The 72,089-nt window shown below is 40.4% G+C and overlaps 2 pseudogenes; both read left to right on the top strand.

The window, feature by feature from the left end:
* Positions 1-39,055: 39,055 nt before the first annotated feature.
* Positions 39,056-42,361, top strand: LOC143411414 (thyroid receptor-interacting protein 11 pseudogene; annotated as a pseudogene).
* Positions 42,362-44,789: 2,428 nt separating this feature from the next.
* LOC143411684 (serine/threonine-protein kinase Nek7 pseudogene) lies at positions 44,790-46,033 on the top strand (annotated as a pseudogene).
* The last annotated feature ends 26,056 nt before the right edge of the window (positions 46,034-72,089 follow it).

Raw genomic sequence — 72,089 nt, 5'->3', positions numbered from 1 at the left:
TTCACAATAGCTAGACTGTGGAACCAACCTAGATGCCCTTCAATAGATGAATGGATAAAAAAAAATGTGGCATTTATACACAATGGAGTATTACTCTGCACTAAAAAATGACAAAATCATGGAATTTGCAGGGAAATGGATGGCACTAGAGCAGATTATGCTAAGTGAAGCTAGCCAATCCCTAAAAAATAAATGCCAAATATCTTCTTTGATATAAGGAGAACAACTAAGAACAGAATAGAGAGGAAGAGCATGAGAAGAAGATCACCACTAAACAGGGATGAGAGGGGGGAGGGAAAGAGAGAGAGAAGGGAAATTGCATGGTAAAGGAAGGAGACTCTCATTGTTATACAAAATTACATACAAGAGGAAGTGAGGGGAAAGGGGAAAAAACAAGAGAGAGAAATGAATTACAGTAGATGGGGTAGGGAGAGAAGATGGGAAGGGAGGGGAGGGAGGGGAGGGAAGGGGAGGGGAGGGGGGATAGTAGAGGATAGGAAAGGCATCAGAATACAACATACACTAGTATGGCAGTAGGTAAAAAAGTGGATGTGTAATATGTATATAGGGTAAAAATGGGAGTTCATAATCCGCTTGAATCAAATGTATGAAATATGATATGTCAAGAACTTTGTAATGTTTTGAACAACTAATAAAAAAATTAAAAATTAAAAAAAAACAGTTCATACAACATTAAACTTTTTTTATTCTTTCTCTTATCATAATGTTTTCAAGGTTCTTTTGTAGGCAAATAGTATTCAATTGTATGAATATATCATATTGTGTTTATTGCTTATCCATTCATGAGCTGATGGGCTTTTAGGCTGGCTATAATGATTCTGCTGTAAACATTCATGTACAGATATTATTTGTGTTTCCAGTTCTCTGGGGTATATAACCAGGAGTGGAACTGATGGCTTGTATGATACCTCTATGTTTAATTTTTTGAGGAATTGTCCAATCTGTTTTCCAAAGCAGCTGCACCATTAACATTCCCACCAACACTATGAAGAGGGGCCAATTTCTCCATATCTCCCCAGCACTTATTCTGTCTTTGTGACTAGAATCATCCTGATGCATACAAAGTGATATCTCATTGTGACTCTAATTTGCATTTCCCTAATGACTAATAATATTGAGAATCTCTTCAAGTGCTTATCGGCCATTTGTCTATGGAAAAATGTCTGTTCAAATCCTTTCCCCATTTTAAATTGGTTAAATATTTATTTATCGTTCAGTTGTAAGAATACTTTATGAATTCTTGATGCTAGACTATTATCATATATATGATTTTTGAATACTTTCCTATTCTGTGGGTTATATTTCACTTTCTTGATAGTTCCCTTTGAAGAATAAAAGTTCTTAATTTTGATAAGTTGTAATGTATCCATTTTTTTCTTGGTTACTTGTGCTTTTAGCACCATATCTAAGAAACCATTGTCTAATCCATTGTATGCCTCCATTTCCTCAAGTGTAAAATGAATTTCTTTTTCCATTGTTTTTTGGAGATAATTAAGGAGATCATGTGAAGTCCCTAATATCACCTGGCACTTGCAGGTACTCAGGAAAGTTTTTATCACCAGATAAAGAGGAAGGAGGTGGCAGTGAATATGCTTTGGCTGCCTAACCATCTTCTCAAGGTTAAGAAGATTTACAATTATGTTTTCTTATAAGAATTTTATGATTTTAGCGCTTACATTTATGTCTGATTCATCTTGAGTTAATTTTTGTATGTGGTGTGATGTATGGGTCTAGCTTCATGAATATCCAGTTTCCCCAGCACCAATTATTGAAGAGATTGCCCTTTCCTGATTGAATTACCTTGGTACTATTGGCCAAAATTAATGAATCATAAATGTATGGGGTTTTTTTCTGAACTCTCAATTAGATTCCCATGATCAATGTGTCTATCCATGTGCTATTACATACTGTCCTTATTGTTATAGTTGTACACTAAGTTTTGAAATTGAAGAGAACGAATCCTTCATCTTTGCTCTTTATTTTCAAGGTTATTTTGGTTACCCTGGGTTCCTTGAATTCCTATTGAATTTTAGGATCAAGTCATCATTAATGCAAAAAAAAAAAATTCAAAATCCCACCCAGCATTTTTTGGGTAGAGATTTCATTGAATCTACAGATCAAAATGTGCAGTATTTCCATCTAACAATATTAAGTCTTTGAATCCATAAACACAGGAAGTCTTCCTATTTATTTAGATCTTTAATTTTTCTCTCCAACACTTCATAGTTTCCAATATATAAGACCTGCACTTCTTTTAAAAATTTACTACTATATGTTTTTTTTTTCTTTTGGAAGCTATTGTATATGGAATAATTTTCCTATTTCATTTTCAGATTGTTCATTGCTCATATACAGAAATAAAATGTATTTTTGTATATTGATCTTGTAACCTTCCTGAGTGTGTTCATTATTTTTAATGGAATAAGTCAGAGCACCATAAACTCAGGTTCCTTATTGAAATTCAGTGTTTTTGTCCTTGAATACGTGCTCCCTAGATTGCTGCAAGTTTTTGTTTGATTTCCAGAGTTTTGAAAAAGTTGAATCTGACCGTTTTTACCAGTGTTCTCATTGCTTTTAAGGAAGAAGGGGGTTGGGAGGTCACCATTCCACCATTTTAACTGATGTCACCCCCCTTAAGGAAGTTGTATGCCTCTATTTCCTCAAGGGTAGAATGAATTTCTGATCTTCCCGTAGATTTTAGGAGATAATTAAGGAGATCATGTGGTAAAGTTCCCAATATCACCTGGCACTTGCAGGTACTCAGGAAAGTTTTAATCACCAGATAAAGAGGAAGGAGGTGGCAGTAATGTGGCTGTGGCTGCCGAACCATCTTCTCAAGCACACAGCGTGCAGTCCTCAGGAGGATCAGCTCACACCCAAGTGGCCTGAGCCAGCTCCAGCCTGGACCGACATTCAGTCCTGAACACCAAACCCTCCTCTCAGTCCTGTCTCCCCATCCAAACTTCCTTTTCCCAAGTTGTACTTCCTCAGTGCTCTCAGGGTGATGTGTTCATTACCAATATGTCGCCTTTCCAGGTAACCGAGGATTCGAATCCAGGCATGCTCACAAGTCTAAGTGAGGTTCTCAAAACCACAGCCATGTCGGGCCAGGCCACAGCCCACTTGGGAGAGGAAGAAAACCAATTGCTCTCAAACCACACCAGTTCTCTCCACTTCAATTCAGGCCTGCCCTGGCCAGGAGGACTTTTGCGATTTCTAAATGGTTCTAAGAAGACTAAACCCACCGACTACCCAATCTGTGGTTATCCACAGGAGACAGCAACTGAATAATTGCAATAAACCTCACCACCTATACGTTGCCGTTTCCTGACTGCACAAGGCTTCAGTGCGCATCATCTCAGCCTTGTGGCAGGCCCCATCCTGGAGATACAACAGTGAATTTCACCTTGTGGAACACAGATCCTAGTGTCAAGAGCCAGTAAGTAAATAAATAAAGTGGAAATCATGATTAAACTCTGATAATAAAAAAAGATAGGGTTAGAGTTGAGATGGGGAGTATTATTTTAAGTAAGGTTCACAGGGAAAAAATAATAATTGAACAGAAACCAGAAGGAAATAAGGTAAATAGCTGTGCAAATATGAAGAAGTATATTCTAGGCAGAGGGAACAGCAAATGCAAAGGGCCTGAGGTGGGAGCTCGTTTCACAAGCTTAGAGAACAGCAAGGAGGACAGAATGACAAGATTGGAGTAAAGGAGGAGGAGAGTAGCAGACAATGAGCCCACAGAGAGAGCCAACACCAGTCTAGTGAGGCCATATGGATCTTGGTAAGGACTTGGGCTTTTACACAATGTAATTTTGGAAGCCAGCCGAGTGTCTGAGCAGAATGACATCCTCTGAATTGCATTTTGAACCTATCAATGTATCACTCTGGCTGCCATATTGAGAATGGACTGTGGAATACCAAGGATGGAATCTCATCAACCAGATAGAACGTAGTCAGTAATTCAAACACGACAAGATGGTAGCAAAGTGGTTAGTGGTAGCCAGAGTCTGGGCATTTTTCAAAGGTGGAGCCAACAGGATTTGCTGATAGATTAGATATGGAATGTGAAAGAAAGATGGGAAAGGGACAGAAAGATGATTCAAGGCTTTGGACTGAGAAATTATAAGTATAAAGTTGCCATTTATGGAGATTGGGATGCTGGGCAAGGGGTGCAACTTGACCTTCTGCTCCAAGGCCATCCTCCTCCCTCACTGCACATGGCCCTAGCTGTGGCATGACATTCCTTCAGCCGTGGTTTCCTGAGCTATCTACAGACATCTGCAAGTCTTATCCTTTGCTCTCCATGGTTGTGGACTGGAGTTATCTTGGGCACCTTCAACCAAGATCTTCTTTCCTCTAGTCACATTTCTAAATAGACTAGTAAGTAGCAGAGCTTGCTCAGGGCCCCATGGTGACTAGAGGTGACACCCTGGAGATACTGTGAACAGACCTGAGGGAAGCACAGGCAGGTTTGATCAAGCAGGTGAGGGTGGAGGAAAGAGTCCTCTTCCTTGTCTAGAACGTCAGAATCCACACGGAGACTTGTCCAGACTGTGCTCCAGGCCAATTGATTGTGTGGAGGTGGAAGTCGGGAATCCATGGTTTTTAATTTTCCAATATTCAGTCAAAGTTAAGAACCACTACTTTGAATCAACCAATGCTGCTTCTTCAGTGTCTCCTGGTGTTTGCAAATTTCAACTATGCTTAGCAAGAAGCTGGGACCTGTGGAAAGACAGAATACCCTTACCCTTGCAAAGGAAGGGGCCACAAAGCATTCCTCTCCTGCTCAAAAAGGAATTCAAATCAAATTCTCCAAGAAAACACTGTGAATGCACCTGGCCTCACTTTAAGCCTCTCCGCCTCCAGGCCTGTTTTGAAGTCCATGTGTATTTCAAAGATTTTTTTTTTTTAATACAATCTGGTCAAGCCCTGCATCTCCCAGCAGGACCCACTGGTGTTGCAATATGGCGAGAGAGAATAGGGCTGAGCCTGATATATTTGGGTGAGCCTTTCCCAGCCTGGGCACTGAGGAGGCTGAGGTAGTGGTCAGGAGCCAGAGGACAGAGAGTACACGGATCCTCCATGAAAGATGGACATGGGCTGGGAAATGTGTTCCAAACCATGCCAAACAAACATGTCATAAATCAGCCAGTGTTTATTACCTCCCATGGTTCTAAGGGTTGCTGAGGCACAGCTGGGTGGTTCTTCCTGGTCTCACTTGAGCTCTCTCATAGAGTGGCAGACAGAAAGGCCTATGGCCGGAGTCCCCTGAAGGCACTCCTGGAACCCAAGGACAGCTGGCCTCTTCACATCATCTCAAGTCCTCCACTTCTCATGTGGCCTTTCTATAGTGTCTCCATGTGGACTTGCTGGGGGAGCCAGGCTTCTTACATGGAGGCTCCAGGCTACCCAAAGTGCCAAAGCAGACGCCTTCTCTAGACTTAACTGGGAGAGATACATAGAATAAATGTCCACAGACCCAGGGCTCATGGCAGATCCTATTTTATCACCTCACCTTTTTCCCCTCACACCCACCCTCCAGATTATTCTGAAACAAATTCCAGACATCATATCATTTCATCGGCCATTGTTTCAGCATGTAGCTCCAGAGGTAAGGACTCCCCTTTTCAACTACAATACCATTAATCATAATTTTTGAGAAATCTCATCTGAACTGAGCCCTGCCCAGGAATGCCTCCCACGGGAAGGGCCCTCTGTGGAATGCGTCAGAGATGAGAGAATGGCAGGTTGGCCTCGCGGTATTGGTTGGAACACTATAGATCATGGTGGGGCCAGAAGCCAGAGGAGAGAAAGAGAATCATAAACAGACTCCCAGGAAGAAGATGCTCAAACTGACTGGACTTGGAAAGCAGCCAAGTGCCTCTCCCCCACCCATCACTCCTCTCACCAGTTAGGTGGCCTCAGAGCTGGGGACCACCTGAAGGCAGACAGGGTCTAATCATTCTCTGTCACTGTAGGAACCACATTGTGAGATCTGCAGCAAGGGTCCTAGGTTCGGCCTGTTTTAGCACTACCCACCATTCCACACTCAGAAGGAGAATGGGGCCCTGACTTTTCCATAAATCCAAAATATGGGCCCCAACAAGCTGAACACATGTGAATGGCCAAAGGCTGTTTCCACTGTGTAGCATTTTGAAAATGACTTAGCTTGTGAATTCTTGAAAAACAATAATTGTGTCTATGCCTCTTTGTATCTCACATAGTTTCTATGTGAGGGTTTCTCAACCTCAGCATGATTGCACTTCCAACCAGACAGCTCTTTGTTGTGGGGGGCAATTCTAAACATTGCAGAATCCCCCGGATGCTCCTGGCAGCCTCTCTCCCCCATGCTGTAACAAGCAAAAATGTCTGCAGACATTGCCAAATGTCCCCTGGGAAGCAAAACCACTGTTGCGTTGAGAGCCTCTGATCTATTCAATAGTAAGTACTTAATTTGTTTACTTGTATCTTTATGTATTCCTCTAATTGTCTTTAATCCCTTACAAAAGAAATGTTTACTTACTAGGTGAGATAAATTAGAAATGAGGGAACAATTGGGAAATTCTCTTTATGAACCCCAAGTTTGTCTATCTTAAGGGTATTGATAATATTTGCCAGAAGTTTCACAATCCAAACTCTTAAGACTTCAAGTATGTCTCACTAACTTAAACCATAAGCAGCTCAGTAAAACTAAGCCATCAAAACAAATAAGGGGAGCATATTAAGTGAGAGGCCTTTGTGTCAAATGTTATTTTTCTGCTTTTCATTTTTTTATTTTTACAGTTATAAAAATAAGAGACTGTCTCTAGAGTTAGTGACATATCATGACACTCTTCCTGGGGACTCTTTGTAAGAACTTAGGTCTCAATTTTCTAGGCTTTGTCCTTCCAATCACTTTTTTATTCCACACCCCATATTTTTTTTTCCATTCTAAGAAGGGCAGAACATGCTTCAGGATGTCCATATTGCAGGAAAAGCTATAAGGTCTGAGGAATGATTCACATCCAGTGAACATTTAGAAGTTCCTGCAGTTAGGGACCTTGCATTCCCCGACTCCAGCTTCAGTTAATCATGATTTCGCTCTACTTTCCAGTTGGAACGTAAACTGCCTTCCTTTATCCCACAGATGCTGGTGCCCAGGAGAAGTGCCCTGGTTGGTGATCATCAGGAAGAAGGCAGGCTGGCTTGAGTTGCTATGGAAATGCTCACCATGGTACCCAGGCTCCTGGAAATTGGTGGTGCTGAGGAGGCCACAGAGCCTGCTGAGGGTGAAGCCCCACAGGTCCCTGGCTACAATGCAAGGGATTTTTACAAAGAAATTGTCACTTTAGAAAGCAGAGTGCAGAGCCATGAGGTAATGAACTGAGACTAGGCTGGACGGATGAAGAAACAGGGCAGGGGAGAGGGGAGTTGGGAACATTTCAGGGCTCCACAGGAGGAGGATGCCGGGTCAGGGAGGCCTCTCTCAGTTCCGTGGCCACACTGAGGTGGGGGTGGCAGGAATGGCCTCCCAGCAGCACCATCAGCCTCCCTGCATGGAGCACCAGTCCAGAAAGGAAAGAAAAGACTCCTGTCAGAGACTGAGTCACAGCAGGCATCTCCTTGAGAGGGTGGAAATTTTAACCTTTCCTGCTTCCTGAGCGACACAGTGAAAGGGACAGCTGTTCTGGAGGATGGGGACTCCGAGACACACTCTATGCTTTGGGGACACGATGTGCCCTTGACCAGGGTGCCCCAGGGCAAGGGGTTAGAAAGCACTGACCTTTCCACATGAGGGAGGCCTTTAGGGCCCCAGGTTCCCACAGAGCTGGCCAGTCAGCACCTCCAGGGAGCCCCAGCTGAGCAGGAGGGGCCTCTCTCCCACAGTAATAAACAAGGCCTGCTTTGGGAGGGGGACGCCCAGACCGTCCAGTACGTCCAGCTTGCTGGGTCCTGCTCATTCCATCACTGCCGTGGGGGCCCCGGGGACTTAAACAGAAGCCCGAGTCTACTAACAGAGAGAACTTTGTTTCCTGGACTGGGCTGGGCTTTCCTCTCCCTTCATGGAAAGGCAGGACAAGCGAGGAGTGTTTATGTTATTGTTATTTCCAGCTTGGCACAAACGTAAATGTGAGAGTTCATACCGACAGAAAAGAAATGGTGCTTTCTCTATGGACTGGTTGTGGTCATCACTCACTGTTCAGACCTGGGAGGACAACTCATCTCAGAGGAGCTGAGGGGCCAAAAGCTGGGTACACCCCATTTTCCACCCTCCAAGGAGAATTGGGAGGTTGTGGACCTCAAACCTTGTGCACACCGAGGTGAAAAGCAGGGACCCCTCTGCTGAAGTGGCTCCACCTTGCTGATCCTGCCAAAGTTTAAGGCAGGCTCAGGGATAGGCAATCTGCCACCCCAGTTTCCATCCTCCCATTGCCCCATCACTGGGGTCCTCTGGGAGAGGGTCCTAAGGGTCCAGTGGACAGTGTCTCCTTGCCAGGAAGGACTACTGTAACCTGGTCCTCCAAGAAGCAACTGAGGCAGGATAGCCACTGTGTGGCCAGCCAGTGCCCCAGGTCCAGCAAAAAGCTTGGACAGCAAGTCAAACAGCCTGACCCTGGATCTTCCCACCACTGCATAAAGTTCATTGAGCCACTTGGTGTCACTGATAAAATGGGGAGGGAACCAAAGACGACACCAGGTTTCCAACCTGGAGGGTAGGACACCCTAAACAGGCAGTCAGAGAAGGTGACAGCCGGTGCCGAGGGCTGCCCAGCCTGGAGGGTGAGTGGGTGTCAGAAGGACAGACAGAGTGTTGAACAGATGTTCCATTTGAATCCAGAGGAGAAAGTCGTCGTTTGGATTTGCTTGTTAGACAAGTGAAGTTAGAAGAGAATGATGATCCAACATCTCAAAAAAACCAACACCCTAAGGACAGGGCCCAAATAACCCATAGTCCAACATACCAACAAGGACAATAACTATTAAAAATAAAGAAAAGATAGAAGTTTGAAGGGAACAGAAAGCAGGGCGGGGGGCTGCTGCAGCTGTTGCTAACTCACCTGGGAGGGCTGTGAAGCTCCTCTGGGCCCAGGGTCCTGTGGTGCAGCCTCTCCTCCATCAAGATGAGGTGCAGGTGGGGGTCTCAGCCCAGTGTTCTTTAGACAATTTGATAAGACATTTTCTTATGTCTCTCATGTTCTTTGTCAGACAAAATCAAGCTGTGAACCGTGGCCTTTTTAGTCATGAAGCCCCAAGTGAGTCGTCCTCTCAAACCACTCTAGGATCCCAGGGCTGGGTGATGATCCCTTGGCAGCAACAGTTGCTCAATAAGGAAAGCCCATGGAAAAATATCCCCAGAATCTGGACTTCTGTTGAGCAAGAATCTCAGGAGCCATTCACGTGGCAAGGAAATGGGAGCAAGCTGCCCACATACCTGAAATATGAGTACATGTGCAGGTCCCCGCTCTCCGTTTGCCGGGCCTGGGCAAGGCTGCAGGTGGAGGCTTCTGATCTTCAACCTTTCTCACCTTGACACCCTGGTTCTGTCCTTGCATGTTCTCCCATCCCTACCTCCAGAGCAGCCATCCCCAGGTCTAGGGTGCACACACCAACAAGAGAAAGTCCCTCTCAGGCAGATAGACCCAGAGAAACCAGAACCCAGGGAAAAGACCCAGCAAGCTGCGGACACCGGCTCAGGGATGGCTGAGCAGGGTGTGTAAAGGGCCCAAAGCCAGAAATATGGCCTTAAAGGGCAGCCTGTTTCCAATAAGCACATTTCCTTGGCCCCCTGGCATCCTCTTACCATAAGACTGGGTTCAGTTAGAGGAGATGCAAAGTACCCTTCTCAAAAACAAGACCCCAAGCAAGGGTCCTCATTGCCTAATTCCAATGGCAACGCCATGTGTAGAGAGGATCATGCATGGGTTGGGGGGCAGGGTTCTCTTTCTCTCTCCTTCTCTTCCTCCCTCTCTCTCTCTCTCAGACACACACACACACACACACTCACACACAATCTGACACCCAGTTAGGATCCAAGAGACAAGTCTTCATTTAATAGACCTTTGCTTAGGAAAAAAACTATCCTGGATCAGAATGGTTTTCTGTCTTTACTCAAGTGTTTCCTATAAGTCTCACTGATGCAGAAGGAGACTCGTTGATATTATCATCATTATTATATGACATCAAAGTTGTGCCAAGAATGATTCATATTTATGAGAGAATCCATTTGACAGCAGATCACTACAATAGTAACATAACCATCATCACAGGAACAGAGCGTTACATGAATTGTGAATGGGTCACTCAACAATTTGGGGCTATAGGAGTGTTGTCTAGTCGCCTGGTATCTGGTCCTGGGATGATTAAAGCAGAGCAGTATTGCCTACTGGGCTGTGCAGGCCACAGTGAGGAGGAAGTAGGGCTCAGGACCGGTTAGCATCTCAAAGGCACCCTCCAGTCTGATCCCTTTGCAATCATTCAGAATCATCAAGCCATTGTGCCTGCCTAGGCCTCCTTGGCCTGCCCAGCCACTGGGCTCAGCTCTCTCAAGACCTACTTGACCATATTCCTGAGCATTCACAGAGGTAGATGTGGGTCTGTGTTACCCACAACAGAGTTTCAAAGGTCATGTGGCATATGCACCAAAACACAAGTGGTTTTCCTTGCAACATTGGAAATACTGCCTCTGTGACTGGACATAGAAAAACACCCATGGCTGATTTCCTTCCTCATCACCCTATGACTTGTGCACTTCATGTGTTAGTATTTATTACTGTGCTCTCCCCAGAGTCGCCGGGGAGGCTGTGCGAAGGAGGCCTCGTGTGCATGACTGGCTGTGTGTGCTGAGAGCCAATGCTGTTCCCCACAAGGTAGTGCTCAGGCCTCTGTCTTACTTTAAGGTAAATGTTGTGTTACATTGTGATGTGTCCATTTAAGGAAGGAAACCTCTGGAATTGCTATGGGGACAAAAAGAACCAGCTATCCCCAAAAGACAGCCACTATAAAGAAAATACAAAACAGAAATACATTGCCATTGACTTCAAGCAATTTAATGATTGGCTCCAAAAAAGAAGTGGGTTCTTTCTGAAAGTGGGCAGCCCCTCAGCCTCCTCCAGGAGGCACAAGGCTTTGGCAGGGATAATGACCTGGGACTGACCTCCTGAAATTATTGACAGACTAAGTGAGGTTTGTGACTCAATGCTCTCTCTCCCACTTACTCTTCAAGTGGAGGTGCTCATGTTCTGTGACGACAACCTGATGACTTTGGACAGTGACAAAATATTTCAGCAGCTCTGTGAGGCAGGATAAGATTTCTGCTCTTCTTCCACTTGGCCCCAGTGAATCTTCAGAAAAGCCATCAATATCACATGGCTCAAGGACCACTATACCTCATGCTTCTGTGAGGTCAAGGGCAGTAGGAGGAAATTTCCACACTAGGTTACTGCAGAGAGAGACCACACTGATGGCTCTGGCCTGTGGAACTGGAGAAGGAAGCCAGTCCACCCAGCCCAACATCACTAGTGAAGTGACAAGTTCAGAACTGAAAGCAAGTGGCAAGCAGGGCCAGGTGGGTCAGCTTCCAGAGTACACCTCCCTTTATTCCATAGATTGTCACCAAAGTCCAGACAGGCATATCAAGGAGGATAGGGAGGGGCTGGGAATTAAGTGCAATGTGAGAGCCCTTGTGTAGCATGCACAAGGCCCTGGGTTCAATCCTCAGCACTGGAGGAGGAAAGGCAGGAAAAGAAGTGTGCAGAGACATCACCAAGGATGACCTCTGCAGAACTGCCCTGTGCTGAGTGGCAGGTTGAGTGATAAGCAATCAGCAAGTGTTGCTAGCCATCCTGGGTCTTCCTCACAACCACACCCGTCCCCTGCCCTTGCAGCTTAAGGACAACATGCCCAGTTGAGAAGACTAGGGAACAAACAGCACGTGGTAAATTTATCATCCTGACTCTGGAGTGGATCACCTTTCACATCCTCATAGCATGAGATCATTATCAATAATAATGCAATGAATAATTATGGCCTAGCAAACAGCAGTCAGGATTGAACTCTGTATAAATTCTGCTGCTGAAAGAATAAATACCTTTGTAATATTAATACTGGATCATTTATATTGCAACTGTTTTTCCAATTTGTTCTTTCACATTTAATGTTGTTCATAGTATCTGGTCACTTCACTCTAAAGATTTAGAATGACATGCTCTCTAAAGGAAATCTTTTTCCCTCTCTGATGCTGCAACAAGAGCATCCCCAAGCTCCAACCTGGGCAGGGCTGGGGTTTGTGTCCATTTGAAATTTGAAGTGCTTTATGAACGGTTGTATTTTCTTTTCAACAGATTATCTGTTCTTGTCCTTTGCACTTTTTTCTTTGATTGTTAGTCTTTTTATTGACTTGAGAGAGCATATTTTTATACTCAATAATTTAATTGCTCTTGCAAATATTTTCTTTAGTTCATCATTTGTCTTTAACTTTGTTTATAGTGGGGTTTTTGTCTGATTGCTATGCAGAATTTATTTGTATTTTGTTAAATTTCCTAATGTTTTCCACAGCTTCTGAGTTTTGTGTCATACTTAGAAAGGTTTCCTTACTCACATTATTTAAGTTCTCTGGAATTTTATGCTTTCCTGGTTTCATTTTCTAAGGTTAAATCTTGGATCCACCTAGAATTTACTCATGTAAGTAGGGAATGGTACAAGTCTTTTGTCGGTCTTAGTCAGTTTGGGCTGCTAAATGGTGGCTTAAACAACTGACATTTATTTTTCACAGTTTTACAGGCAGGAAGTCCAAGATCAAGGTGCTAGCACATCGGGTGTTCGTTGAGTGTCCTCTTTCTGGCCTACAAACAGAAGATGGCCATGTTCTTGTTGAATCCTCAAAGGGAAGAGGGTAGAGAAAGAGAGTGAGAAAGAGAGCAAGCTCTCTCCCATCTCTTCTTATAAGGACACTAATGCCGTTCATGAGCCTTCTCTCTAATGGTCTAATCACCTGCCAAAGGCTTCATCTCCCAACACCATCACACTGGGAGTTAGGATTTCCATGTGGGAACCTGGGGGGATACAAGGATTGAATGGTCCATAGCACTTTCCCAGATGGCTACCCAGAACATTATTTTTAATAGCCTGGCTTCCTTCATTAATATGTAATGCTATTTTATATATTTTATGTCTATTTTTTTAGACTCTTCATTCTATTCCATCAATTTGCTTCTTCATGTCCCCTTATGACACTGTTCGATTACCATAAATTTAAAGATAATTTTCAATTATGGTAAAACTATTCTGTGCATCTTCATTCCACCCCCCTATGGGTGTCTTTCTTTTCCAGAAAAGTCCAGGCTCTTATTTCATATATGTTTTTCCATAGAATTATAGTTCCAAATTTTCTCTGTTGGTATGTTTACTAAGATTGTGTTAAATTTATGGATTTGCTCATGGAGAATTTCCTTCTTTGTGATAATCCTAACTAGAAACAGAATATGTACTTACATCTTTAACAAGCCTTCTTTTGTTTCTTTCAATAGCCAGTTATAATGGAAGAGCCCACTTATACCCATTAGAAAGCTTTATAGAAGGAAAAGACAACTCAAGTATAGTTCTGTTTATTCAGAAAGAGGCAACGGAGGGAGCAGGAGACTAGGAAAGGATGCAGCATGGTCCAGGTGAGAGACAACAGCAGTTGGGATGCGGACCATGGGGAAGACATGAAGAGAGGCAGGAAGGTTTGACACGTGTTGTGGAGGAACAGAAGTCGCTTAGGAATTAGGAATAGGACATGAAAGAGGGGAGGAATCCAGGGTGACCTCTAGATTTCTGGTTTGAGCAACTGAGTGGAGGTAACAACCCTTTCCAGGATGAGAAAGACTAAGATGAATGAAGATGAGTTTGGGGTGAGAAATTGAGGCTTCTATTTTGAACAAGTTAAGTTTGAACCATCTGTAAATCATCTGAGGACAGCAATAATGCAGTCTGAGCACCCAAACAAGTACAGCGATAAGGTGCCAGCCACGAGAATCATATCAAGAAATATATATAGATATATAGATATATCAGCCAATAAGGAGGCAGATGAGGAGAGGCTGGGCTCTTCCCTACAGCACAGCACCTAGGGGACAGGTCAGCCTGGAGGGAATGCTGGAGTCAGAAAAGCTTCCCTTTCCAACCACCTGGAAAAGGCTGCATCAGGCATAAATCACTGATGGATGCTAAATCTAGAGGTAAATTTTGGTAAGGAGCAGGATATCGCATAGTCTTCAAGTGTCTCCCCACAGATCATGTGTTAATTGCAAGGAAGAGGAGAAGGGGGGAAAGCAGTAATTATGTAGCAGAGAAATTAAACAGCACATCAACACGGTGATCATAACTAATAGTACCACTGAGGCATGACGGATTTTTGTGGACCTCTGATGTGACTACTAGACACTTGGTTGTGTCTAGTAGGCTGAAGATAGTCTGACCTTAATCAAGAAAAAACATTGAAAAATCTACAGTAGCAAGTTCCTATTTAAGTGGGGTGAGGGGGGATAGTATTCTTCAAAAATGTCAATGTCATAAATGATAACGAAAAGCTGCGAAAATGCTGTAGATTAAAGGAAACCAAAAAAGATATGACCATTAAATACAATATCTGACCCTAACTTGTACTTATGCTGAGGGAAAAAAAAAGACACATTTGAGTTAACTGACAATTGAAATATGAATGGTAGACTAAAGGTTTTGTAGCAATGTCAAATTTACTGAGGTTGGCTATGTTGTGGTTGTATAAGAGAATACTCTCCACCTCTGAAAACACTGAATGTTTAGGAATAAAGGCCAAGTGTAATTTAACCTCAAATACTTCAAAACATCTGTACATGAACACATGTACATAATATTACACTTACAGGTATGTAATACACAGCGAAAAGGAGAGAGAGAAAAAAACAAATAGAGCAAAATGTTAATAATGGATGAATCTAGGTAAAGTGCATATAGGTATTTTTGTGCCGTTTTTATTTTTGCAAAACTTCCTGTAAGTTTGACATTGTCTCTAAATAAAAATGGTTTCTAAAAATGCATTGAGCAGGAAATGGGTTGTGGCTCAGCAGCAGAGCGCTTGCCTATCACATGCCAGGTGCTGGGTTTGATCCTCAGCACCATATAAAAATAAATAATAAAATGAAGGTATTGTGTTAAAATACAACTAAAAATATATATATATATTTATATAAATATATATATATATATTTTTTTTTTTTAATTTAAAAGATGCTTGAGCATACAAGTCTGGAGCTCCAAGGAGAGCCCTAGACTGGAGACAGAAATGTAGGGGCCATTAGGACACAGATGTCATTAAGTCATGAGAATGAATGAGCTACTGGGGAATGTTGGAGATGAAGAGAAGGGGCCAAGATACATGCCGGGGGAGGCGGTAATGTTCTGGGATTAGGCAGAGGAAGTGCAGCCAGCCAAGAAGAGAGAGCAAGAGTCACCAGAGAAGTGGAAGAAAACCAGAGTGATGAGGTGTCATGGACACAAAAAAAGGCTGATGTTTCAAGGAGGGGCTAACTCACGACAAATGTTGTAGAGATAAAGTAGAGATAAAGCTGGATTTAGCAAAGTGGAGATCCTGGGAGAGCTTAACAAGACCAATTCCAATGGAATCAGTGAAAGAAACCAGAAGTAGTGGTTCCCAGAGTCAACACAAGGCAAAGACGTATGAACATAAGTAATCTCAAGAAATATGGTTGTGGGAAAAAAAAAAGGAAACAGAGATAATAATAAAATAGGAAAAAGGAAACAGAGATAATAATAAAAATGATAAAAAAATCTTTATATAATTAGTAACTATTGTGTTAGGATGTAAAATGCGTTAAACACAGATTAAAACACCAATAATCAATGTGGTGGCTAATGGTGGCATTGTAGGAAGTGACACCTTAACACTTTCCCCACAAAACATCTTCCGGGTTAACAGCCCCCCTGCAGGGTGCCCCTCAGTTTTTAATATCCAAACTTCAGGGAACATACATCTCTCTCCCAGTAATGTTTTTAGCCAGAATTGTCTAGGGTGCTTTGATATTTACACCCCTGAAACATAACATACTACATTTTAAACAAAACAACATGCCAATAAAGTCTTGAAAAACATTGCAATTATAATTAATAAAACATCAGAATTTCAGGCAGAGGTTTTGTAAAGCATGCTTAATGTTCACAGAGGTGAACATTCTGACGTTGCTGACACTGAAAAGTGTTAAGGTATCACTTTCTACAATGCCACCATTAGCCACCACATTGATTATTGGTGTTTTAATCTGTGTTTAATGCATTTTACATCCTAATACAGTAGTTGCTAATTATATAAAGATTTTTTATCATTTTTATTATTTTATTATATTTGGGAATTTGATTACTGAGTGTATACATTATAAATTTTTATTTAGAATAACAGGCTCATTATTTTAACAAGAACATTATGTTAACAGAAACATTAGATTCTATCCTACAGCATGGTGACTATAGTTAATAATGTACTGTTTACTTGAGATTTGCTTAAAGAATAGATCTTGGGCTGGGGTTGTGGCTCAGTGGTAGCACTGGGTTCAATTCTCAGCACCACATAAAAATGAATAAATAAAATAAAGGTATAAAAAACAGATCTTAAGTATCTTCAACACACACACACACCCAATAAACTGAGTGAGGAGGTGGTAAATGTACCTTAGAGAAAAGATAGCCTCTTCAACAAATGGTGCTGGGAAAACTAGAAATCCATATGCAACAAAATGAAATTAGACCCCTATCACTCACCCAAATCAAAGTGGACCAGAGACCCTGTGCCTACTCAAAGAATAAGTAGGCCCAACTCTATCATGTCAGCTTTGGAACTGAATTCCTCAATAAGACTTCTAAAGTTCAAGAAGCAAAATAAAAAATCAATAAATGGGATGTATAAATCTAAAAAGCTTCTTCACAGCAAAGGAAACAATAAAAAATGTAAACAGAGTGCCTACAGAATGGGAGAAAATCTTTGCCATCTGCACCTTAGATAGAGCATTAAATTCCAGAGTATACAGAGAACTCAAAAAAACATAACACCAAAAAAAAACCAAATAATTCAATCAATAAATGGGCAAAGGAACTGAACAGGCACTTCAAAGAAGAAATATGATCAGTCCACAAATATATGAAAAAATGTTCAACTTGTCTAGCAATGAGAGAAATGCAAATTAAAACTATACTGAAATTCCACCTCATTCCAGTCAGAATGGCAATTATCAAGAATAAAAGCAACAATAAATGTTGGTGAGGATGTGGGAGAAAGGTACACTGTTACATTGCTGCTGGAACTGCAAATTGGTGCAACCATTCTGGAAAGCAGTGTGGAGATCCCTCACCAATCTTGGAATGGAACCACCCTTTGACTGAATTATCCCACTCCTCAACATATACACAAAGGACAGTGTGACATGGCCACATCAATGTTTATAGCAGCTCAATTCACAATAGCTAAGCTATGGAACCAACCTAGGTGTCCTTCAACAGATGAATGGGTTAAAAAAAAAGTAATACACACACACACACACACACACACACACACACACCCCATTCACACACATAATAGAATATTAATCAGCCATAAAAAAAGAATAAAATTATGGCATTTGCTGGAAAATGGATAGAACTGGAGACTCTCATGCTAAGTGAAATAAGTCAATCTCAAAAAACCAAAGGCTGAATGTTCTCACTGATATGATAACTGGGGGGAGGGAAGAATAGAAGTTCACTGGATTAGACAAAGAAGAATAAAGGGAAGGTGGGGCAATGGAAATAGGAAAGACAGTAGAATCAATCAGATAAAACTTTCCTATGTTCACATATGAACATATGATCAGTGTAACTCCACAACATGTACAAGAATGGAAAGTAATGTTCCATGTATGTATAATATGTCAAAATATACTACACTATCATGTATAGCTAAAAATAAAAATAAATCTCTCATTGAATTCACATCTAAAACTTTACTGACTGGCAGTCCATCCTATGCATGTAGTATCAATTTAAGTACCATCCTGTTACTAAACACCTGCTCGATTTTAAACATGATTTCTTATTTTAAAAACTTCATTTTAGCTAAATCTCTGTTATATCACAAATTTATCCTTAAGATAATCTTCTAGAAGTAGAGTCAGAGGGCTGTGACCTCGCCCAGGTTTGACAGGACTCCTGCCTCTCCTTCTGGGGAACTGAACAGGCCCCAAGCTCATAGCAGCATCATTCATAAAGCAGCAAAGCAACCCAAGTGTCCTTCAGTGGATGGATATGGGCCCACAGGAATACTGCCCAGCCTTATAAAAGAAGGAAATTCTTTTTTAAAACCTTTATTTTATTTATTTATTTTCATGTGGTGCTGAGGATGGAACCCAGTGCCTCACACGTGCTAGCATAGCACAGAAGGAAATTCTGACACATGAATCAACATGGATGAATCTTGAGGACATTTTATTATGTGAAATAAGCCACAAAAAGACAAACACTATCAGATTCCACTTGTATGAGAGTAGTCACTATTCATAGAAACATAAAGTAGAAAGGTATTTTCTAGGGGACAGGGAAGGAAACAGGCAGGTGTGTTGAACATACACGTAATTTCCAGTTTGCAAGAGGAAAAGAGTTCTGCAGATGGACAGTGGTGATGAGAGCACAGCAACGTGAATGGACTGAGCACCACTGAACTGCCTCGAACATGATTAAGATGGTAAATTTGAGGGCTGGGGTTGTGGCTCAGTGTAGAGTCTCACCTAGAATTTGTGAGGCTCTGGGTTCAATCCTCAGCACCACATAAAGATAAATAAATATACTGTGTCCATCTACCACTAAAAGAATATTTAAAAAAAAGATGATCAATTTGCGGCCATACATATTCACTACAATTTATTAATAACAACTAAAAAGCCATTAGCTAGAGTTGTTTCACCCTTTTCCTGGCCCATTCTTCTTACTCCACCAGTGACTTGGCAATTCTGAGAGGTGGTCTGCATTCCCAAGGACAGCCATGAGGTAATCACTATGTTAAGAAGCCCTGTGACCTGGGGAGCAAGTTCCCAGAGGCACTCAGAGGATCAGCAGCTGGAGGAGGGAACATGGACTGTCTCAGTCAAGAATCATACCTGGCAGCAAACCTGCAGGTCTTCAACAGCTTCTTGATATGAAAAAGCTGCTCCTGGATGTCCTAAGGTGAGAAACCAAACAGGGAAATTTAAATATTTAAATAATAATCAATAACATTGGCAATGTACACGTCAAAGTGAAATGCTACTTCTCACACCGTGGATTGGCACCCCTGGAGAAAACAAACCTTTAAAGCAAACAGCCTCTAGAGCTGGGGTTCAGAACTGAATCCACAGATCTACAGAGGGTCCTGGATGGATCCAGGTATTGTGGAGCCTGAAGCTTTACACAACTTTAGGACTTTCTTCAAGAAAAACACAAATTATGTATTAATATAAAGATTTAGTAGGGGCCTTGGAAAGGAGTCTGTGTAAGTGAGGGCCCCAAAGGTAAGCTTCATTTACATCACAGTCCATCTGCCTTTCAGAAGGTCCGCATGGGATTCCATGAAACTAGAGTGAGGTACATTTCCTGCCCTGGGACACTTAGCTGAACTCACTTCCCCTGCAGAGGCAACTGCTCACCTTTACCCTGTCCAGTTCCTTGACTTTCGCATAGAGGTTCTGGCCAATGCTCAGCAGATTGAAAATGGGTTGGTGCCATATGCTATCCAGGAGCTTTTTGGAGAAATTGCTGACGTGGAACTTCCTGAAGTCCCACATCATCAAGATCCGTGCAGGAATGCAGGACTCTGCATACGAGTAGCAGCAGTCACAGAAATACTTCCCCAAATATTCACAGTACCGGAGCCGCTTCACAAACTCTGCCAAGCACATCAGAGACTGAGTGTCACACGCCTTAGGCTGGAAATCAACCCAGAGCTGCCCACCACCACCAATTCCTTTGCAAGGTTCAAAGACTCCAATGGCTGTTTTTAAGATGGTAAAGTCATACATGACCTCATGACAGCTGGGAAAACACTGGCAGGACTTGGGAATTTACACTGTAGACACTTACAAGCTTTGCTATAGGGGATAGATGTTGGAAAATTAGAACCCTCCCTAAATACTCCTGGGTTTGGAAGATGGATAAAGCAAACTGCAATGCAACAAAAAGAGCATTCCATTTAGGATCTTAAATCTGGCTGGGAACACAGACTCCACTTGTCACTAACAGGAAAATCTAAGACAGCTCAGAAGCTCTTCAGGCCAATTATCCTGAAACCACAAAATGCAACTCAGAAATGGATTCAATATCACACACAGGAAGAGTGCTTTGTAAATAGCAAAGCAGTACATACACAATACTAGGAAGCAGCATGCAAAAGAGTTCCCTGACATGTCAGAGAGAAAAATACAAAAATGAACAAAGAATGGGAACAGGTCCTACATGGAGAGCAAAGCAATAACCAAAAGAGACGTAAAAAAAACAATCTTCATGAGTCAGGGAAATGCGTATTAAAGCAGTGAGATACTCTGTTCTCCTCCATAGTGTCACACATCTAGACGACTTAGAACAGGTGAGGTGTCTAGGGGCAGGCACTCACCCCGGCTACTGAGGGAATAACTTTTTAGGAGCACAATGCTGGGACATGCTTCAGTGTTACGTGTGTAGCAGTAATCCCAACTCCGTGATTCCATCAGACAAATGCCAACAGGCACATGGACATACACAAAGGTACTCACTAAAGTACTCCAAGGTGGGGACGGGGGAGCAGCAACCAAAGTGTGCATCAAAAGGCAACTCGCTCCGTAAGTGCAGCACTCTCAGTGTAAAGTGCAGTGCTTCAGCATGAAGTGCTATACCCCAGAGGGCAAGGGGGAGGTCGTGGGGAGGCACAACCCGGTTACAGGTAGACATAATATGATGTCAATCTTGTTTTTAAAAATACATACATACATAGTCTAGATGCCACCAAGAGCCAATAGTGAATATTTCTGGAAAGTGGGTGAAAATGATTGGTGCTCTTCACATTTTTTAATTTGCAAACATGAATCGGCACTATTTTAGGAAACCTCCCTAATAAAATGTATCAATAAATGAAAGGCATAAACATAAAGGTGACAAACATCCCTGCACTTACCACTAGAAGGAAAATGATCCACCTGGAGTCTCCCAAGTACCCCTCCCTCAACACTAGGGTCTAAAATGAGCCAGGTTTGAAAGCTGGATATTTATCACCCTTGGTTTAACTCATGTGCCTTTCTAACTAACGTGCCTGGGGGAGCTGTAATATCACCAGTTGACATATTCAGTGACATACACTGTGGGAATTAATGAAATAATGGTTGGGAAAGCAGCTACTACAGGATCAGTCACTGTAGGTTCTGAATAAGGTTTCCAAAGAATGGCTTGAAAACTACACAAAGCCTGAGTGGCCACAGGAGCAACCTTTCTCCAGGACCTCCTCTGGGCCACACACTGCTTAGATATTAGACATATACTATATCAGACATGAAACCGTGTGAGGTAGGGAATATTATTTCCTATTTCATTGATGAAAACACAAGTAATGGGAGTCAAGTCAAGGCAGGGGCATGCAAGCAGGAAGCAGGCGAGCAGGATTCTAATCCAGGCCTGGGCTGGCAGAGCTCCAGCTATGGCTGTCAAGCCCTGCACCTCCTCTGCTGCACTTGGTAGAGGGAAGGGGAGGAGCTGATGCCTCTGCTTCTGCCCAAATTATCCTCAGGCCCAGGTCACACTCAGCTGATTTTTAAAAGCACACTAACAGCGGGTTCTCACCGTTTGCACTCCTTATGCTCCATAAGGTGCCATGAACGCTGAATTAGCCAACACTGAACCACTGCTCCTGGGGAAGACAGGGCCAGGAACCTACCAGCATCCCCTAATGACGCTTCCAGCAACTGACCAATTTACAACTTTATTTCATGTATATTTCTGTTTAAAAACACCCTAATTAATATATTTTGTTGGTTTATGACATTGAATTCAAAGCCAAAAGCACTATAAACCATATTTTCTCCATAAGAACAGTCATAACCTTATTGTGCTTAGGGACACTATTTAGCACCTCAGCACTATGCTCAGGGGTCATTTTAGTGAAATCACCACCACCAACAACAACAACAAAAAATCAGAAAAATGCTACAAACATGGCAGGAAATAAACTATAAAAGGTATCTTTTGGCCTCTAGACTCTACATTCCTGATTAAACTTGGCAAGACTGGAGGAGAAAGAAGGAAACAAGGGGCCAATAAATCTTCCTGATGGAATTCATCTTCCCCTAACATCTAAAACTCCTAACGCCTCAACATCTGTTCACTCATTCATCAAACTTCACTGAATACATACAAGTGTTATGCTACCTATACAGAATAAATTATGCTCGTCTCTTCTGGTTTCCTAAGACCCTTAATTAAAACAGAACAAAGTGTCCTAAACTAGTGGCTCTCCGCCCTCAAAGAACATTTGGAAATAGCTGGAGACATTTTTAGTTGTCACTACTGGGGGACTCCTACTGGCAACTGATGCTGTTAAATATCCTACAAGGCACAGGACATCCCCACAACAAAGGCAACAGCACTAACTTAGAGAAATCCTGCTCTAAGCAGAAATTGTTCTTCTGTAAAAAGTTAATGAAGTATTCTAAAACAGTGTTGTCCAAATAGAACTTTCTGGAAATGTTTTATATCTGTGCTTTCCAACACAGTAGCCATGTGTTACATATGATAGTTTTTGTATTTTTCATTCATCGCACAAGTTAATTAATCATTTAATTTAATCATAGCCACATGAGCAAGTGGCTATCATATTGAATAGAGAAGTTATAGAATACATCCAACTTAAGAGATAACTAAATGCATGGTATGAAATTCAATTGGAATCCTCATGAAATAATTAGCTATAATTGATATCTTAAGAGCAGCAAATAAAAATGGACTACTAGCAGACAATACTGAATTGTATTTATTTATTTATTTATTTTGGTGTGCTGTTTGTCATCCTCATTTTTAGGATATGCTTAGTAGTAAAGGGTGAAATGTCAGGTTCACAGTGTGAGATTAAAAGTGACTAAGAATGATAACTAAATTCTATGTGAAATTCCAAATTGGTTTATGGAAAAAATAAAGGACAGTGGTAAAAAACCTGAAAAAAAAATCTATAAAGTCTATAATTAGCGGTATTGCACCAACGCTAACGTCTCAGATTTACTAATTTTACTGTGATTATATAAGATGTTGACATTGGGGGAAGCTCGGAGAAAGGGATTTGGGAACTGACTGTACTATTTTTGCAGTAATTCTTTTAAGTCTAAAATTATCTCCGAATACAAAGTTAAAAAAGTTATCCCAAGAGCTAAAGGAAGTTTTCAGGAAAAGCCCAAAATGGTTAACACGTCATGAACAACTACGCCCATAGTTGTTAAGGTCCTGTACGACCTGTGCTCCTGCCGGCCCCTCCAGCATGCACTCCCTCTTTCTCACTCTCCAGCCACACAGGGCTTCTTTTCAACTGCCACACGCACTCTGCACATGATGAGCACCCACCTTTACAGGACAATCCCTTTCTTACAAAACCTCTCACTTCTAGTAGCCCTGCCTGAAGAGCAGATTAAGTTCCCTTGCTGTAATGGAGTTTTACTCAACCACAAAGAAGAATAAAATGGTGTCTTTTGCAGGAAAATGGATGGAACTTGAGACCATTAGGTTAAGGAAAATAAGCCAAACTCAGAAAGTCAAGAGTCATTGTGTTTTCTTTCATATGTGGAGGCTAAAGAGGAAAAAGGAAAAGAAAGGTGAGGGCTGGGGACATTACTTAAAATCAAAGGGAGGTCAGTAGAGGACAGGAAAGATACTAGGAGGAGGCAGGAAGGGAGAGAAAAGAGAAACACTGGAAAGGAGAAACACTGGGGAATGATATTGGCCAAATTACATTGTTGTATCATGTGCATGTACAAATCCATAACAATGAATCTTACCATTTTGTACAATTAAGAACTGTGAGAAAAAAGTTGCTTGCTATAAACCCCATAATACTTTCACCTTTCTCTTTCCTTACATACAACACCTTTGGTTTTATTTGCATGGTTGATGATTTATGTGGACTCCACAGAGGCAAGACCATGTTTAAAATTCACCACAGTGCCAATTGTGTAGACACACAGCTCCATGTTTAAACAAACTCAGGAAGTTCTTAAGAAGTTAGTGGGATTCACAGTCACACGTCTGTAGTTTCTGACTCATGAATCAGATTAATAGAAGATGGCGGCGAAGGGAGTGCATCAACTCCGTGTACTGAGTCACTGTGAGGGAAAATGACCAGTTAGAACGGCTAAATGCTATCTTGTTAGGAATTTCCAGCAAAATTGGGGTGCTCCAAAACCTAGTGGAAGGATTTTCAGCGCACGAGGATCAGATTTGGGGGCTCAAACGCGAGCCATCTGTCCGCACGGAGGGTCACGCTGCTTATTCAGCAAATCGCCCCGCGGCTAGAGTCTGCGGCGCGCGCTGGGAAACGACGAGCTAGCGGCGCAGAGATGCAGCACTGCTGATTCTGCGGGCTCCTGCCAGCTATGCATTTGCTGTGCTCAGAGCTGATTTCTGGGTTTGAGACGGGGAAAGGAAACGGTCCAGTTCGGTTCTCCACACCGGTCAGACCACAGAGGAAGCCAGCGGCCACCATCTTGGAGAACTGACGTCACCATCCTTGTTTTCTACTGATCGCAGCTCTTTCAGCTATAGAACAGGTAATTTCAGGCTGACATTTGTCTGCGTCTCGCAGACAAATTGCTCAGACTTAGTGCAAAATAACCCGCGGAAACTGCTTCTTGGAGCCTGCTCCTATCGGAACATGCACCGAGCCCGGAGTGGCCGAGTTCCGGCTCCCGGAGCTGCTCTGGCCCAGGGCTATAGAACCCGCGAAAACTGCTCCTTGGAGCCTGCTCCTGTCAGAGCATGCACCAAGCCCGGAGAGGCCGAATTCTGGCTCCCAGAACTGCTCTGGCCCAGGGATAAAGAACCCGCAGAAACTGCTTCTCCGGCCGGGTCCTGCTGAATACTGTGGAGGCCAGAGGGGCGGAGCAGAGCTGCCGCCCAGGCCCGGAACAGGCCCAGCGACCCGCCGGCGTGGCAGTCATGTCACACCATTTGGAGTAGGGGCAGAGCAGAGCCGCCGCCCAAGCCTGCAAAGTAGACAGACCTGCGACTGGCCGGCGGAACAGGCCCAGCGGTCTGCCAGTGTGGTAGACACGTCACACCATTTGGAGTAGGGGCAGAGCAGAGCCACCGCCTGCATCCGGAACAGGCCCAGCGACCCGCCGGCGTGGCAGTCACGTCACCCCATTTGGAGTAGGGGCAGAGCAGAGCTGCCACCTGAGACTGCAAGGTAGACAGACCTGCGACCGACCGGCGGAACAAGCCCAGCGGTCTACTGGTGAGGTAGACACGTCACACCAATTGGAGGAGGGGCAGAGCAGAGCCGCCTCCTGAGCCTGGAACAGGCCCAGCGGCCCGCCGGAGTGGCAGTTACGTCACCCAAATTGGAGTAGGGGCAGAGCAGAGCCGCCGCCCGCATCCGGAACATGCCCAACGACCTGCTGGGGTGGTAGTCACATCACCCCAATTGGAGTAGGGGCAGAGCAGAGCCGCCACCTGCGCCTGCAAGGTAGGAAGACCTGCGACCAATCGGCGGATCAGGCCCAGCGGCCTGCTGGTGTGGCAGACACGTCACCCCAATTGGAGTAGGGACAGAGCAGAGCCTTCGCCCATGGCCGGAGCAGGCCCAGCAGCCCGACAGCGTGGTAGTCACGACACCCCAATTGGAGTAGGGGCAGAGCACATCCGTCACCCGCGTCTGCAAGGTAGGCAGGCCTGTGACCGACTGGCGGGACAGGCTCAGCGGCCTGCCAATGTGGTAGACACGTCACACCAATTAGGGGAGGGGCAGAGCAGAGCCGCCTCCCGAGCCAGGAACAGGCCCAGCGGCCCGCCAGGGTGGCAGTCACGTCACCCCATTTGGAGCAGGGGCAGAGCAGAGCCACAGCCCGCGCCCAGAACAGGCCCAGTGACCTACCGGCGTGGTAGTCACGACACCCCAATTGGAGTAGGGGCAGAGCAGAGCCGCCGCCCGCGCCTGCAAGGTAGGCAGACCTGCGACCGACCGGCAGAACAGGCCCAGAGGTTCGCGGGCATGGTAGACACGTCACACCAATTGGAGGAGGGTCAGAGCAGAACCGCTGTCCACGCCTCCAAGGTAGGCAGACCTGCGACCGGCAGAACAGTCCCAGCGGCCCGCCAGCGTGGTAAACAGATCACCCCAATTGGAGGAGGAGCAGAGCCGCCGCCCGCCCCTGCAAGGGAGACTTTTCAACTATACAAGAGCAATATAAATATATAGGGGGAAAATTTCAAAAACACAACAGTTTCACCAAGCAGAAAGAAACATGAGCAATATGAAAAGACAAGGAAAGAAAGGACCACAAGCAATGCAGGTCAACTCAACTTTAGAAGAGGTAATAGCTGCAGCAGATGGAATGTCAGATAAGGAATTCAGGATATACATGCTGCAGATGATCTGGAGTCTCAAGGAAGACATTAGACAGCAAAATCAGACAATGAATTACATAAACAAATCCAAGAAGCAAAAGATCAACTATACAGGGAGATAGAGGTAATAAAAACCAAACAAACAGAAATCCTAGAAATGCAGGAAGCAATAAACCAACTTAAAAACTCAATTGAGAATACTACCAGCAGAGTAGAACACTTATAAGATAGAACATCAGACAATGAAGACAAAGTATTTCAACTTGAAAAGAACATAGACAGCTCAGCAAGACTGTTAAGAAATCATGAGCAGAACATCCAAGAAATATGGGATAATATATAGAGACCAAACTTAAGAGTCATTGGGATACAGGAAGGTATAGAGGTCCAAACCAAAGGAATGAGCAATCTATTCAATGAAATAATACGAGAAAACTTCCCAGACTTGAAGAATGAGACAGAATCCCAAATCCTAGAAGCCTACAGGATGCCGAATGTGCAAAATCATAAGAGATCCACACCTAGACACATTATAATGAAGATGCTCAACATACAGAATAAGGAGAGAATTTTAAAAGCTACAAGAGAAAGGAAGCAGATTACATTTAGGGGTAAACCAATCAGGATAACAGCTGATCTTTCAACACAGACTCTGAAAGCTAGAAGATCCTGGAATAACATATTTCAAACACTGAAAGAAAATGGGTTCCAACCAAGAATCGTGTATCCAGCGAAATTAAGCTTCAGGATGGAAGATGAAATTAAAACCTTCCACGATAAACAAAAGTTAAAAGGTCTTCAAAACATCCTCGGCAAAACATTACAGGAAGAGGAAATGGAAAATAACAATGAAAACCAACAGTGGGAGGTAGGACAGTAAAGGGGGGAAAATAATCAAAAAGGAAAACAAACCATGTTTAGTAACATAAATAAATATGGCTGGAAGAACAACCCATATCTCAATAATAACCCTAAATGTTAATGGCTTAAACTCACCAATTAAGAGACACAGGCTAGTAGAATGGATCACGAAACAAGACCCAACAATATGCTGCCTACAGGAGACGCATTTGATAGGAAAAGACATACATAGACTGAAGGTGAAAGGTTGGGAAAAATCATATCACCCATATGGATTTCGGAAACAAGCAGGAGTGTCCATACTCATATCAAATAAAATAGATTTCAAGCCAAAGTTAATCAAAAGGGATAAAGAGGGACACTACATACTGCTCAAGGGAACCATACACCAACAAGACATAACAATCATAAATATATATGCCCCAAACAATGGTGCAGCTATGTTCATCAAGCAAACTCTTCTCAAGTTCAAGAGTCTAATAGACCACCATACAATAATCATGGGAGACTTCAACACACCTCTCTCACCACTGGACAGATCTTCCAAACAAAAGTTGAATAAGGAAACTATAGAACTCAATAACACAATTAATAACCTAGACTGTCGGGAGCAATTCTCACACGTGACTGGGTGACTCCCGGTCAGGGTCTGAGGCGCTCTGGCTGTGTTGGAGCTTTCCCGGCCCTCTCCTGTTGAGAGAACCTGTCCGTGTGGGGGTGTAACTGACCACTGACCCTGGAGGCCCAATCACTGACCCTGACCTTGGAGTGCGGCCCCCCTTCAACCTTCATTGGATGGAATTATCCCCTGAGTTTCTTGCTCCCCAATAAAAGGCTACTCCCTGGCGTGCTCTCTCTCTCTCTCTCCTGCTAGCCCTGAGTAATCCTTGCTGCCCTGCCGGGCGGATAGAGGACGGAACCAGAGAGGGGAGCCATCTTGGACCTGGTCATAGAAAAAGGTAACTGAATCTGTGTGTTTATTTTGATCTCTGCTAGCTAACTTTTATGCCAAGAACCTCATTAAAGAAACCATTGCGCTGGCCACATGGTAGACTAGACTTAATTGATATATATAGAATATACCACCCAACATCAAGCAGTTACACTTTTTTCTCAGCAGCACATGGATCCTTCTCAAAAATAGATCATATATTATGTCACAGGGCAACTCTTAGACAATATAAAGGAGTAGAGATAATACCATGCATCTTATCTGATCATAATGGAATGAAACTGAAAATTAACGATAAAAGAAGTAAGGAAAAATCATGCATCACTTGGAGAATGAACAATAGATTACTGAATGATCAATGGGTTATAGAAGACATCAAGGAGGAAATTAAAAAATTCTTAGAGATAAATGAAAACACAGACACAACATATCGGAATCTATGGGACACATTGAAAGCAGTTCTAAGAGGAAAATTCATTGCTTGGAGTTCATTCCTTAAAAAAAGAAAAAACCAACAAATAAATGATCTCATACTTCATCTCAAAATCCTAGAAAAAGAAGAGCAAAACAACAGCAAAAGAAGTAGAAGGCAAGAAATAATTAAAATCAGAGCTGAAATTAATGAAATCGAAACAAAAGAAACAATTGAAAAGATTGACAAAACTAAAAGTTGGTTCTTTGAAAAAATAAATAAAATCGACAGACCCTTAGCCATGCTAACGAAGAGAAGAAGAGAGAGAAATAAAATTACTAGCATATGGGATGAAAAAGGCAATATCACAACAGACACTTCAGAAATACAGAAGATAATCAGAAACTATTTTGAATCCTTATACTCCAATAAATTAGAAGATAGTGGAGGCATCGATAAATTTCTTAAGTCATATGACCTGCCCAGATTGAGTCAGGAGGATATTGACAACCTAAACAGACCAATATCAATTGAGGAAATAGAAGAAACCATCAAAAGACTACCAACTAAGAAAAGCCCAGGACTGGATGGGTATATAGCAGAGTTTTACAAAACCTTTAAAGAAGAACTAATACCAATACTTTTCAAGCTATTTCAGGAAATAGAAAAAGAGGGAGAACTTCCAAATTCATTCTACGAGGCCAACATCACCCTGATTCCTAAACCAGACAAAGACACTTCAAAGAAAGAAAACTACAGACCAATATCTCTAATGAACCTAGATGCAAAAATCCTCAATAAAATTCTGGCGAATTGGATTCAAAAACATATCAAAAAAATTGTGCACTATGATCAAGTAGGATTCATCCCTGGGATGCAAGGCTGGTTCAATATACGGAAATCAATAAATGTTATTCACCACATCAATAGACTTAAAAATAAGAACCATATGATCATCTCGATAGATGCAGAAAAAGCATTCGAAAAATTACAGCATCCCTTTATGTTCAAAACGCTAGAAAAGCTAGGGATAACAGGAACTTATCTCAACATTGTAAAAGCAATCTATGCTAAGCCTCAGGCTAGCATCATTCTGAATGGAGAAAAATTGAAGGCATTCCCTCTAAAATCTGGAACAAGACAGGGACGCCATCTCTCACCACTTCTGTTCAACATAGTTCTCGAAACACTGGCCAGAGCAATTAGACAGACGAAAGAAATTAAAGGCATAAAAATAGGAAAAGAAGAACTTAAATTATCACTATTTGCAGATGACATGATTCTATACCTAGAAGACCCAAAAGGGTCCACAAAGAAACTATTAGAGCTAATAAATGAATTCAGCAAAGTGGCAGGATATAAAATCAACACGTATAAATCAAAGGCATTCCTGTATATCAGCGACAAATCCTCTGAAATGGAAATAAGGACAACCACTCCATTCACAATATCCTCAAAAAAAAAATAAATAAAATACTTGGGAATCAACCTAACAAAAGAGGTGAAAGACTTATACAATGAAAACTACAGAACCCTAAAGAGAGAAATAGAAGAAGATCTTAGAAGATGGAAAAATATACCCTGTTCATGGATAGGCAGAACTAACATCATCAAAATGGCGATATTACCAAAAGTTCTCTATAGGTTTAATGCAATGCCAATCAAAATCCCAATGGCATTTCTTATAGAAATAGAGAAGGCAATCATGAAATTCATATGGAAAAATAAAAGACCCAGAATAGCAAAAACAATGCTAAGCAGGAAGTGTGAATCAGGCGGTATAGTGATACCAGACTTCAAACTATACTACAGAGCAATAGTAACAAAAACAGCATGGTACCGGTACCAAAACAGGTGAGTGGACCAATGGTACAGAATAGAGGACACAGAGATCAATCCACAAAACTACAACTATACTGCTTCTGGTCACAGGGAGCAAGAGCCTGCGAGACTGTGCCTCCAGGTCAGGTCTAGATTTGGGCTCTCGCAGTGGCGTCCTGCTCCCCCAGGCAGGAGGGTGGGGAAGAGCCAGCAACTTCGGCTTGGAAAATCCTTGCTGCACCATGACCGGCTTGGGCAGTGGCAGCCACTGCGCCAATTCACGCACCCTCCAGTAAATAAAAGTATTCAGTAATAGCCTTTTGCTGCAACTTTTTTCCTGATAATCCTTCTTCTTCTGAACTTTCTTTTTCTTTCTGACTAGAGTTCCTGGGCTTTTATCAACACATGCCCTATCTATTCTTGGTTCCACTGGGTGCCTCTTTCCCTTATCAATTTACCTAACACCCCTTCCATATTTTCATCACAAACACAATACAATACACTGAGAGACAACAAGACACAAACATACTGCATCAATCTTTTCCATCTTCTTAAAATGGTCATTTTTCCTCTCGCCCTATCTGCCTAGGGACGCTCAGAGTTGCTCCCGTCCTATCTATGGACGGGCAGCTTTTTTTTTTTTTTTTTTTTTTTTGTCACTTACCCCGGAGTGTCCCGGGGCTCCCTGTGGTGGGCCACCATCTGCCACAGTCCAGCTGCAGCAAAATAACCGGGGGGTGACGAACAACTTGTGTAGATTGATGCAGCAGGAGTGGAAGCCGTTTATTGTAGGACTGGAGCGATATTAATACATTCCACACAGCTTATCTTAATTAGCATAAACTAGATACAGCAGTCAACCAATAAGGAATTTCCACACTTAATGGCTCCCTTTTGTTACTTCACAAACCACTCCCTCTGGCATTTTGCCAGGTGCCATCCAGACTTGTTTACACACTCTAACATTTCTCTGGCAAAATGCCAGGCGCCATCCTGACTTGTTTACAGACTCTAACACAATTCACAATAGCTAAACCGTGGAGCCAACCTAGATGCCCTTCAGTGGATGAATGGATTAAAAAATGGCATATATACACAATGGAATTTTACTCAGCAATAAAAGAGAATAAAATCATGGCTTTTGCAGGTAAATGGATGGAGTTAGAGAAGATAATGCTAAGTGAAGTTAGCCAATCCCAAAAAAATCAACTGCCAAATGTTTTCTCTGATATAAGGAGGCTGACTCATAGTGGAGTAGGGAGGGGGAGCATGGGAGGAATTGATGAATTCTAGTTAATGCAGAAGGGTGGGAGGGAAAAAGAGGAAGAAGGGGATTAGCAAGGATGGTAGAATGTGATAGACAACATCATCCAAATTACATGTATAAAGTCAAAAATTGGTGTCAACATACAACCAGAGATATGAAAAATTGTGGTGTACACATGTAATAAGAATTGTAACACATTCTGCTGTCATTTTTTTAAAATCAATGAAAAAAAAGTGCTCTCTCTGGCAACAACATTGTTTTAGCCCATTCCTCACAAAGGTGAATTCTCTTGGTGTTTAGACTATCATGGCTCCAGAAGCAAGGGGTAGTGTAGGACCCATGGCAGGGGCTGCAGGAGGCAGCTGGCTCTCCAGGGTTTTGCCACACACACATACATCCAAGTCTCCAACTGCATACTTTCCCCACACCATGGCCCCAAACACTAATCTTCCAGTGGTGGGAAAACTAATATCCAAGAAATATCCAAGACTGTTTCCTTTCCCTTCCTCCCTCCCTCTCTCCCTCCCTCCCTTCCTTCCTTCCTTCCTTCCTTCCTTCCTTCCTTCCTTCCTTCCTTCCTTCCCTCTTTCTTCCTTTACTATCTACTATTCTCTAGGTGGTACAAAAAAATGAATCACGTTGAGGAATCTGTGGCTTCTTTGGACCTTTATATTCTGCATTTCAATTTAAAAAAAAACAGAAAGAAAGAAATACAGGATTGGGTCAGACAGACAAAACTTTGATTATTTTCCAACCAATGATTAGTTGTGTAATAATGAACATGTCTATATCTTCTATGAACTTTCCCTTCTTATAAAATAGACAAAGGTGCCAAGGATATGCACTGGAGAAAAGATAACCTCTTCAACAAATGGTGCTGGGAAAACTTGAAATCTGTATGCAACAAAATGAAATTAAACCCCTCTCTCTCTCTCAATATGCACAAAACTCAACTCAAAATGGACCAAGAACTTAGGAATAAAACTAGAGACCCTATGTATAATAGAAGAAAAAGTAGGCCCTAATCTTTATCATATGGGATTAGGCCCCAACTTCTTACTAAGACTCCTATAGCACAGAATTAAAATCATGTATCAATAAATGGGATGGACTCAAACTAAAAAGTTTCTTCTCAGCAAAAGAAACAATCTGTAAAGTGAATACACAGCCTACATCTTGGGAGCAAATCTTTATCCTTCAAACATTAGATAGAGCACTAATCTCTAGGGTATATAAAGAACTCAAAAAGATAAACACCAAAAAAAAAATAACCCAATCAACAAATAGGCCAAGGACCTGAAGAGACACTTCTCAGAAGATGATATACTATCAATCAACAAATATATGAAAAAATGTTCATCATCACTAGCAATTAGAGAAATGCAAATCAAAACTACTCTAAGATATCATCTCACTCCAGTCACAATAGCAGCTATTATGAAGACAAACAACAAGTGTTGGCGAGGATGTGGGGGAAAAGGTACATTCATACATTGCTGGTGGGACTGCAAATTGGTGAAGTCAATTTGGAAAGCAGTATGGAGATTCCTTGGATATCTGGAAATGGAACCACCATTTGATCCAGCTATCCCTCTCCTTGGTCTGTACCCAAAGGACTTAAAATCAGCATACTACAGGGAACACCGCCACATCACTGTTTATAGCAGCACAATTCACAGTAGCTAAACTGTGGAGCCAACCTAGATGCCCCTCAGTGGATGAATGGATAAAAATAATGTGGCATATATACACAATATAATTTTATTTAGCAATAAAAGAGAATAAAATCATGGCATTTGCAGGTAAATGGATGGAGTTAGAGAAGATAATGCTAAGTGAAGTTAGCCAAATGTTTTCTTTGATGTAAGGAAGCTGATTCATAGTGGGATAGGAAGAGGGAGCATGGGAGAAATAGAGGCACTCTAGATAGGGCAGAGGGTATCTAGATAGGTATTAGAGGGGAAGGGAGGGGGTATGGGGTTAGAAATGATGGTGGAATGCAATGGACATCATTATCCAAAGTATATGTATGAAGAAATAAATTGGTGTGAATGTACTTTGTACAAAACCAGAGATATGAAAAATTGTTTCTCTATATGTGTAATAAGAATAATAATGCATTCCGCTGTCATATATAAATAAAAATAAATAAGTAGGAATCATATAGTTACCTCATAAATTTACTGTGAAGGGGCTGGGGTAGAGCTTAGCAGTAGAGTGCACACTTAGCCTGAGCAAGTCCTCAGTTGGATGCATAGCAGTAAAACAAAAACAGAAAAGAACAAAAAACAAAACAAAACAAAAGTTATGGAAGAATTAAATAAATGATATCATGTCTCTAAATAGTAAAGCAAATAACCCAGCCACTTTCACAGGGCTCACTAATTCTCACTAATTTATTCTCCTTCCCCCTCTCAGAAAGGCTATATATTTGCAAGTTATATTAGAATATATTAAAAAATCATTATAACACATTAGACATTTAGAGAATTTACATATGCAGTTTTGATCAAGGAACTCCAGTGGTCCACATAATGTAATAATTTGAACTTTGTCAATGTACACATGGTTTGCAGAGTTTTCACTTAACCTGAGCTGGAGCCGATCAGCAGCAAACATCCTCATCTCAGCCTGACTTTATAGTTCTTAGCTCATGTTTCCATCCATGTACTTGTTGTGAAACAGGAAAGTCTCTATATCCTTTGGAAAATGCCCCCCTCTAAACAAAGGAACAAACAGGGAAAAAGCAAAACATGACAACAACAAATACATTCTAAGTCTAAACAGCAAATAGTATCAGCCCTCAACTGAAGAGAAAGTGAAGAAATCTGTGCTTATTCAGAAAAAATACAAATTTGGGCTGAATTATGGAGTTGGAATGCCACATGGACAAATGGCTTGGATGCATATGATGAATTTTGTCATACATTCTGTGAGAAGGTAAGGAGAGGAAACTCACAAACTTTCAATACATTTTCCAGACAGAATTTTATTATTAGCTTTATTAATGAGTCTAGCTCTCAATTTACAGAATTATATAAGTCTTAAGGAGTTAATGAAAAGGTTTTAGTAATACTTGACTGCACTTTATGAGAGAAATCCCATGCTATAATGGTATTTCTGGTTTGGGGAATTTGTAAATGCCTCAGGAACCGTTTCTTAAGATTGCCTGCTACATAGCATGAGTCTCTAAGATTTTCATCTCACTCTAGTCAGAATGGCAACTATTAAGAATACAAACAACAACGAGTGTTGGTGAGGATGTGGGGGAAAATTCACTCTCATACATTGTTGGTGGGACTGCAAATTAGTGCAGCCAATTTGGAAAGCAGTACGGCGATTCCTTGGCAAGCTGGGCATGGAACCAACATTTGACACACCTAATCCACTCTTCAGTGCCAAAGGACTTAAAACAGCATACTACAGGGACACAGCCACATCAACGCTTATAGCAGCACAATTCACAGTAGCTAAATTGTGGAAACAACCTAGATGTCCTTCAGTAATGAATGGATAAAGAAAATGTGGTATATATACACAACTGAATATTATTCAGCTTTAACAAGAATAAAATTATGGCATTTGCTAGTAAGTACATGGAGCTGGACCATATCATAGAAAGTGAAATAAGCCAATTCCAAGGAACCAAAAGCTGAATGTTTTCTGATATGTGGATGCTAACCCACAGTAAGGGAGTAGGGTAGGGAAGCACAGAGGAACTTTGGATTAGACAGAGGGGAGTGAGGTGAGGTAGGAAGGATAGTAGAATGAATCAGACATTATTATCATATGTGCTATATGATTACATGACTGGTGTAATTCTACATAATGTACAACCAGAAGAACGAGAAGTTATACTCCACTTATGTGTGATGTTCAACATGCATTCTACTGTCATGTATAACTACTTAGAACAAATAAAAAATAAATTTAAAAAATTCTTTATGTCAGAATCACAGCAAATAATCAGTTCCTAAAATAATCTAAATTATTTATTTATCTAAGTAATCTAAAATAATTTCTAAAATACATTTGTGATCTACTTCACAGTGTTACTGTGGCTCACTCTAAAGTCTCAATAAATACAAACTCTTAGAATTATGCTTTTTTGTTGTTTTTTTTTTTTTTTTTTTTTTTTGTGTGTGTGTGTGTGGTTTTGCTGCTGGTGGTTTGTGATACTAATGATTGAACCCAAGAATGCTCTACTCGTAAGCTACATTCCCATCTCCAATTTCCTTTTTTACTGTTTTCTGGAACATGAACTCCTACTGACTCAGCCTCCTGAGTATAATTCGTCTTTTTGAAGAATATACTATTTTTGAAGATGTTGTAGAAAGAACATACATGATAATGAGAATATCCTCAAAAATCTATTTTCCCATGTAGAACATATTTGGTTTCAACTTAAAATATTTACTATCCTAAGCCAAATTTTATTCTCAAATGTCATGTTCTATTCACTATTCCAGGATGAGCAAGTAAGGAATATATTATGAAATGACAGTAAGAGTTCCATGTTCCAGCATATACTGGAGTGTAACCTGTGTATGCCAATGTGATCTCTCAGATTAGGAGAATGAGTTTAATATGAGTGAGCATTACAATATGACTACAGTACAAAGCACTTCTCAATTTAGGCTGCACAAAACGGCCTCCCCAATACAAAATAGAATGGGCCTCTTCTCTAAGCAGCTAATCGAGCTATTCTTCAACTATCATTTGTTAATATTCATCTTCTATAGGATTATGTTAAGGCAGAATATATCCAAAGAGATGTGAGTAGAATGGTGAAAGTGCTTGAACTTAAGCCACATAAGTTATGAGAGAAGAACTAGGAATAATTAGCCCAGAGAAAACAGTGCTTGATTTGGACATGGCTAAATATTTCCAGCTCCTTGAAACTCAACCACAGCTACTTTGTCAAAAACATAATTAGATATATTATTCATGATGTTTCATAATCTATTTTTTCTCCTAACTCATTCAATGGGTTCATACTATTGGTTATATGTATTTTTATAAATTCATTTTTCCATATGTATTTATACTTGACTTTCATAATTTATTTGTGTCACTCTAGTGTCTACCCTGTTGATTAGTGCTATATTTTAATTCAGATTCAAAGAATACATGAACTTTCATAGAGTTTGGTGTTCTTCAACTTATTTTCCTAAATTATGATGTGTGTATTAGCAATTATACCATATAATACACATTTTCCTTATTAGCTATGGGACAAATAAACCATATTCCTGTGGTTGGCTAATTAATGTATTTTATCTACTTGTTATTTCTTTTGCTACCTATCTCCTGACTCTCTTTTGTTTACTTAACATATTTCAAAATTTTCTTGCCTTCTAATAGAATTAGATAGTTAATGTAATTCATACCCCATTCATGTTGTTGTGATTATTGATAGAATACCCGACATAGTAGACACCTGCTGTTTAATTCTTGATTGAGTTCATGATTTTTTTATTTTTGGTATTGATGGTACTGATGCTCACCTCAACATTCCTATATAGGTGGCAATTATTGCTATAGATGTCAAAGTGGACAGCAGACACTGTACATCTGTTGCTAACAGTAGTGCTATTCCTGGCTCCCACTTGCTGTAAGAGGGGCTGGGAAGTGATCAGGACATTTCAAGATCATAGAGTCGAGATCTCACTGTGGAGCAATACTCACAACTCTGCCAAGTAAGTAACAGCAAATCTCACTCCACACATGATGATCTAGCCCCACCTGATCCTTCAGATTACTTCAAGGGCAGAGAATTGGGGAAACAAAACCCTCAACCCCACCCCCAAAAAACAAGGTCCCAAGTAGGAACAATCAGAGGGGCACCTCAGGTTGCACTCTTGGATATCTACTCATTAAGCAAAAAAGACAACTATCCACAAGAGGACTTAAAAGAGAAAGGAGAATCCATCTAAACTGAGGCACAAGTCTAACCAAGACCCCTGAAAACATGAGGAAATAGGCCAAGAAATTTCCTCCAAAATTCAGAATCTCCTAACAAAAGATCCCACTGATATGGAAGTAGATGAAATTTCAGACAAAGATTATAAAAATGGTTATTAAAATGTTAAACTAAAAGAAGATCTAAGCAATGAATGAAGACAGCTAATATTGGAGATAAAAGAACACTTCAGTAAAGAAATAGAAATATTGAAAAGAAATCAGTCAGAAATCATAGAAATGAAAGATACAAATCACACTTCATGATACCTTAAATGTGGAACCAACCTAGATGCCCTTCAATAGATGAATGCATAAAAAAATGTGGCATATATATATATGGAATGGAATATTACTCAGCAATAAAGGAGAATAAAATCATGGCATTTACAGGTAAATGGATGGAATTAGAGAAGATAATGCCAAATGTTTCTGTTGATATAAGGAGGCTGATTCATAGAGGGATAGGGAGAGGGAGCATGGGAGGAATAGAGGAACTCTAGATTGGCCAGAGGGGTGGGAGGGGAAGGGAGAGGACATGGGGTTAGAAATGATGGTGGAATCTGATGATCATTATTATACAAAGTACATGTATGAAGACATGAATTGATGTGCAAAAACTTTGCATAAAACCAGATATGTGGAAAATGGTGCTCTATATGTGTAATAAGAATTGTAATACATTCTGCTGTCATATATTAAAAAACAAACAAACAAAAATTCCACTGGAAACCATCACCAACAGATTAGATTTCATAGAAAACTTGAGTCCTTGAGGACAGAACTTCAACTTCAGGCCTCCAAGACAGGGTAAAGGCTCTCAGATGGGGGTGTTCTGGCGGCCAGCATGGAGGTGGCAGGACCAGCTGGAGCTGGGGGAGTCACTAACTCTGAGGGAGAAGTCACCCAACCAGAGGGCTGAAAGTCCAGGGAGGGAGCAGAGGCCCCGCGGGGGTGACTGAGCCCCTGGTGGCAAGTCTCTAGTCAGAGTCCAGGACAGGCCTCTACCTTTAAGGCAGAGTGCCAAGGTGACAGGAACCCTGCACTCCCCGGAATTCTGAATGCTTTGGTCATAATTGATCCCTGCAATGCTCCAGGACATTCAGCTGGAAGGTGGATGGTCATAGAGCGGTTTTTAGAGCAGAGCTGAGGGCTGTCTGAAGCTCTAGCAATGTTTTCGTGGTTTAGAGGTCTAGGCTTCGGCTTGGGCCAGTCCTTGGGTCAGGTGGGAGGCAGCTTGGCTTCCCCCACTGACCAAGTCTCCAACTGCATCATAGATAGGCCTGTGGAGGTCTCCAAAGCTGTGGAAGACAGTTCACTTCGTTGTCGAATAAAAAAAATTGAAACCACAGAATCAAGGTTGAGATCAGAGAATACAAGACTTAAAAAGTATTGTACTGATCTGGAAAAAAAGGATGAAGCATCACAGCTTCAGATAAACCTTCAATCTACAAGTTACCCAAATCAGCTGCAACAGAAAGAGGTAGACATCAGCCATCTTCAAGCAAGCCAGATGGCACTACAGGAGCAGGTGTTGAGCCTGCAGTCAGCTGCTCAATCAGTACCTTCAGGAGCGGGTGGTGTACCAGCCACCAGCGCACCTTGTTCATTTGGTTATGGATTCAGCCATCATTTGTCGCCTTTTTGTGATGATGCCAAGGACTTTAGTGACATAATTTCATCACAACAGGAAATAAACAGTTTGAAAAATGAAGTTTCAAGACTTGAATGTGAAGTTGGCCATTGGAGGCGTAACACGCAGGCACAAGGAACAAATGATTCAGATCAAAGTGAAATCAGCAAACTACACCATACAATTAAGGTCCTGGAACAAAACCGAAATCAGGACATGGATCATCACCAACATGAAATGTCCGTTTTGCAGAATGCACATCAACAGAAACTGGCAGAGTTAAATCACCAGCATCAACAGGAGTCAAATGACTATGAAGGACGGATCGCAGAACTGGAAAAGCTGTTACATCAAGGTGACTCAGGAGTTACAGTCACTGATGAGTCTCAAGTCTGGGAGATGCAAAACACTATTCAGGTTCTACAAACTGAAAAACTAGAGTCCACAAGAAGAATCAAAGAACTTGAGGATACAATCAAAGTCATAAAGAAAAAATTATCTTCTGCAGAACACGACAGAGATGTCCTGAAGAGAGAAAAGGAGCGGCTCAGTGTGGAAAAGAGACAAATAATTGAAGAGTGTGAAACCCTGAAAGTGGAATGTAGTAAATTGCAGCCTTCTCTGATGGAGCAGAGTGATCCTGCTGCAGAAAAGGGAACAATTTCTCCGCAGAGTTCATCAGTGGGAGAAGTGTTCAGACTCCAGCAAGCCCTGTCTGATGCTGAAAGAATGAGACTGAGTAGTTTAAGACAGGATACCAGCCTTGCTGAAGACAATCTGAAACTTCAAATGCATGTCCAAGTTTTAGAAAAAGAGAAGTCATTATTGAGTCAAGAAAAGGAAGAACTTCAGATATCACTTTGCAAACTGAGCTGGGAATATGAAGTCATTAAAAGTGCGGCTTCAACAGACATGAATTTGAATGTACAAATACATGACTTAACACTGAACTTGGAGGCTAAGGAGCAAGAGCTGTATGAGAGTATTAACGAAAAGGAAATGCTGATAGCTCAGTTAGAATATCTGTACAGTGAACACCGGGAAACCACAAAGCACATGAATTGGATAATAGATGAGCTATCAAAACAGCAAAATGAAGGAGATGGTCTAATCAAGAAGTTGAAACAAGATCTGAATGATGAAAAAAAGAGAGTTCATCGACTTGAGGAGGATAAAATGGAGATAACTAAAGCGTTGCATGTACAGAAAGACAAGTTAACTGAGAGTGCACTGAGCCTCTGTGGTTTGCATTTAACCAAGCAGAAGCTTGAAGTTAAAGTCAAAGATTTAGTAGGTCAGCTACGTCGTTCACAAAAAAGTAGTTTAAACATCCAGCAGGAAAACCTGGAACTTAAGGAGTACATTAGCCAAAAGGAAGAGGAACTATGTAGAGTTCAGAACCAGTTAAGACATGCTGTTAATGAAGACTCTAATTTTAAGGATGACTTGCTTAAAGAAGGGGAAGTTGAAATTACAAACTTGAAGCAAAATCTTGCAGAAGTAGAACAGCTCAATGAAAATTTAAAGAAAGTTGCTTTTGATCTGAAAATGGAAAATGACAAGTTGATTTCAGCATATGAAGATGTAAGGCATCAGTTGGAAGAATCTATTGCTGGTAACAACCAAATTTCTCTAGAAAAAGACACTATTATGGAGACGCTGAAAAGAGAGAAAGAACAGATACAAGTAGAACTGTGTCAGGCCAAAAAGAGACTGTTGGAAGAGGCAAACAATTACAGGCAGACTATTCAGGAACTCTCAAATGTATGTAATTGGAATACCTCTGCCTTACAGCTGGAACAGGAGCATGTAGTGCAACTCAGTCAAGAGAAAGACTTTGAAATAGCAGGACTCAAAAAGAATATTGAGCAAATGGCTACTGATCAAAAAGAAACTAAGGAAATATTGGCATCTTGTTTAGAAGAACAGAAGCAATTGATGCAACTTATAAATGAGAAAGAAGTTTTTATTGGCCAACTCAAACAAGAAAGTTCAGAACTGCAAAAGGATTTAGATAAGTGTTCTCAGGCCTTAAAACAAAATGAAACTTTAAGGCAGACCATAGAGGCAAAAGACCGAAGTCATAGCTCCACGAAAGAAGAAAACAGACATCTGCAAGAAGAATTGGAAAGACTTAGGGAACAACGGAATCAAGTTGGAGCTGTGGCTGAGCCTCAAACCCTTGATAGTATCACAGAACTAGAATCTGAGGTATCTCAACTGAATGTCATCAAGAATCGTCTGGAAGAGGAAATTACACATCATCAAAAGGTCATTGAAGATCAAAACCAGAGTCAAAAGCAACTACTTCAGTCTCTACAGGAGCAGAAGGAGGAAACAGATAAATTCAAATACCAGTATGAGCAGATGAAGGCTGCACATACCCAATTGTTTTTTAAAAAAGAGAAGGAAATTAAGAATTTGCAGAAAACCATCGAACAAATAAAAGCCCAGGGGCATGAAGAGACACAGGACATTCAAACAGAGAATGCTGATAGTTTTCCAGAAACAAAAGTGAAAAGCCTTAATATAGAAAATGGGAGTGAAAACCATGCCATATGTAAAGCCAAAATGGAAAAATTTGTGAAAAGAATCAAAGGACGAATCCTTGAGATTCAACTTTGTAATTCAAAGAATGTATCTTTAACCAAACAGTTCAATCAGCTGTGTAAATATGAGGTGGAGAAACTCACTCAAATTATCCAGCAGAAAGACGTGGAGAGAGGAGCTCTTTGTGCTAGAATGTCTCCAGTTTCATACACCTAGGATGTCCTTGACCTCCAGCAGCAACTCCAGACTTCATTATGGAAAGAGAACAAGGATTATTTGGTAGTATACATTTAACTATTTCAATTGTTAAATTCAATTTTCTAGGTGTTAAATATAGCCATTTTGAATGGGAAGATTCAAAAGTGTCCCCAACATACCCTTGAGACCAGAGGAGCAAACGAGGCTTAATAGTTCTTTATCAGGACTTTTTGTTCAACATTGTCCAACTACTAAAACAAAATTACACTTGGAGGGCCCAGATATGAAATTTAGTGGTTCAATTCTAAGATTCTCTTTATCAAAATTCTTTAATCAAAACCGATCCATTTCACTATTTCAATTGGCTACAAAGTCACTTCAGGTTAAATTCAATTTTCTAGGTGTTAAATATGGCCATAAGGAAAATGATTTCTACACGTTAAATGTGAGTCAAACCAAAAGTCTTAATACATCAATCATTTCCAATGGAAAAGTTAATTTGTAAGAATGTATCATTAAAATCTGGACTGTTTATCTAAACGCTTCTCTGGGTTATCAAAAAAAGGATTTAAAATTAATCTTTTTATTTTTGTAAATTAAGATAAAAGATGAATCAAGAGTTTCCAGCTTGAGCTGGGTGAAAGTCGGAGAGGAGAGAAAGCAGATTATGTGGCAATTGCTTCTCTGACACCCGTAGTTTCTAGAACCATTAAGAACATTTTTATTAAAATTAATTTAGTATGAAACACATTTTTAAATACAAATTATATTATAATTAAATATAAATTAATATTATTACCTTTAATTTAAATTTATTTTAATAATTAATTTTATGATAGTTTTATTACATTTATTTTAACTTTATTTTTTTTGATGTAGCACTTAAAATTTTATTTGTATTGCTTTTTAATTTAATAAAATTAATTTATATTCAATTACAACATAATTTATATTTAAAAATTTATTAAATTTTATTTAAATTAATTTAATAAAATGTAAAGAAATGAATTTAAATAAAATTTAATATAAATCTGATTAATTAATATTCATTACATAATTTAATATTAATCTTCATACAATTAATTTTAATGAAAGTGTTCTTAGTGGTTTTGGAAGCTCCAGGTGTCAGAAAGTTATTTGTTGTATGATCTGCTTTTTCTCTTCTCCGATTTCACCTAGCTTGGGCTGGTAACTTTTGATATATCTTTTTTCTTAATTTACAAAAATCAAAAAGATAGATAAAATACCTGGTAGCTCTAAATATATATCATCTTTTCTTTCTTTTTTATTTCTTTTTAAAAAATTTTCTCTGTTTCAACTTTTTGGTTTTTTTACACACGATAATTAAAATACCTAACATAGAAAAGAAGGCAAGAGCACTAAAAGCTGCAAGAGAAAACCATCAGGTCTCATTTAAGAGCAAGCCACAAATGCTAACTTCTGGCTTCTGAACTCAGATCCTAAAGAAGAACAAGGCCCAGAATGAGATATTCAAAGAAAGCTCTTAAAGAGAAATTTTGTCAGTCAAGATTTCTAAATCCAGCAAAGCTCTTTCAAAATTGATGAGAAAGAATTGCTTTACATGACATGGATAAGCTAAAAGAATTTATGATCACCCAAGAAGCACTACAAAGAATACTCAAAGATAAACTGCACAAAAATATACCCAAAAACTAACTCCCAAAGCTCCTAAATAGATGATGACCATGAGAAGAGCAACCAAGTAAATGAAAATTAAGACAGAATTAAATGTAGTAAACAAACCAAAATATCAGAAAATTACAAACGCATATTCACAATAACCCTGAATGCAACTGGCCTCAACTCCTCAGTTAAAATACACAGATTAATGGATTGTATCAAAAAACAAAATCCAACTCAATGTTCTTTGCAAGAACCCCTATCACCAGCAGACAGGTCATCCAAGTATAAAATTAATAAGGATTTTTCTGACTTAATACTATAAATCAAATATACCTAATAGACATCTACATACTATTTCATCCCAAAACAGCTGAAATGAATTTATCTTCTTCTCTGAAGCTCATGGAATCTTTTCCATTATTGATCATATTTTAAAATGAGTACAGCTTGCAAGATGATATTTATTGAGCTCTCCACAGCTGCACATTCTTTGATGTGCTTTGACATAAACATGTGTTTTTCCAATAGCAAACAAGTATAAAATAAATCAAAGTGTTGCTATAACTGCAGTTCCTAGAACCCATTATTTAAAATCCATTTTTTTTAAATTAAAATGTGACTCTATATTTTCAGAAACATGGGTTAATTATAAACCAAAATTTTCTTGCTATATTTCATGATATTCCCTGTAAAGTATATTTTTAATTTGTTACATTTATGTTCCTCTCAACAATGCTATAAAGCTACATCACATTTTTCCTTAGAAATAAAATCATGGTGCAGGGTGGGTTCCTGAGCCTGCAGTGTCCGTGGGGGCGGCGCGGCGGGAGGTGGCCTATTGGCTCCTGCCCTCGCAGCCTCAGCCCCTGGCCCAGCGGGCCTCTCCACCGAGGTGCCCAGCAGAGCCGCGGGCTCACTGGGTGTCCCTCGAGGGTGGGAGAATGGAAAACTCTCAACTTCCTGAGTTCTGAAATTCCTATTGCTTCAGACAATGGATGAGCAATCACAAGGAATGCAAGGGCCACCTGTTCCTCAGTTTCAACCACAGAAGGCCTTAAGACCGGATATGGGCTATAATACATTAGCCAACTTTCCAATAGAAAAGAAGATTGGTCGTGGACAATTTAGTGAAGTGTATAGAGCAGCCTGTCTGTTGGATGGAGTGGCAGTAGCTTTAAAAAAAGTACAGATATTTGATTTAATGGATGCCAAAGCACGTGCTGATTGCATCAAAGAAATCGATCTCCTTAAGCAACTCAACCATCCAAATGTAATTAAATATTATGCATCATTCATTGAAGATAATGAACTAAACATAGTTTTGGAATTAGCAGATGCTGGTGATCTATCCAGAATGATAAAGCATTTTAAGAAACAGAAGAGGCTAATTCCTGAGAGAACCGTATGGAAGTACTTTCTTCAGCTGTGCAGTGCATTGGAACACATGCATTCTCGAAGAGTCATGCATAGAGATATAAAACCAGCTAATGTGTTCATTACAGCCACTGGCGTGGTAAAACTTGGAGATCTTGGGCTTGGTCGGTTTTTCAGCTCAAAAACCACAGCTGCACGTTCTTTAGTGGGCACACCTTATTATATGTCTCCTGAGAGAATACATGAAAATGGATACAACTTCAAATCTGACATCTGGTCTCTTGGCTGTCTACTATATGAGATGGCTGCCCTACAGAGTCCTTTCTATGGTGACAAAATGAATCTGTTCTCACTGTGTAAGAAGATAGAACAGTGTGACTACCCACCTCTTCCTTCAGATCACTATTCAGAGGACCTACGACAGTTAGTCAATATGTGTATCAACCCGGATCCAGAGAAGCGACCAGATATCACCTATGTCTATGATGTGGCCAAGAGGATGCACGCATGCACTGCAAGCAGCTAAACACGCATAAGATCATGAAGAATATGAAGAAAATATTTAAAGTATTTTTGTGCAAATCATACCTCTCCCCTTTTTGTCTGGATATTAAGATTAGTATTTTCAGAGCTAATGTGCTTTGAATCCTTAACCAGTTTTCATGTAAGCTTCATTTTGTACCAGTCAAAATCACCTTTATGGAAACTCAGAATGTCTTCAGGATTATGAAAATGCATGTTAGGAAAGCAAGTGAGTTTTTCGCCCCCATACCTAAAGGCTTTTAGAATTATGGCGTTTTCTGCCGATAGACTGAGTGCCAATAATTGGAAGTGCACTTGGCGCACATGAGGAGGGGTGTGAAACCTGATCAAAAGTATCTGAATATTTGACTTTTGCTTTTTAGTCATTTATGGATATTGAAATGAACACCATTGTGAACTTGTGATTTTTAACATTTGAAGCATGTGTCTTAGTTCTTAGAATTACATATCTGAAAGCTACAATGCTAATAAGTGTAAACAGACTTTGAGAAACATTTAAAACTCAGCTTTGACATTCAAAATTCAACTATTAAATGTGAAAAGATTTGGGGATGAAATGTGAGTCAGACACTGAAAAGTTTTTGTTTTGCTTTAATAGCGCTGATATTCTCTGCATTTAAATGGTATAAATGAATCTGTTTAAAAAGTGGTTAAGGATTTGTTTGACTGGTGTAAAGTTGCACCTTGCTCAAGGTTTTTGTTTTTAATATTTGTACATTTGAAACATATTTGAATAATTTTGCAGTACTAGATTTCTTTATAAATCTAAAGGCATTTTATCTCATTGTACACTATAATGTAAGCATACGTTTTGTTAAAGTCCTGACTGCTCCCCTTCAGAAATTTTTATATTCAAGTTATTTTCTTATTTATAGTTCATTAGTGTTTGATTTTGAGAACATAATTCCCTTTTGAGAAATTTTCAGTATACCAACAATTTCTCAGATTGAAAACTTAAAAAATTTGGGCCACCTTGTATACACGTATTTTGTTAGAGGAAGAAAGGATGTGTATTATAATGTACCTGTGAATGTTGACATAGTTTTCATTTGACAACGTTATAATTTTTAACTGTTCAAGGAAATGAAAACTGGCCATTGTGACATTAATATTTCTGTTGAGAAACTTGAGCAGAGTACTGTAAGCATGAAGATGAGAGATGGTAATGCTTAATATAGTTCAAGGAAATGGGTAGAGTTTAGTAAATGCTGTTATGGAGATGTGTTTTCCCTGAATGTAGCAACCAGTTCTTTACAGAATTTTGACACGGAGTGGCAGTCACTCTTAAAGGACGCTGTGCATGCCACCACCAAGTCTTGGGTTGGATTATCTTGCCAACCTGAAAACCTTATGTTCAGGCAATACAACTGCTGGCTTCCCCCACCGTAGTTTTCTTTGGCTCATTTGAATACTTTCAGCTAACTTGTAAAGTTCCAAACTATATACAGGGCAAACAGTATACATCTTTCAATTTAATAGGTTGCACATATCTGAAGGGTAGTGTTTTCTAGGAATAGGCAAAGGAAACCTGGTTGGTGTTTTTAATGAGGGCTGGATGCATTGTATTTCCCAGATTCTGATGACTCAAAACATTTACACTGTGCATCAATAGGTTTATCCCCAGAAGCCTGAACAGGTGGGGTTTTATTGACCATTAGTGTCACTGTTGTTTTAATATAACATAATCGACTAAGAAATCTCTCTGGTTGGAAGAGATCCTCTTCCTTGCAGTCTTGAACACACGAATGTAAAGTTCATTAGCTTAATTCCCTTACAGTGACAAGATTTCTTCTCTGAGCCTTCCTGCTAAAAAGTGACTACGAAGAGTTTGGTCAGGAGAATGTTACTATTTTCTGTTGATGCAAACTTCCGTTTCAATGTCTTTCATCCTAGTGTTCCCATTTTTACTGAAGAAACCACTGGGTAAAATCAAATTTAATTTTGAGTGAGATAATTTTTCAAAATTAAGATGATTGCAAGTTCTAATTGCCTATGAATGTTCTAAGATTTAAACATTTGAATTGATTTGAAAAGTAGAAATTAGAAGGTACATCCGATTCTAAACCTTATTTAAACATTGGTACCAGTTACTCAGGAAAGCCTCGAGTAACTTTTGTATGTTGAGGTTTAGGAATGGTGAATGAAGAGTATCCATATAAATAAAATGCTCAACAATGTGCAATGATTGTATAGTTAGTAAGATACAGCCATTTCATGAATGCTCTACCATTCTATGTAGTGTCTATTACAAAACACCTTCCTTGTATTCATATACTTCAGGTGTTGCCGTTAACATTTACCATGATATTTATTTTAACCAAGATGTTATTCACATTGTTTATTCTTTAAAATGAATGTATTGTTTATAACCCATAAATACATAATTAGTCTATGCCTCATATTTCAACAGTACTGTAATATGGACTTTTGTGAAATACTTTTATTTTGTTAAGCTTTAAATACACGTAGAAAAAGATCCGGTTACTAGCTTTGAAAATTGTACAATATCCTAATATATACTAAAAATGAGTACTGTAAAAAAAAAAAAGAAATAAAATCATATACTTTCAAAGGCTTTTGATGACTATTATTGTGGGGCCAAAAAGGTAAAAGGTTATAACTTTCAAATGTCATTTCTAATTATAGTGAGCAAATCAGAAAGTGATTTCTCTGTATATTACTGATAGAATCTCTATGAGGGCTTTCAGTAGTACTTCCTTCACCATCTATTTTTGAAATGCACAGAATCTTCTGAAACCCAATGTGGGACTACAACTTAAATGTTCTTGTGTATAACCGTGACAGTGACTGGTACAGAGTTAGCACACAATCAATTCTTTAGAGAAGCATGGAAAGAAATACATGTAAAAGATGACTAATTTATATTAAGCACCATTGATCCATTCCCTCTTTTAAAGAAAATATTCTGGGGCTATGAATAAGTGCAGTTCAATGCAACTTAGGTAACAAAGGTTGGCCTTTCTTTAGGCACTAGTCCAGAAGTTTTGACTTTTGAAGATCTCAGTAGACTATTAAGACCTATTTTCAGTTTTAGAAATCATTAGATTATTTAATTGGCATTCAGTAAATTTAGTTTTTCAGTGCACAGACTGAGTGACCTCCACATCCTTTGTGGTGGTGCAAGAAGCATGGTCCCCTCTTGGAAAGCATGCTTCATTCTTTGTTTTGGTCAGTAACTCAGAAAACAGTCTGTCTCAGCAGGTCAGTGTTACAGAATTGTTTTATATAATGGTTACGTGTACATGTATCTTTGGGAATCTTTCTTGACCCAGAAAGGCATTGCCTTTCTGACCTTTTCCTGCCATATCTCCTAGTGATATATATCTGTAGAGCCAACTTGGACCAAGATGATCTAGGGGTGTGCCTATGTGGTAACCCTTGGCAATGGCTCTATTATTTTTATCACTTACCTCTGTTAGAAAATATTCCCTGTTAGAGAAATCTCAGAGATGGAAATACGTTTTGAATCTTTAAGGTTTTCAAGAGTACCCACTAAGACTGCAAGTCCCCTGGGCAGTGTGTGTGCAGATAAGCCAGCTCCTCACAGGCCAGTAGGGAGTGTTAACAATGCCAATTTCCTGGGTATAAGCATTTCCTCCAAGGCTGATGACTAGCTTCCAAAAGTTGAAAGTTTGCTTGTAAAATTCCTGAATATTGAGCAGTTATCTCTCACAAGCTGGTACCCTTTGGCTCCAGCATGCCACTGGCTTAATTAAGTCTTTATCAACCAACTGCCTGAGGAGAATGATGACAGTTACCTAAGAGCGAGGATTTTGAGAAACAAGGCAATGGAATGTGAATAGGAAGAGAGAGGTGAAAGAAAAGGGAAGGGAGGCCTGAGAACACAGACTAGATGGTGTCATGCTGTCTCTGGGAAATGTAGTTGCCTAGAGTTGTACCAGTTGCAGGTGTGCAGGGCCCTTCTTGAACTGGGAGCTTGGTTTGAGCCAAGAATTGGAGAGAAGTCTGTCCTCAAGTGAGATGATGCCCCTGGGTTCATGTGTAGGGGCCTCCTTTCTTATATCCATTGTATTTCAGAACAAAGAAAACGTGCCACTTGGTATTGCATTCTTTCCAGAAGTAATGCTTCCATTGATAACAAGATTATCTGAAATTGTCAAATACAACTAAAATTAAATCAGTAACCACCTCCTTAAGCAAATCAGCAAGTTTTTGATTTTAGGGAAACTGTATTTTCATTAACCTTTTGGGCCATACAAGGAGACTGACATCCCTAAAAACTAAGAAAATTGTGGGGTTTATAGACTTTTAAACTAAGGTTAAAAATAGAAATATCAACTTTCACTCTCTAGGAAAGGCCTAACCTTGAGAAATTTCAAATCATCAGCCGGAATATTTTAGCTCTCTTCTCTCATGACAAGCTTTAAGATCATTATGCTGAATGTTACCATATCCTCAGCACATATTGTTGAGCAATATGATAAATAAATAAATAAATAGGCAATCTTAGAAAAAAATATTTAAGGCAGTTTTCCTTATATAAGGAAAGTAAATTAACTCAGGAATATACCTACTATAAATTGAGGTGTCAAATGCCATGAATAGTTTCATATTCAATGGCTCTACAATTTTTACAATGCTGAACTCATTTGGTGCATAATATGTATAGTCAACACATCACAATGACTATAGAAAGAAACTTTCTTATCATTATATTTACAAACATAATTATGATGTTTATTCATAAGCAGTATATATATGAATTATCATATTACATTCATGTAATAGATCATTATTATTTTATATATTCAATTGTATCTACTGAATGTTTAATTATTCCTCAATAAATCCGGAAATTATTAAATAGCAGGATTTGTTTCCTGGCTAGCATTATTTTTACACAGAAGTTCTGATGCTCAGGAATAGATGAATGACCATAAATGTAAAATATCTCAGAAACAATCAGGACCATGTCCCCCACCCCCAGAAGAGACAGGGCATCAGACAGAGGCCCTGTCCAAGGAAAATCAGAGTCAGGTTCCCATAGTCAGTTCATATAACCTCATGCTTTGTAGGGGACAAGTGTCATCTGTTTGGTCACCAAAGACCTGTATCTCTTTCTGTTCTTGTGCTCCCACACACACACATCTGTGAGGACCACTTTTCACCATGGAATCTAAAAGCACTAGTCTCTGGCTTCTCCAGCTCCCTTGACAGGAAAGGAGAGTGAACTGGCCTCTCTGTCCCTTACAAACAAAAACAGATCTCCCTGCACAGCATGACCTGGCCAAAGACAATCACAATTACGGCAGCACTTCATCCAGCTTCTAGAGAGGCTCTGTTTCCAGTACCCAATGTTGGGGTGCCACAGTGGGCCCTGCAGCAGAGCAAATGTGTTCTATGGCAGGAGTTGGGTTGCTCCACCTGCCTATGCAACTTCTAAACGTGGTGTCCCACAGCATTCAGGAAGCTGTGAGCCGCCCTATGTCTTGTTAATAAAGTCTCCTTTACTTCATTAGACAGAGTCAGCTGCTTTTGCTTTCAACTATAAACCCTGACTAATAAAAGCATCTTTCATTTCTTGGCTACAAAGGAGATTCCTTTATGTCTCCATATGCTATATTCTGCCTTTTGCAAGTATATCAAGTATCCAATGTCCTTGGCCAATGGCCATTGTGGACAAAATGGTCTCCCAGTGGTCATACTCTGAGCCCTGATACCTGATATTTCCAGTAACCCTTTTCAGGTCCTGAAAAGTTGGCCATCTCTTTAGCTATCGTGACTGATACATCCACTGTGGATGCATTCCCTGCTCCCCACTTTACCTTGGCTCTGTGAAAGACCAGCTCCCCCCTAGCATGGCCCCTCTCTCCAGGGATTCCTTGGAGCCTGTGGTTTTCTAGCTTTTTGCTGCTGAGTGTGGCAAAGGAGATAAAGAGAAAGGAAGAATATGATGTTGAAAGTTTCCTGAAGTTTCTAGAAGGCTTGTCTAGTGTTCATACTGGTTTGCTGTTCTCTGCCTAAAATCAGACCGATCTTATCATTGCCCTGGGCTGACACTGGATGAATCAGACCCTGCAGGTCTGGGGAATCATCAGCACTCTTCCCAGCCACCCTTAACACAGACACCAATGCAACTGACAATCAAGCCCTGGATTGATTTCTAAGGATGACATTGACAGTTGTCCAAACCATGTGTCAGGATCATCTCCTCAGTCCCCTGAGTCTCCGGATTGCATGTCTTTTCCTTCATGTTGGCTGTGTCTTAAAATCCTTGGACATCTTCCTACCCCAGAATGCAAACCCCACACACATGCACCTACATGTGTGGTCCACCTGTGGAGGCAGTGAGTGCTAGACAACAAGGGATTGAGCTGGACACGCTTCTGAGAGCAAAAAGTTCTCAGCTCCACATTCTTGCCTTCTCCAAGAAGCCCTTTTGTCCCATGCCTCTCCCATTAAGTGCTACAAGTTCCTTTGAGGAGGAGGAAGACATAGATTTTTGTAACCCAGCTGCAAAAAGTGAGCCCTAGAAAGGACACAAGGGACTTCCAATGTGGCAGGTGGCTCACAAGAAGCCAGAGTTGTGGCCAGTCAGGGCTGCTGGCATCAGCTTTGATGATGTGACCACATCAGCTGCTGATGTCGTCATCCATTTGGCTTACCCTTTTGTGCAGAGAGGTTCCCATGTGTCTTCCTTCAGTTCTTCCTCTTTGAGTCATTAAATGAAGAATTCTTTGAGAGTGTAAAGTTCTCTACGGATTCACCAAGACAAAGAGTGAGACATCATGATCCCTGAAATTGAGACCAACAGATGGAGGTTGTAGCCTTGCCTTCTAAAAGTGGCTTATTCTCCAAACAAGGTTTGGGTTGTTGTGCTCCTCATATCCTGGGTCACAGATCTGCCTCTCTTGGTGCTGGTGGACCTTGGACATCTTCCTACCCCTGGGGCAGCTCTGAAGGAGGCTGGAAGCGGGGGTGGCTAGGGAGCTAGAGCAAGGCAGAGTCAACATGAAGCCTCGTCTTCTGACACCTCAGAGGCCAGGCCACACAGACCTAGCTGGGTATGGGAGATGGAGACCCAGAGTCAACATCGCTCACCCTTCCACCATATCCTGCCCTGGTTGGTTGGGAATCTCTGAATGTTTGGGCCTCATTGTTTCTGACTCCAAATATTTCTTTTCTGTGTCCTTATCCCAATCACAAGCTGTGACATTTGAAAGCTGCAGGGGTAGAGAGACTGGTCTCAATCCCTCTTTGTTTCACACCTGATGCAAAGAAGGCAGAAAATCAAACAGAGATATGTTCCACAGATGGAGAATACACTCGGGATTTGTATATGAGACTCTGTGGTTCAGCACAAAGCCCAGCATATGACACAAAGGAGGAAAATGGCTGACCCTGTGATTCTGAATTCTCCCCAGAACAAAACTAGCCAAGTATCCAGAATGGATGAGAAACAGATCAGCGGCCTATGGGTCTTGGAGCTCAACTGCAGTGCTCATCCTCCCTAAGAGACGCCCAAGCACCTTGATCTACTCAGAGTTGCTGGGCTCTGACGTCGATAAGGGTCTTCAAAAGCAGAGTTTGTAAGGGAAATCTGAACCCATTTGAACCATCTGGTAGACCTCTGTAGACAACATCTTTTTCAGCTTTCCTTCTACGGAAAAAAACACAAGGCCCTTATTTCTTTACACTTTGAAGTGGCTACAGTTCATTCTACATCCAAAATCCTCATCTTTCTCTGACCCTTAAGCTCTCCTTTCCCACAGGGAACACAGCCTCCAGAGCTGCTTGGTGGAAAATGCCAGGTAAGCTGTGTCAGGCTGGGGTCCTTGCAAACTGTGCCCTGAAGGGACACCGTGAGAAACATCAGTCTGTGCAAAACCAAGAAGGGGACACACAGATGACCTTAGGTGGGGGAGATGTAGGCTGAATAATGCCCTCCCTCAGAAGAACTCCACACCCTAAACCCCCAAGGCTGCAGCTGTGTTTCTTACATGGTAACAGGCTCTGTGCAGGGCTGAGCTAGATTTTCAGAGAAGGGGATTACACTGCACTCTCTGGGTGAACCCAAAGCAATCACAGGTGTCCTTAGAAGAGGGCAAAGGAATACAGAAGGGCCTCTAGGAGTTGTAAAAGTCAAGGAACCAGATTCTCCAGAAGCCTCCAGAAGGGACGTGGCCCTGCCAGCACCTAGCATTTTAAACTTCTGACCTCTGAACAGCAAGAGGGTGAATGTGTTTTGCTTTAAGCCGCTAAATTTTTGGTAAATGGTTGCAGCAGCAACAGAAAACTAACACAGAAATCTTGGGTGAAGATTTACACCACCAAGAGGGAGAACTGGGAGTGTCCCCATGGGGTGCACAGTCGCTAGCACTAGGTAACTTACTGACCTCAAGTAATGGGAAAAAACAAATCAGTTGGCTAGTACACAAAAAGTTCAAAGGCTCCACACTTGGTTGGCTGGGTGACTCAGTGATGTCACTGAGAACTTGGGTCTTCACTTCATCCCCTTTTACTAATCTCACTGCTGTCACAAGATGGCTGCCAAAGTTCCAGATATCACATCCAGGTACCCATTGCTCAGACTCAGGAAAGAAGCCATTTCCTCTTTTGAGGTTTTTTTTCTTTCTTTCAAATACTGGGGATTGAACCCAGGGCACTTAACTAGTGAGCCACATCCCCAGCCCTTTTTGTGTTCTATTTAGAGACAGGGTCTTACTAGGTTGCTTCCAGCCTGACTAAATTGCTAAAGCTGGCTTTAGACTTGTGATCCTTCTGCCTCAGCCCCCCACTTCACTGGGATTACAGACATCCACCACCAGCTCTCTTGAGTTTCTTGTTGAGAATGAGGAAAGCTTTCTCAGAGCACTCATTCTTGTTCCTCTATTCACTCCCCAGGTAGGGGGATCTCTCCCCCCATCTACCCCACAGGTCAGAATTGTGCCACCGCGTGTCCATGCTTAAACCAATAACTGGAAAGCAAAACGGGAGCACTTTGATGCGTTTAGCTGAATGAGAACCTGCCTTCAGAAATCAGCTTCCCTGAAGCATTTGACTATTGGGCAGAGGGTGGAGACCAGAATTCATTGAACTGTTTTAGCAAAGAAAGAGAAAATCCATGTTGCATAGGCATCCCAACGTGTCTGCCCACGGGTGCAGGACTGGGCTTCACGGACACCCAGACTGTCTCTCCCTCCTGCATCACATAGCTCTGGAGCTTAGGGAGCCCACCCTTCATGTAAGAGGGAGAGGTCTGGTTAGTTGCATCAATCACCATGAAGTGCGCCTGTGAGTGGCAGTCCTGCCAAGCCACCTTGATGCGTGAGCTTTCCCTCACCTGGCCCATTGCCTTGACCCACGGCGTGGAGCCTGATGGAGCCAACTGGGTCTTAGGGCTGGGCTCCACTTCCCAACTTCTGCCACCCTCGGTCGAGGTGGGGAACAGCTGGGCTACCTTCCTCAGAAAGTGGCTATAAGTATGGCAGCCCCCTTGGGCTTCATGGACTTCTCACTGGCCCATTCCATCATTCCCCCAGAACACGCAGTTGCTCTCTCAGCCCTGAGCTTCCTTGGCCTGCTCATGGTGGGTGATCATCCAGAGGCCCCTCTCCCTTGGGCCACACTGGGGGCATCTCCTGTCTCATGAGGGCATCACAGAGTCTGTGCCCCGTTCCCAGGACACCTGTACTCCCTCTCTGCCCCCTCACCTCACTCTGCTGTCCCACCCATGAGGTGAGAGAAGAGAAGGTAGTGCAGGAAAACAAACTGGGAGTGAGAGGGAGAAGGAAGGAAAAGGGAAAATGACCTCTCCATCACGTCTGGCACCGTCACTATGGTCCCAGGGTTCATTTCTCCGCTTTGACAAATGGCTCTGGTTATGTAACAGGCTGACTTAGGAGAAGCTGGGTGAAGGGTGCATGGGAATTCTCTGTTCTATCTTTGCAACATTCCTATAAACCTACGATTATTCCAAAATAATTTTTAAAACAGAGAGGAAAGAAAACCATTTGAGGCCCTTCTTGCCAGGGTCCCACTGCTCCCTCATCACTGCCTGGGGCTGGAGTCACTTAAGACCCTCTGCTCTGGCCCCAACCTAACAAGAGGAAGAAGGGCTGTGAAGAGATTTAGAACCCAGAAGTTTCAGGCACATGCAGTTCCTGGGGGTGTTAATAAGTATTCAGAAAAGGGGGGAAATTGAGAACAAGAAGCAGTAGGATTCGGTTTCTTTCTTTCTTTCTTTCTTTTTTAGAGAGATAATTTTTTAACATTTATTTTTAAGTTTTCAGTGGACACAACATCTTTATTTGTATGAGGTATTGAGGATCGAACCCAGCACCCCGCACATGCCAGGCGAGCGGGCTACCGCTTGAGTCATATCCCTAGCCCAGGATTCAGTTTCTTGGTGGCAAAAGCTTTCAAAACCACCAATGGGATCAATGTTCTATAACTTTCCAGCCAGGGGCTAAATCATGATGTGTTCCCCCAAAACCTTTTAATTAAGTACCTTTCTTACCAAGTTGCTTTGCAGAACTATTTCCACCCACCCCACGGAGCGTCTTGACCCCTTGTCTGATTCTTAGGTCCTCTGCATCAGCTTCTGCTGTTTTTCCAGACTCACCTAGAGACCTAGTTATGACCACAGAACCTTCCAGCCTCAAGCCACACCTGGCAGCTCAGTCTGAGAACTGGATCTTAATTGTGCTGTATTAACAACCTGCCTGGAGCCCCAGTCTCCATTATTCTATTTATTGCCTCTTTAAGTCACAAGTTTTATCATGTGAGGAAGAACTAATTCATCCTTTTTTTTCGGGGGGAGAGGGTACTGGGATTGAACTCAGTCTCGACCACTGAGCCACATCCTCAGCCCTATTTTACACTTTATTTAGAGACAGGGTTTCCCTGAGTGGCTTAGCATCTCACTTTTGCTTGAGGCTGGCTCTGAACTCATGATCCTCCTGTCTCAGCCTCCGGAGCTGCTGGGATTAGGAGTTATCCTTTTTGACAGATGAGAAAACTGAGACCCAAAGAGATTTCAATCCTTTGCCTAAGATCAGTCAGCCGTCTGCCGTAGCACCACTGTCTGCTCTCCATACCCTGTCACCGGCTCTTTCCCCACCTGGGCATTTGTACACATCACCTGTTCACCACTGCCACCATTCCGCTGGCCAGGAAGTGCACCAGCCAGGACCCAAAGTAACTTCGTGGTTTTGCTGACTGCCAGTGCCGCTGGCCTTTGGGCTTCCTGTTCCCACACTTGTGGCCAGATCTGTTCTACCCCAAGGGTCCTGGTGTACCTGTACCTCACTCACTGCAGTTAAATTGCCTGCTTCCCACTATCAGCATGAGCCAAGGTAGATCAAAAGGCAGGAGGGAAGAGGAAGAGGCTGACTGAGAGTGGAGGAGCAAAAAGAAGGTCCCTGTAAAGGGCGCAGGGGAGAGTGAAAAGAAGAAGCGAGCCCTGTGCCTCGCCTGGCCACCAGGGACTGTCACAGGCACAGCGGTGTTCACTGTGCTTGGCCGCTCAGCCTCCCTTATTTCCCACCTTCCTTCAGGTGGCCCAGCTGTTAACCTTGAGTTATGTCAGAACGTTGTCCTGCAGATTTTCAGGTTCCTTGGGTTCATGGGTGGGGCCAAGGGGTGACATTATACAATTCATTGGGCCAAGGTGAGAGCCAGTGGCACTGGTCCCATAAAACTCCCAAAGAGCTTTTTATGCTCCAAGTGTTTACTTTTGAAAAGCAAGGTCCAGAGCAAAAGCATTGACCTTTCTCTGATATTTACTTTGAATTGCATTAGAATTGTGGTATTTTCCCTCTCTGTTCTCAGCAAGTCTCAGAAGGATAAACACTTCAATAAAAGCAGTAGCTTTAGAATGATCAACAGAGAAAAGTCTATAATTCAAACATTATGTCTTTGTTCCTGAGGGATCTCTTTTCAAGTATAAGTAGTCACACATTTAATATTAAAATAAATGCATAATGACTAGCCCAACTAAAAGTCTGATGGCACTGAACAAATGGAGAAACAAATTTTTAAAACACTATATTTTTTATTTATTTATTTATTTATTTATAGACAGGGTCATGCCAAGTTGCTTAGGGCCTCATTAATTTGCTGAGGCTGACCTTGAACTTGTGGTCATCCTGCCTCAGCCTCCCCAGCTGCTGATTACATGCGTGTGCCACTATACCAGGCTACAAACATTAAATTCTAGGATGTCACAACTTCGCCGTGGCTCCTCTGTTTCTAGAAATAAAAACTGCTTGGAGGAGTTCAATGTGGCTGGCCTCACAGCATCTGTGGAGCCGAGGGAAGGGTCCTCAAGGTGCAAACATTTTGAATGGCAGGTGCTCAGGTTCCCACCACCCTCCTCACCACAACAGCTCCTCCATGCAGTCATTCATTCACTGACCTCCTTTCCTCCTCATTCTGCGTCACATTTTACTATTTTACATTTACTATTTTACTTTTTTCCCTAGCACTTGTCATTCCCTGAAATCATTTTTATTTCTTTGTTTATTTTCTTATCTATTTCTACACTTGAACATGAGCCCTTTGAGAGTAGGACTTTATTGGTCTTGCTCACATACAGCTGAAACTCCAGAACCCAGAACAACACTCTGTGCCATCCAGTGTGAGTAGAGTATCAGGCTGCAGCCCAATAAATATTAAACAGCTGGACACCATCATCATCTTCCATTGCATCACTGAGAGGCAGATAGCACCAAGTAACTGGAGTGCAAATCCTGGACAGGCTGCTGGCTGCATGTTAGGCGAGTTACTTACCCCTTCTGTTCCTCAGTTTCCCCATGTCATCATGGAGCGTAGTGATGGACTTCCTGCCCCCGCCCATCTATGTGAAGCACTCGGGATGGATTCCAGTACATAAGCAGTCAGTAAGCATTACTTATTTAATCAGGGCCAGCCCCAGGCCAACTCATGCTCACCACTGCCATTGCTGGTCTGATCTCTTCTCATTTGCAATGCCATTTGATGGTGCCTGCCTGAGCCTCCCAAGTGACTGGGATTATAGATGTGCACCACCGCACCTGGCTATATTCTTGAGAAATATAAAAACATGATGAATTTTTTAAAAATAGAACTGACAAATATGGATGCATCTGGAGATTATCATGCTAGGTGAAATAAGCCAATCCCCAAAAGCCAAATGTTCTCTCTGATATGTGGATGCTAAACACAACAAGGAGGGGGAGGGGAAGAACAGAAGTTCAGTGGATTAGACAAAGGGGAATGAAGAGAAGGGAGAAGGGACGGGGATAGGAGAGATGGTAGAATGAATCTGACTTAACTTTCCTATGTTGATGTATGAACACACAACAAGTGAAACTCTACATCATATACAACCACAGAATGTGATCTTAATTAGAATAAGTTATACTCCGTGTATGTATAATATGTCAAAATACATTCTATTGTCATGTGTATCTAATAGAACAAATTAAAAATATAATAAGGTTAAAAAACTGATGAAACACTGAAATAAAATAGAAAAGCAGCAAAATGCTAATAGTTAATAATGGAATTACAAATTAAGCTTTCTTTACTACCTCTACCTTTCTATTTTTTCTGAAGTTTCTGCTATAAATATGTAGTAGTATGCTCTTATAAGCTAATTTTTAAGTTATCATTGTCACACAATTACTTGCACACACTTATGTTTGTTATTCGATAAGCCAGTGGAACCATCCACATTCTCAAGGTAAAGAACTTATTTCCTCTACCTACCACAAAAAATTAACTCAAAAGAGATCAAAGACCTAAATGTAAGAGTTGAAACTATGAAGCTCTTAAGAAAATAAAAAAAAAAAAAACCTAGGTGCAAATATCCATGATCTTGGATTAGGTGCAGAAGAAAAAGTACCGACGGTCATTTCTTTCCTGGAGACATAGCCTGAGCCACATGCTGTTAGGTTCCTTCTGAGTGGGAGATGCAGGTATTCCATTATCATTGCAGAGACCAATGTTCATCTGAAATACAAAAAGAGCATTCATTAATGGCATTAGAAAATCCTCTATGCAGTTTGACACTCCTCATTCTTCTTCCCAAACCCACTTATAAAGCAGACCTGAACCTTCAACAAGGGCCCTGAACCAGCCCACCACAGGCAAGGGGCCCCAGAGATGCAGCACAGTAATCATTTGCATTCTGACACTATACTGTATCACTCATCAGAGTCAGGAGTTTCACCTTCGGCTGTGAAACATGATCAAGAGAGTATGACTTTGGAGTTCGACAGACCTGGATGTAAACCTGTCACCCATCTCTTTGGTGGTCTTAAGCAAATTGCTTAACCTCTCTGTTTCTTCCTACATAAATAAGGAACAACGATAGTAGCTACCTCTTGACTACTGTGTGGATATTGTGAGATAATGCATGAAAGTGCTTATTATACTGCCTGTCATGTGGTAAAAGCTCAATAAAGTATAATCATAATAAATTGATTGGGGAAACTATAAAACTCCAGTTAGAAGGAGCAGGAACCCTGCACCATAAATCTCGTGTCTGCAGAATCTGAAACACTTAAAAGACTGGTCCCATTTTGGAGGTATAAGGAACATGTTTAGGCCAGATTAGAATCAACCACATCCGAATACTTGAGCATTATAATAATAAGGATTGTTGTATTCTGTGCAAAAATGCAGGTGTCTGTAGCCAGTGACTTAAATGTGAAACCCAGCTCACCAAGCTCTAAGCCAGAAACACCTGCTAGTATCTGTTAGAAGTGCCACGTGGAACAAAGCAGCCCTTTCCTTCTGCATCGCTGGGTGAATTGATGTGAACCCTTTTATGCGACTGGTGAAGATTCTAGTTGCCTTCATAACTGCACTTTCAAAATAAAGTATGCTTCCTTTAGATAAATTCAAAATGTCTTCAGTATATTTCCAGGCACCCTTGATTTGATAAGGATGTGCTGAGTGTTGGTGCTGTGACAGATGTTTTAGAAAGTAAGGGAGAGAGAAAGAAAATAAGCCTGTTTTGGGTTTCTGGTAGAATAAAAGACCTTATGGTTATTTATAATCCCCCTACCCCTACTTTATTTAAGGAGAGTAGATCCAGGGAAAGATCATGTGTTATGAGGATTCGAGGGCAAAATGGGAAATACTGGTGCTGCATATAAGGAAAAGGAGTGAGATTCAGAAGACAGGATCCCAGTCTGGGGAGGAGGCTGAAGAGGGAGGAGGCAGAAGTGAACAGGTGGTGCCAGGGAAGGGGAGGAAGTAGGGAATAAAGAGCAGAGCCTGGAAAAGCTGCTGTAAAGAGAAAGAGTGGGACCAAGCGCAGAGCCCATGAAAGTAAGAGCAGGGAAGCTCTGCTCTTCTGGTGGGATGCAATTGCCTCCTGTGTCTCCACATGGAATCTTCATAATTTTTCCATGCTCAGGAATCTGAGTGTAACCAATGCAGAGAGTTGGGCTTTGAAGGAAAAAAATAGGTGGCCCATGGTTACAGGTTATGCAGATTTACTTACTGAGGTTTCTGCAAGAAGGTATTTGAGAAAACTCCAGAATAGAAAATGCGCTCTTCCTGATAACAGACAAGAAATTGTATGTGTTTGGGTGGGGAGACTTGGGAAGTGATGAGAGAGGAGTATTAATATAGTACACAAATACCCCATCCCTCCCTACTACTGAGCCATCCATGTTCCTTCTCAATTGGCCGATTCTGCCCAGCATACTTTGGGGAACACTTTTGATGAGTGGAAAATTTTTCAGGATTGACTTAGAGGAGCCTTACACAAAACGTACCAAGCAGGAACCAAATGGAAGCAAACATGAAATTGTTTCTGGAAAATATGAATTATATCTGACTGTAACTGATGGGAAAATCCTTTAATTTTCAATTTTATTAGGGAAACATTAACTGCTTCAATAAAACCATCTAACATTTCAGTGGCCTTAGACAATAGAAATTCATTTTCCCCCTATCAGCCTTACTGTGACGCTCCTAGTGAGAATATTGCTCTCTTCCACATGGAGACTCAGGCCCCAGGCTCCTTCTGTCTTGTGGACCTGCCAGCCCAGATGGCCTCAAAGTCCCCTGCACCCAAACTGCAGAGGGAAAGATATGAAGAAAATCTACCCACTTCTTTTTTTTGTTGTTTGTTTTTATATATACATGACAGCAGAGTGTATTTTGACATATTATAGATACATGGGGTACAACCCATTACAATTTTTTAAAATTTTTTTAGATGTTGATGGACTTTTATTTTATTCATTTATTTATATGCGGGGCTGAGAATTGAACCCAGTGCCTCACACATGCGAGGCAAGCGCTCTACCACTGAGCCACAACCCCAGCCCCCCTATTACAATGATCCCATTATTATAGTTGAACATGATATGGAGTTACACTGGTCATGTATGCATATACAGGAGCATGGGAAAGTTATGTCTGATTCATTCTTCTGTCTCTCCTATTCCCATCTCCCTTCCCTTCTCTTCATTCTCCTTTGTCTAATCCAATGAACTTCTATACCTCCCTTCCTACCCTCCCTTGTCATGGGTGAGCATCCACATATCAGAAAGAACATTTGGCCTTTGATTTTTTGAGACTGGTGTATTTCACTTAGCACGTTATTCTCAATTTCCATCCATACACCACAAATGCCATAATTGCATTCTTCTTTATGGCTGAGAAATATTACATTGTGTGTATATACCACATTTTCTTAATCCATTCCTCTGTTGAAGGGCACCTAGGTTTTTTCCATAGTTTGGCTACTGTGAATTGAGCTGCTATAAACATTTGATATGGCTGTGTCACTGTAATATGTTGATTTTAAGTCCTTTGGGTATATGCTGAGATATGGGATGACTGGGTCAAATGATAGTTTCTTTCTAAGTTTTCTAAGGAATCTCCATACTGCTTTCCAGAGTCGTTGCACCAATTTTCAGTCCCATCAGCAATGTAATAGTGAACAATTTTTCTGACATCCTCACCAATATTTATTGTTATTTGTATTCTTGATAATTATTATTCTAACTGGAGTGAGATGGAATTTCAGTGTACTTTTAATTTGCACTTCTCTAATTGGTACAAATGTTGAACATTTTTTCATACATTTTTTTTCTTTAATTTTTACTGTTGGTTGTTCAAAACATTACATAGTTCTTGACATATCATATTTCACACTTTGATTCAAGTGGGTTATGAACTCCCATTTTTACCCCGTATACAGATTGCAGCATCACATCGGTTACACATCCACTGTTTTACATATTGCTATACTAGTGTCTGTTGTATTCTGCTGCCTTTCCTATCCTCTACTATCCCCCCTCCCCTCCCCTTCCCTCCCATCTTCTCTCTCTACCCCATCTACTGTAATTCATTTCTCCCCCCCTTTTTTTTCCCCGTTTCCCCTCACTTCCCCTTGTATGAAATTTTGTATAACCATGAGGGTCTCCTTCCATTTCCATGCAATTTCCCTTCTCTCTCCTTTTCCCTCCCACCTCTCATCCCTGCTTAATGTTAATCTTCTTCTCATGCTCTTCCTCCCAACTCTGTTCTTAGTTACTCTCCTTATATCAAAGAAGACATTTGGCATTTGTTTTTTAGGGATTTGCTAGCTTCACTTAGCATAATCTGCTCTAATGCCATCCATTTCCCTGCAAATTCTATGATTTTGTCATTTTTTAATGCCGAGTAATACTCTATTGTGTGTAAATGCCACATTTTTTAAATCCATTCGTCTATTGAAGGGCATCTAGGTTGGTTCCACAGTCTTGCTATTGTGAATTGTGCTGCTATGAACATCGATGTAGCAGTGTCCCTGTAGTATGCTCTTTTTAGGTCTTTAGGGAATAGACCGAGAAGGGGAATAGCTGAGTCAAATGGTGGTTCCATTCCCAGCTTTCCAAGAAATCTCCATACTGCTTTCCAAATTGGGTACACCAATTTGCAGTCCCACCAGCAATGTACGAGTGTACACTTTTCCCCACATCCTCGCCAGCACTCGTTGTTGTTTGACTTCATAATGGCTGCCAATCTTACTGGAGTGAGATGGTATCTTAGGGTGGTTTTGATTTGCATTTCTCTGACTGCTAGAGATGGTGAGCATTTTTTCATGTACTTGTTGATTGATTGTATGTCCTCCTCTGAGAAGTGTCTGTTCAGGTCCTTGGCCCATTTGTTGATTGGGTTATTTGTTATCTTATTGTTTAATTTTTTGAGTTCTTTGTATACTCTGGATATTAGGGCTCTATCTGAAGTGTGAGGAGTAAAGATTTGTTACCAGGATGTAGGCTCCCAATTGACCTCTCTTATTGTTTCTTTTGCTGAGAAAAAAACTTTTTAGTTTAAGTAAGTCCCATTTGTTGATTCTAGTTATTAACTCTTGTGCTATGGCTGTCCTATTGACGAATTTGGAGCCCGACCCCACAGTCTGTAGATCGTAGCCAACTTTTTCTTCTATCAGACGCAAAGTCTCTGATTTGATATCAAGCTCCTTGATCCATTTTGAGTTAACTTTTGTGCATGGTGAGAGAAAGGGATTCAGTTTCATTTTGTTGCATATGGATATCCAGTTTTCCCAGCACCATTTGTTGAAGATGCTATCCTTCATCCATTTCATGCTTTTAGCCCCTTTATCAAATATAAGATAGTTGTAGTTTTGTGGATTGATTTCTGTGTCCTCTATTCTGTACCATTGGTCCACCCACCTGTTTTGGTACCAGTACCATGCTGTTTTTGTTACTATTGCTCTGTAGTATAGTTTGAGGTCTGGTATTGCTATACCGCCTGATTCACACTTCCTGCTTAGAGTTGTTTTTGCTATTCTGGGTCTTTTATTTTTCCATATGAATTTCATGATTGTTTTCTCTTTTTCTACAAGAAATGCCATTGGGATTTTGATTGGCATTGCATTAAACCTATAGAGAACTTTTGGTAATATCGCCATTTTGATGATGTTAGTTCTGCCTATCCACGAACAGGGTATATTTTTCCATCTTCTAAGATCTTCTTCTATTTCTCTCTTTACGGTTCTGTAGTTTTCATTGTATAAGTCTTCCACCTCTTTTGATAGGATGATTCCCAAGTATTTTATTTTTTTTGAGGATATTGTGAATGGAGTGGTTGTCCTCATTTCCATTTCAGAGGATTTGTCACTGATATACAGGAATGCCTTTGATTTATGCATGTTGATTTTATATCCTGTCACTTTGCTGAATTCATTTATTAGCTCTAATAGTTTCTTTGTAAACCCTTTTGGGTCTGCTAGGTATAGAATCATGTCATCTGCAAATAGTGATAATTTAAGTTCTTCTTTTCCTATTTTTATGCCTTTAATTTCTTTCGTCTGTCTAATTGCTCTGGCCAGTGTTTCAAGAACTATGTTGAACAGAAGTGGTGAGAGAGGGCATCCCTGTCTTGTTCCAGATTTTAGAGGGAATGCCTTCAATTTTTCTCCATTCAGAATGATGCTAGCCTGAGGCTTAGCATAGATTGCTTTTACAATATTGAGGTAAGTTCCTGTTATCCCTAGTTTTTCTAGAGTTTTGAACATAAAGGGATGCTGTACTTTGTCAAATGCTTTTTCTGCATCTATCGAGATGATCATATGGTTCTTATCTTTAAGTCTATTGATGTGGTGAATAACATTTATTGATTTTCATATATTGAACCAGCCTTGCATCCCAGGGATGAATCCTACTTGATCATGGTGCACAATTTTTTTGATATGTTTTTGTATCCGATTCACCAGAATTTTATTGAGGATTTTTGCATCTAGGTTCATTAGAGATATTGGTCTGTAGTTTTCTTTCTTTGAAGTGTCTTTGTCTGGTTTAGGAATCAGGGTGATGTTGGCCTCATAGAATGAATTTGGAAGTTCTCCCTCTTTTTCTATTTCCTGAAATAGCTTGAAAAGTATTGGTATTAGTTCCTCTTTAAAGGTTTTGTAAAATTCTGCTGTATACCCATCCGGTCCTGGGCTTTTCTTAGTTGGTAGTCTTTTGATGGTTTCTTCTATTTCCTCAATCGATATTGGTCTGTTTAGGTTGTCAATATCCTCCTGACTCAATCTGGGCAGATCATATGACTTAAGAAATTTATCAATGCCTTCACTATCTTCTATTTTATTGGAGTATAAGGATTCAAAATAATTTCTGATTATCTTCTGTATTTCTGAAGTGTCTGTTGTGATATTGCCTTTTTCATCCATATGCTAGTAATTTGAGTTCTCTCTCTTCTTCTCTTCGTTAGCATGGCTAAGGGTCTGTCAATCTTATTTATTTTTTCAAAGAACCAACTTTTAGTTTTGTCAATTTTTTCAATTCTTTCTTTTGTTTCGATTTCATTAATTTCAGCTCTGATTTTAATTATTTCTTGTCTTCTACTTCTTTTGCTGTTGTTTTGCTCTTCTTTTTCTAGGATTTTGAGTTGAAGTATTAGATCATTTATTTGTTGGTTTTTTCTTTTTTTAAGAAATGAACTCCAAGCAATAAATTTTCCTCTTAGAACTGCTTCCAATGTGTCCCATAGATTCCGATATGTTGTGTCTGTGTTTTCATTTATCTCTAAGAATTTTTTAATTTCCTCCTTGATGTCTTCTATAACCCATTGATCATTCAGTAATCTATTGTTCATTCTCCAAGTGATGCATGATTTTTCCTTACTTCTTTTATTGTTGATTTTCAATTTCATTCCATTATTATCAGATAAGAAGCATGGTATTATCTCTACTCCTTTATATTGTCTAAGAGTTGCTCTGTAACATAATATATGATCTATTTTTGAGAAGGATCCATGTGCTGCTGAGAAAAAAGTGTAACTGCTTGATCTTGGGTGGTATATTCTATATATGTCAATTAAGTCTAGGTTATTAATTATGTTATTGAGTTCTATAGTTTCCTTATTCAACTTTTGTTTGGAAGATCTGTCCAGTGGTGAGAGAGGTGTGTTGAAGTCTCCCATGATTATTGTATGGTGGTCTATTAGACTCTTGAACTTGAGAAGAGTTTGTTTGATGAACATAGCTGCACCATTGTTTGGGGCATATATATTTATGATTGTTATGTCTTGTTGGTGTATGGTTCCCTTGAGCAGTATGTAGTGTCCCTCTTCATCCCTTTTGATTAACTTTGGCTTGAAATCTATTTTATTTGATATGAGTATGGACACTCCTGCTTGTTTCCGAAGTCCATATGAGTGATATGATTTTTCCCAACCTTTCACCTTCAGTCTATGTATGTCTTTTCCTATCAAATGTGTCTCCTGTAGGCAGCATATTGTTGGGTCTTTTTTTGTGATCCATTCTACTAGCCTGTGTCTCTTAATTGGTGAGTTTAAGCCATTAACATTTAGGGTTATTATTGAGATATGGATTGTTCTTCCAGCCATATTTGTTCATTTATGTTACTTAACATGGTTTGTTTTTCCTCTTTGATTATTCCCCCCCCTTTACTGTCCTACCTCCCACTGATGGTTTTCATTGTTATTTTCCATTTCCTCTTCCTGTAATGTTTTGCCAAGGATGTTTTGAAGAGATGTTTTTCTAGCTGCAAATTCTTTTAACTTTTGTTTATCGAGGAAGGTTTTAATTTCATCTTCCATCCTGAAGCTTAATTTCGCTGGATACACAATTCTTGGTTGGAACCCATTTTCTTTCAGCATTTGAAATATGTTGTTCCAGGATCTTCTAGCTTTCAGAGTCTGTGTTGAAAGATCAGCTGTTATCCTGATTGGTTTACCCCTAAATGTAATCTGCTTCCTTTCTCTTGTAGCTTTTAAAATTCTCTCCTTATTCTGTATGTTGGGCATCTTCATTATAATGTGTCTAGGTGTGGATCTGTTATGATTTTGCATATTCGGCATCCTGTAGGCTTCTAGGATTTGGGATTCTGTCTCATTCTTCAAGTCTGGGAAGTTTTCTTGTATTATTTCATTGAACAGATTGCTCATTCCTTTGGTTTGGACCTCTATACCTTCCTGTATCCCAATGACTCTTAAGTTTTGTCTCTTTATGTTATCCCATATTTCTTGGATATTCTGCTCATGGTTTCTTAACAGTCTTGCTGAGCTGTCTATGTTCTTTTCAAGTTGAAATACTTTGTCTTCATTGTCTGATGTTCTATCTTCTAAGTGTTCTACTCTCCTGGTAGTATTCTCAATTGAGTTTTTAAGTTGGTTTATTGCTTCCTGCATTTCTAGGATTTATGTTTGTTTGTTTTTTATAACCTCTATCTCCCTGTATAGGTGATCTTTTGTTTCTTGGATTTGTTTATGTAATTCATTGTCGAAGTGATTTTTCATTGTCTGATTTTGCTGTCTAATGTCTTCCTTGAGACTCCAGATCATCTGAAGCATGTATATCCTGAATTCTTTATCTGACATTCCATCTGCTGCAGATATTACCTCTTCTAAAGTTGAGTTGACCTGCATTGCTTGTGGTCCTTTCTTTCCTTGTCTTTTCATACTGCTCGCGTTTCTTTCTGCTTGATGAAACTGTTGTGTTATTGAATTTTCCCCCTATATATTTATATTGTTCTTATATAGTTGCAAAGTCTCCCTCGCAGGCGCGGGCGGTGGCTCTGCCCCTCCTGCAATTGGGGCAATGTGCCTACCAGAGCAGCAGGCTGCTGAGCCTGTTCTGCCTGGTCGGTAGCAGGTCTGCCTACCTTGCAGGCACGGGCGGAGGCTCTGCCCCTCTGCGGGCCGCTGGGTCTGTTCTGCTGGTCCATCGCAGGTCCGCTTACCTTGCAGACGCGGGTGGCGGCTCTCTTTCGTACATTTTTTGACCATTCATATTTCTTCTGTGAAGTGCCTATTCAGTTCCTTTGCCCATTTGTTCACTGGGTTATTTGTTTATACAATAAGAATAGAAATTTAAAGTCTGCCAGAAAAAAAGTTACAGGTAACACTTAGAGGGAAATCAACAATAAAATAATCCAGATCTCAGCTGATTTCTCAACCCAGGTCCTCAAAGCTAGGAGGTCTTAGAATAATATATACCCAGCTCTGAAAGAAAATGGATACCAGTCAATAATACACACAGCAAAATTAAGCTTAAGAATTGATGATGAAATAAAAACCTTCCATGTTAGAGAAAAGTTTTAAAAATTCACAAACAGCAAGCCCACACTACAAAGCATACTCAATAAAATATTTCAAGAGGAAGAAATAAAAAATAAAAGTGAAAAACAGCAAAGGGAAGAACTACACTAGAAGAATAATCAATCATAGGAAAAACTAATTTAAATTAAAAATGAGAAATAAATCAAATGACAGGGAATAAAAATCTTTTCTCAATAATAACATTGAATGTAAATGGCTTAAACTCATCATCAAAAGACATAGGCTTGCAGATTGGATTAAAAAACAGGACCCGGGCTGGGGATGTAGCTCAAGTGGTAGCGCACTCACCTGGTATGCATGGGGCGCTGGGTTCCATCCTCAGCACCGCATAAAAAATTAAAAAATAAATAAAATAAAGATGTTGTGTCCATCGAGAACTAAAAAATAAATAAATAAATAAATAAACAAGACCCAACAATATGCTGTTTCCAAAAGACTCACCTCATAAGCAAAGACATCCACAGACTGAAGGTCAAAGGATGGGAAAAAAATATATCATTCACATGGACCTCATAAACAAGCAGGGGTTTCTATTCTCATATCAGATAAAGTGAACCTCAAGTCAAAGTTAATCAGAAGGGACCAAAAAGGTCATTTCATACTGCTTAAGGTAATTATACATCAACAAGACATAATAATTGTAAATATTTATACCCAAATAGTAGAGCACCTACACACATCAAATGAACTCTTGTCAATTTTAAAATCAAATAGACCACAACACAATAATACTGGGTGACTTTAACATGCCTCTCTCATCACTAGATAGATTCTCCAAACAAAAACTCTAAAGAAGCTATCAAATTAATGAATACAATTAATAATTTAGACTTAACAGACTTATATAGAATATTTCATCCATCAAGGAAGGAATACACTTTCTTCTCAGCAGCACAAAGATAATTCTCTAAAATAGACCACATTTTAGGTCACAACACAATTCTTAGCAAATACAAAAAAATAGAGATAATACCTTGCATTCTATCTGATCACAATGGAATGAAATTAGAAATAAACAATAAAATAAAATATATCAATTACTCTAACACCTAGATACAAAATAATACTGTCTCCAAGAGACTCACCTGATAAGCAAACACACCCACAGATTGAAGGTAAAAGGATGGGAAAAAGCATATCATATACTATTGAATTACCAATGGATAGTAGAAGAAATCAGGAATTTAATTTAAAAAATATTTAGAGTAACAAAAATCATGACAAAACTTTTCAAAATCTCTGGGACACTATGAAGGCAGGTCTAAGAGGCAAGTTCATTGCACTGATCACATTCTTTAAGAGAATAGAAAGTCACCAAATAAATAACCTAACATTACATCTCAAAGCCCTAGAAAAAGAAGAACAAATCAACACTAAAAGTACAAGATAGGAAATAATTAAAATCAGTGCTGAAATCAATGAAATTGAAAAAAATTAAAATAGACAAAACAATATGTTGGTTCTTTGAAAAACTTAATAAGATTGATAAACCTTTAGCCAAGCTAATGAAGAGAAAAACTCAAATCACTGAAATTCATGATGAAAAAGTAAATATCAGAAACTATTTTGAAAATCTATACTCCAATAAAATAGAGAATCATGATGAGATCAACAAATTTCTAGAGATATACAGACCTACCCAAATTGAAACAAAAGTCATAGAAAATATAAATAGATTGATTTCAAGCAATGAAATTGAAGATGCCATCAAAAGTGTAAAAAAAAAAAAAAAGAAAGAAAAGCCCGGGACAAGATGTATTCTGAGCTGAGTTGTACCAGGCCTTCAAAATAGAACTGAAACCAATACTCCTCAAATTATTTCATGAAATAGAAAAGGGAGGAACCCTTCTGAACTCATTCTATGAAGCTAGTATCACCCTGATACCAAAACCAGACAAAGACACATCAAGGAAAAAAAACTTCAGATCAATATCCTTCATGAACATAGATGCAAAAATGCTTAATAAAATACTGGCAAATCACATCAAAAACATTTAAAATATACCACATGATCAAGTGGGGTTCATTCCGTGTATACAAGGTTGGTTCAATATATAGAAATCAATAAATGTAATTCATCATATCAATAAACTTAAAAAAACAAGAACCGCATGATTATTTCAATAGATGCAGAAAAAGCATTTGACAAAATTCAACATCTATTCATGTTCAAAACACTAGAAAAACTAGGAATAGTAGGAACAGACCTCAACATTATAAAAGCTGTATATGCTAAATGTAAGGCCTACATCATTCTAAATGGAGAAAAATTGAAAGCATTCCCTCTACTAACTGGAAAAAGACAGGGATGCCCTCTTTCACCACTTCTATTCAACATGGTCCTAGAAACCTTAGCCATAATAATTAGACAAAAGAAAGAAATTAAAGGGATATAAATAGGAAAAGAAGAACTAAAACTATCCCTATTTTCCAAAAACATGATTCTATATTTAGAAGACCCAAAAACTCCACCAAAAAGATTTTTAAACTCATAAACAAATTCAGCAAAATAGCAAGAAATAAAATTAACACCCATAAATCAAACACATTTCTATACACCAATGACAAATCAACTGAAAGAGAAATCAGGAAAACTATTCCATTCACAATGGCCTCAAACAAAAAAATAAAATAAAATACTTGGGAATCAATCTAACAAAAGAGGTGGAAGACCTCTACAATGCAAACTATACAACACTAAAGAAACAAATTGAAGAAAACAAGACGTTAGAAAATGGAAAGACCTCCCGAGTTCTCGGATAGGCAGAATTAACATTGTCAAAATGGCCATACTACCAAAATCACTATACAGATTTAATGCAATTCCCATTAAAATTCCAATTACATTCTTCATGGAAATAGAAAAAGCAGTCCTGAAATTTATTTGGAAAAATAAGAGACCCAGAATAGCCAAATCAATACTTAGTGAGAAAAGTGAAGCAGGAGGCATCACAATACCCGACCTTGAATTATACTACAGAGCTATAGTCACAGAAACAGCATGGTATTGGCACAAAATGGAATTGAAGACCAATGAAACAGAATGCAAGATACAGAGACATTCCAAAAAAATACAGTCATCTAATACTAGACAAAGTCACCATAAACATACATTGGAGAAAAGGTAGCCTCTTCAATAAATGGAGCTGGGAAAACTGGAAATACATATGTAGTAGAT

This window comes from Callospermophilus lateralis, chromosome 12, assembly GCF_048772815.1.
Source record: "Callospermophilus lateralis isolate mCalLat2 chromosome 12, mCalLat2.hap1, whole genome shotgun sequence".
NCBI lineage: Eukaryota > Metazoa > Chordata > Mammalia > Rodentia > Sciuridae > Callospermophilus > Callospermophilus lateralis.
Note: the sequence above shows the minus strand (reverse complement) of the source record. Positions and strands in the feature narration are given on the sequence as shown.